This window comes from Pogona vitticeps, chromosome 7 (assembly GCF_051106095.1).
Source record: "Pogona vitticeps strain Pit_001003342236 chromosome 7, PviZW2.1, whole genome shotgun sequence".
NCBI lineage: Eukaryota > Metazoa > Chordata > Lepidosauria > Squamata > Agamidae > Pogona > Pogona vitticeps.
Window position 1 is genome coordinate 12074246 of NC_135789.1, and position 70608 is coordinate 12144853.

Here is a 70608-nt window from a genome sequence, read left to right on the forward strand (position 1 = left end):
GAAGGAGGAAGACAGCTATCAGTATTTTAACACTAGTAAGACTTACTATTCTTGAAGGCCATGTATCCAGGGCCAAGAAAGGAAAACACATAAACATATCAATAGATAAGGGGAATTGAAACTCTTCTCTCCAGACATTCAGACGCATCTTGACCACAGGTCAACATGGGGGGTGGGTGGGGGCTGGAGGGACTCCGAGGGGGAGGGACCATCATGAGAAGGCAGCATTCTCCAGAAAAGACATACATGAGAGCATACTAATCAAGCATTTGTTGATATTGGCTGTTGTGGGTTTTTCGGGCTCTTTGGCAGTGTTCTGGACCGATTGAGGTGGTGGGGTTGAGGTGGAGTGGCAACAGATTGAAAAGAGACCATACCTTCCAAGCCAGAAGGAAGCAGGGGGGAGAAGAACTCCTCAACAGGTGTGCAAAGGCAGCCTCCAGGTAACAACAAGCAGGGCTATCAGTCATTTCAGGAGCAGGAAAGGGGATGGAAGCAATTTTTACTGGTGAGCTATAGGGTGAAATAGGAGGTAAAGGGAAGGAGAGATGTGTCAGTTCTCTGTCAAACCTGGTCATAAGCACCCACTGTGAGGTGTGTGTTTGTGTGTGTGTGTTTGGCACATGCCCATGGTGAGGTTAACAGCAGCGGCATGCCCAAACAAATACACTTATCCAGATATCTTAATCATGTGAGAAGTAGTTGTGATGATAGGCAGCAGGGAGACCACTGTAGAAGAAACTCTCATCGGATCCCACTGTCCTGGGCATTTATTTATTTATTTATTTATTTATTTATTTATTTATTTATTTATTTATTTATTTATTTATTTATTTATTTATTTATTTATTTATTTATTTATTTATTTGCCATTCGGGCATAGAACCTGTTGTTAATTTATTTGAATCCCACCACTGAATAAAGATATTAAAAGAACTGAGCCTTGGGGTAGCCCCACTTGTGATCTCCTCTCAGTCAGAGAAGGACCCATTCATCCTCACCCTCCCAGTACGATTCTGTGTCCAAGGGTGTATGTATCCACCTGACCCTCGATGTATTCAGTCCACACCTTGTTAGCTTGCTCATCAGGAGATTATTTATTATTTTATTATTATTTTATTTATTTATTTGATTTATACCCCGCCTAACTGGCCCAACGAACCACTCTAGGCGGCTAGGCGGAGATCACAGGGGTTCTTGATCAATAGCTTTGTTGGAGTCCAGATATATTATATCTAGAGCAGGGGTTCTCAAACTGTGCGCCGTGGCTCCACGAAGGCCATAGAGGAGCTGTTCGTAGCTCTATAACAGCTCCTGCATCACCTCCATAGCTCTATGTTGACCAGGAACAGGAAGTGGAGGAGGCCAGGTGCCTGCCTCTCCATTAACCCAACTCTATGGTCCCTCCAATGGAGGTGCTTGCCAGGTAGCCTCGCAGGCCCTGGCAGGAGGTGGAACATTGGGGAGGGAAAGAAGAGGGCATGGCTTGTGGGGGGGGAGGCATCAAGAGCCTTGATGGCCCCCGTTGAGCAAGGGGAGCCCCCCCGCCAGTAGCCAGAAAATGAAGGCATCCCCAGTGTTTGTGGACCCCAGCATTCCCTCTTGTCTCCCAGGGAGGTGACCCGATCAAAAAAAGGAGATCAGGTTATCCTGGCATGATCTGCTCTTGACAAATCCGGGTTGGCCTCTAACTATGATTGCATGGTTTTTCTAGAGATGCTTGCAGAGTGATTGCTTTTGCATGCAGTTCGTTGGGTCCCGAAGATTTGAACCCATTCAAAGCAATAAGCTAAACCCCTTGACTCTTTCTTTATCCGTCTCTGGCCGCCATCCTCTCTTTTTTAGTTCCCCTTTGCCTGGAGGAGTAGGAACTGTCTTTTTGGGGAAAGATCGAGGTGAAGGAGGAATTCTGCGCTTCTGCCTTTCCTTTGTCCTTTCTTATCCTTTTTCCAAGCTCTTTGAGTTGCTGAGTAAAAGCGGAAAGGGACAGAACTAAATACTGTATAAAAGAAGCACTTTCGGCAGTTCAAGGAAAAGCTGGCTAGGAAGTTAAAAGCAAGACATTGGGAGGAGCATTGGTGTAAACTGGAGACACCCATTTTGATCCTTTGTATAAAAATTACAGAATGCCCACCCAGGTGCTATGGATTCTAAGGTTTTCCCTCCCACACAGAGACACACCGTGCACAAGGAATGCAAGCACATCATCCTTGAAAAGCTGCCAAAGGGTTCCCTTTACAGCAAATTAGGAAAAAAAAACACATTTCCTATATTTTTGAAGGAATAATGAGCCTCAGGTGGAACGACAATAAAACCATGCATCTTCACAGCATTCTTTTGCAAAGCGACACTCCCAAGGGGCATGCAGTATAAATTTGGGGGAGTGAAAAAACAGGTTTGTTGGGAATTCTTGAATGGGGTCTTATAGAAAGGATGTTTGAGTGCCTCACTTTTTAACACTGGCTCTTTATTTATTGGAAGTCTCTGGTGATTATTCTCCTGCCTAGGAATTTACAATGAGTTTATATTTAAGACATGATATTTAAAACATGAAGAGCAGAAGTCATTTTGAAAAACCAAGGTCCGGATAGCAACGTATGGCTTTGTCCAGCTGACAGAAACTTGGTGGGGATGAACCGAGCCCTGACTTCCTTTGGGATGGACATCCATGGTCTGAATGCCACTGCAAGGAAAAACTGAGGAGTCTTATCAACTTGGCCTTGTGGAGCAGTGGAACACATAACCAGGTGTTGCTGGAGATCTTAAATCCCTGGCTAGTGTATGGGGAGGTGGCTGTTTCCCCCTTATTCTATGCTACATAATCAGGAAACAGCTGTTTTTGAGTCCATCTGTTGACTAAACCTGCATAGCCAGGAGGAACGGTTGAGGGGCCTAACGCCGAGAGAGGTCCGGAAAGAAAGAACAAGAAACCGGGCTTTCTCGGCGGTGGCCCCTCGACTATGGAACAGCCTTCCAACAGAGATTCATCCACCTGGCACCCTCGCTGGGTGTTTTTAAGAGCCATTTAAAGTCTTGGCTCTTTAAGCAGGCCTTCCCTCCTGCCAATTCTTGAAATTTATCTTCTTGTTTTCTATCATTCCCCATCTTGAATACACCATATTATTGATTTAACTGTTTAATGTTATGATGTTTTTATGTTTTTTATGATATTTGCAAGCCGCCCGGAGTAGACACTGTTGGGGGGGGGCAGGGAAGAAATCTAATAAATAAATAAATACTGTAAATCATCAGGGACACCATCTCAGCGGTAAAGATGAGCTGGTTTAGCCCTCCAAAATGATCTGCCTTTAAGAAAATGAGAAGCCCCCCCCCTCAGAGGAGACCCCACCTTCAAAGCATGGTCTTCCTGAGCTTTGGCCGACTTGTCTCACGGAAAGGGACGCCCCCCCCCGCTGAGGGAGTGCATGGCCACTGCTTTTCCTTGGCTGACATGGGAACTTGACCTCCGCTTTGCCCTGGATTCCTTGATTTGGCTTTTTGAAGGCCAGTTACTATTTTCAGAACTGACCTCTGGACCGTCTTGCCTTCTGCCACCTGCCTCTGTCCAATCTCAGCTGCTTCCTCGCAGACATCCTCCCTTCCTTGCCTTAAAAGAGGCTGCCCACTCTTTTTGCGGGGAGGGCTGGCCCCCCCTGAACCTAGAAAGGTAACATGGTCAATGTCTGCGGTAACTCACTGTGTATAAGAGGAAGGAGGCAGAAACACTGTGTTGCTTCCGTGTTTCACCCCCTGTGGCTGAGGACCATGGATTAAGCGCAAAGCTTCACGGGAAGATTTGGCATGGGATTCAAAGAAAGAGAGTGGAAGAGTGCTTCTGACATTCTCCCTAGATTTGGGGATTTCGAAATGCCAGTAATTGCATCTGACATAAAAGCGATATATGAGGAGCTTTCTGCTTTTATTGCTGAATGTTGTTTGTGTGTACTACATTTGCTGCAGCATTCACTTTATGTGCTGAAATCGCAAAGCTCTAGAATAATTCAATGGGAAGGGGTCTGTGAAGTCATTGAACCCAACTCCCTTTTCAAGGCAGGAATCCGAATCAAAGCACATTGGACAAAGAGGGTGGTACAGTTTTCTCTTGAAGGCCTCCAGCGTTGGAGCACTCACCACCTCCCGAAGTCATGGGTTCCGTCATTTTACTGTTCTAACAGTGAAGCGTTTTTCCCCCCTGATATTCAGCCTAAATCTGGCTTCCTGTCGCTTGAGTCTAATATGGTGTGTCCTGCACTCTGGGGTGATGGAGAACAGATCCTGCCTCTCCTCTGTATCACAACCTTTGAAGAGTGCTATTCTATCTCCCCTCTTTTCTCAAGGCTAAACATGCCCAGTTCTTTCAGTGGCTCCTCCTAGGGCATGGCTTCCAGCCCCCTCCCCAGTCCTCCTGGTTGCCCTCCTCTGAATTTGTCAGCATCCTTCTTCAAGAGAGGTGTCCCGAATTGGACACAGATTTCAAAATGAGACCTAAACAGTGCTGAATAGAGGGGAACGAGTACCTCCTGGGATTTGGAAACTACACTTTTGTTAAAGGTAAAAGGTAAATGCTCCCCTTCACAATTTTTCCAGTCATGTCCTACTCTAGGGGGCGGTGCTCATCTCCGTTTCCAACCCATAGAGCTAGCATTTTGTCCGCAGACAATCCTCCGTGGTCACGTGGCCAGCGTGACTAGACACAGAACTCCGTTACCTTCCTACCGAGGTGGTACCTATTTATCTACTCACATTTTTGCATTTTGCATGCTTTTGAACAGCTAGGTTGGCGGGAGCTGGGACAAGCGATGGGGGCTCACTCCGTCACGTGGATTCAATTTTACGACTGCAGGTCTTCTGACCTTGCAGCACAGAGGCTTCTGTGGTTTAACCCGCAGCACCACCACGTCCCTTTTGTTAATGCAGCCTAAAATAGCATGTGCCTTTTTTGCAGCCACATCACACTGTTGGCTCATAATCAGCTTGTGATCTCTCACAATTCCAAGGTCCTTCTTGCTTGTAGTGTTGCTGAGCCAGGTGTCCCCATATTGTAACTCTGTGTTTCTTTTTCCAAGGTGCAAGACTTTGCAGTTATCCCTGTTGAATGTTATTCTGTTTCATTCCAGTCCCTGATCATTCTTGCTGCCCTCCTCTGAAGAATTATACATAACGGAATAATTAAAAAAATAGCAGCTCATCTGTATCTTGCAAGCAAACAGAAGAGCAACCAGAATTTTGCCATCTGAGGGAGTTACCTGAATCAGCAGCTGTAGGTTGGAATAGATGACGCTTGTAGAACTACGATTCTGTGACTCCAGGCAGGGATGGTTAAAAACAAAAAGCATATTTTAACATGCTCTCAGACAAAATTGATGCAATAGGGGAAAAAACATGACTACATTTGTTGAAATATGACACATATGGGAGAAAATCCATATGTCAGCTGAAAGAAATACATACATTAGGAAAATGCCTTAAAAGTACATACAGTACCTGAATAAAAAGCAAAGTTTCACAACACAGTATAAAACAGGACAGGGGTTTGGAGAAAGACAACGGAAGTGATACCGAGATATACTCACATCTCTTAACTCCAGGCATATGTGTAGGTGTTGATTGGACCTTTTCCATCTGTCTTTTGCTCCCTGCGCTATTTGGAGAACACTCAGAACATTCTTGAATTTTCATGTAAAATTGATGGATCTCATATATGGTCCACTTGCTGTTGTCCATCTGCAGGATGGCAGAGGTCAACCTGTTGAATACACGGGCAGAGCTTAGAACCAGTTATTTGTGCCAACGACAGCAGTGACCCACTGAATCAATGGTGTTTTCTGACTTACGTCCATCTTGTGAATTAATGACTGCCCGGTGGTCATGTCGTTCATAGTCCCGCTCAAGTCTTATGAATAAAAAACTGTAGTGTTCTTTATTGAGTCGATCCATCTCATGTTCAGCTCTTTTCAAGATGCCTTCAGCTTTTCCCCACCTTATTGTCTCTTCTGGTGACTCTTGTCTTCCCATGTTATGTGCAAAGTACAATAGCCTCAGTTTAGCTATACTGTATTAGCTTCTAGTAAGAGTCCAGGTTTCAGCTGATGTAGGACCCACTTCTTTGTCTTTCTGGCAGTCCGTGGTATCCATCAAGATGTCTTCCAACACCTTATTTAATGTGAATTGATATTCTTCCTCTCTGCTTTCTTCATGGTCCAGCTTTTAGATCTATATATAGTAACTGGGAATACTATACAGTATGAAATCGTAGGACTTAATATTCTTCTCTACTTGGAATAATCCATCATGCTTCAAAACTCTCTCTCTCTCTTTCTCCTTGGGTGTCATTTCACTTGCTGAAGTTGTCTACAATCATGCAATTTCTTCACCTGTGTGAATTACTTATTCTCTGTTAAGGTCCAGCCAACTTTTGATGTCACTCGTCTGATAAATCCATCTTCTACTCTTCAATATTTCCCCACAATCTTTCGTTCAAGAAAGTTTTGCAGTATATTACATTTATCATGACAAACGATGTGTCCAAGATAGGACAGCATGTGTTTCTTAATAATTAACACCATTTCTTTTTAAATTCCTAAACAAAGTACCTCTTAATTATTTCTTCTGTCGGTCCATGGGATGTGAAGGATTCCTGTGTATGTCCACATTTCAAAAGAATTTATTCTATTGAATACAGTATAACCTTCTTAACAGTCCAGACCTCATATCTGTATATGAGAGATTACCATATGTAACACTTTTAATATCCTTGATCTCAAAAATGTATTGAACTCTTAATTGCACATTTTATTCACATTTTATTTGTGATTGCTTGGAAATTACAATATCTATGGAACTGCGTAGTCCACATTACAGGTCTGCCTGTGATTACACAGGAAAGCTGACTGTATGGCAATTTGATTTGCAGCTGGCATTATATTTAAAATCACAGCCAGTGTCCATGCAGGGGCTACGAAGTTCACTATTTACGCTGGATGCAAGGTGATTCGCTTTCTAACCCACAGTCCACTTTCCTTCCTTCCTTCCTTCCTTCCTTCCTTCCTTCCTTCCTTCCTTCCTTCCTTCCTTCCTTCCTTCCTTCCTTCCTTCCTTCCTTCCTTCCTTCCTTCCTTCCTTCCTTCCTTCCTTCCTTCCTTCCTCTGGTCCTGCCTCTGCTGATCGGATGGGAAACTGATTGGGGACTAAATATGGAGAATGATAATAGCAATGACCCAGTGATAAGGTGAGAGGATGATTTAATGCTTATCTCATATAGATAAGAATTTTAAAAAACATTTAAAAATGTGTAGGCAGGGGGTGGAGAGGAAGAAATGTGGTGTGTGTATGTGTGTTCTTCCGGTCCTGGCCATCACACTTCAAGTCCCTAAATCACCAAAACACCACCTACAGACGTGCTCCGATCTTTACAACAATGTATCACAACCAAGCCCGGTCACATTTTTCGGCTTGAAAAAAGTAGACATTCTCCATGTTGTCAGTTAAAAAATTCCTACAATTCACTCATTTTATAATCGGAGCAAATCCCATGATATTTGACCATCTAGTTGCAGCCTAAGCCATGCCATGCGGTGTGAAAATAATTACTTTGGTTTTCCATTTCAGGGATTATTTTAGGACAGAAGGGGACTCTTGGGCATCATTTTTCAGTGAAGGTTCAAGCGCATGAATGTAGCAGAATAGATCTGTGTAGGATCTGCATTGTTTTTCCTGACACACAGCCAACGCCTCCGGAACATGTCACCTCATTTTTGTTTTGTAACTCAAGATTTGCTTCTAGCCCTCTGACAGGCTGAGAGATGGGCTGAATTGACTGGTTACGGAGAACATCTCTGTTCTTGACTTCGGTTGCGTGGCTGTTGATTCAGTCATGTTCCAAGGTGCTTGTACTTGACCAAGAAAACTGATTGAATTCACAATTGTTTCTAAAATAAATGTATCTTCAAAATTAACATTCATGCTAAAGCTTTAGCTTTAAGGCTAATATTTCCAGGAGTGGAAGAAGAAGTAAGTTGCAATGATGTGGGTCTTCTTGGCTGTAGTCACTATGCCCTCTGGTGAGACCATCTGTTGACCCATGCCCAAGGATACATCATCTTGATGTTGACCTGAATCCAGTAGTAAGTTGCAGCTGGAGTTGGCCCACTGAATCAATGGGAATTTGGTGAGTCAACACCTATGTTGATCTAGTTGGGACTAACTATTGGATTTCAGCCATGGGCTCTGATATAATATTGGAGGAAGGAGCCTTCAAAAAGACCTTTTATCTATGGTACAGGCTCAGAAAGAAATATCTGAAAAAAGGAGTGCACCAATGATACTGGTATCCTTTTTTGGAATGCTGTGATAATGCTTTTTTACAGTGGTCTTTCATGGCCATTCATCCTAGATTTGTTATATGTAACTTTTCTACCCTCTCCTCTTGCATTGACAACCTGGCCTCAGAAAGGGCCTTGCAATTGTTTGAATTTTTTTAAAAAACACACACACACACACACACACACACACACACACACACACACACACACACACACACACACACACACACACACACACACACACACACACACACACACACACACACACACACACACACACACACACACACACACACACACACACACACACACACACAAAAAAATCTCAAAATCAGGGTATTCCAAGCATGCTTTGGACATTCTTTATTCTGACAATGGAATTTTAGTTTCTAAATTCAACATTTCCAGTTAATCATATAATACACCCTGTTTTAGTCCCCTTTCTCCAATAAGCACATATCTTTATGACTTAAGAACATACCCAACCTTTTAATACAGTAGTGCAGTTAGTTATTCAATGTCGGCTGTCTCCTTTCCCCCAACGGTTCATCTCACGCGATGATGTGACGAGATCTTTCTGACGCTTTTAGGAGAACTCGAGTTCGTTCTTCTAAGCGTGGCCCAAGACATCTTAGCCAGAGTCCATGCTTAACTGCACCGTTGCTTTAGAAAAAAAAAAAAAACAACGCCGAAGGAATCCCGTGGGCAGGTTGTGAAGCTGAGAAGGCTTCAACAGGTGTCCCATAAATTTTAATGAACAACTTTTTAAAAGAAAATGACCCGGGAACAACACCGTAGAACTCTGCGTTGCACTCCTTTTAGAAATATTTCCTACTCTGCAAACATCTAAAAATATTTATCGTAGGTGAGCAAAATTCCACTCGTAGGCATATCGAGAAAGCCTCGTTTCAGGAAGGCTTGTCCATGGGCCGGGGAGGCCTCCGTCCGTCCGATCGGTGGCAAATCCTACTTCCGTGGCTTTCTTCCACAATTAGTACCTGGGGATTGTTGCTCAAACAGGAGGTGGCAAAGTATGTTTATGTGGATTTTGCCTGATGTGAGTTTCCCCCTTAGGGCCTGTCAAGAAAAGGGGTTGGGGCGTGAGTCATGTAATATTTTTCAGCTCAGTTGGCTCAATCAGGTTACTTTACACATCGTTTGCCTGGGACGGAAATAAATGTTATATATAGCCCAAGATTAGCAGAGGAAGGTCCTTAAGGGCTGACGGTGTATGGGTTGTCGTAGCAGGACTTCGCTCGCCCGCCCCCGCCCCCCCGCTGGAAATGGCAAATTAGCTTGCTTTGAGCACAGGAGTCCCTTGAGGTTTTGTTTTGTTTTTGTTTTGTTTTTAATTTATTAGCAAACATAAAACATAAACATACAAATCCAAGGGGGGGGAGAGATTATAAAAAAACCTCAAAAGCACCTCTATAAAAATGGTCCAGAACCATTTGGAGGTATAGCCACTTGTCTTAGGTCTGATGAAGTGGACTTGTCCACAGAAGATTGCATTGAAAAATATATAAATTAGTTAAGTTGCCATCCCATTTTGTGTGTATGTGTGTGTGTTTTACTTTTGTAAACTTTTTTTAGCTTTGTTTTCACCTATAACACTTTGCCCTCCCATTAGGGAGCCCCAGTCCCTCCCCTGTTCTCTTTGGAAGGGCCACATCCTTTCCCCTTTATTAATACAAAATCAATCATTTACCCCTAATATTTATGAAACGGTTTTTATTTAACAGTCCCCTCTTTACTTCGATATCGCATGTAAATACATCATCAATAACTATACTCCAAACCACTTTATACCATTCATTTAATTGAAAAATATAGTTTATTTTCCATTTCCTAGCTCTGATTTATCTTGCTTCTCTTATTAAATCAATTCTTTAATTGACCGACTACATTGCTCCGTATCAAATATTGATAAAAGGTTCAGGTTGCAAAGAAGATAGGGAACTGAGATCCTATTCATGTCGTCATACGGCAACTCCCCAAACCTACCTAATGAAGTACTTACGAGTACCTGCCCGACACCTTCTTCACAATTGCAAGGATGATCCCGGTAGCCACGCCAATCGCCACGATGATGCCAATGATAATCCCCGCCAGCGTAGCTGTTTCCAAACCATCTGGAGGGGAAAACAGGTGGCCAATTGACTGTTTTCTCATGGAGTAAAAATTAGAACACCTTATGCAGAAGCAAATGTTGTACATCTTATTCCCAGGTGCCTTAAGGAAGCATGGCTTGGGTCACCAGTGCGAAGGACCCGTTTTATTATTAATTCAAGGCAGCACACCATTTTGCAAGACAAGGAATAGGCATTCTTCATAAATGTGGGATAAGAAACCCCACTCTCCCCAGATTACAAATACAAAAAACTCGTATGTGCTAAAAGCAGCAAAGAAAGAGGAGTATGTGTTTATTCTGGAAGTCTTGTGCAAACAGGTAACGTTGAGAGTTCAATTCTGGATGGTGCTCACCAGCCTGCATGGTGCTGGGCCACCTATCATGTGTGAGAGCACCCCCAGGAGAAGGAAATGGTAACACGTTTCTGAGGACTCTCTGCCTGGAAGTCACCGGAGAGGGTGGCCAGCACTGAGCCAATGGCATGTAATCATCATCATCACTGTTGTTAGGAAAAAATGAAGAAGCCAATGGATCTTGGACAGGTAGGAATCCCATAAGTAGGGAGCCACCTCTGGGAAAACATGCTGCTCTTGAGTGACACAAGCAGAGCTTTCTCAGCTGATCTTGACATCGGATAAGCTAGGATGGGTTCAAGGGAACCTCTAACTGTCTGTGTCCTAAGCCATTTAGAGCTGTATAGCCTAATAAGAACACCTGGAATTGCTCCTATTGTTCATTGGCAGCTACAGTACTGCAAGGGGATTTAAAAAAAAATGAGTAGAATTGTGTTTTTTAAAGAAATCCCTTTTGTTCTGCTGTGTGTGACTATATGTCTGGGGTATTTTGTTGTTAATGTGTAAGGGCCCCCAGGGACTGAATCCCTGTTCATAAGAAAGGGCAATGAGATGACTCACTATAGCCACACTAGCATTTTCTATGAATGAATGAATGAATGAATGAATGAATGAATGAATGAATGAATGAATGAATGAATGAATGAATGAATGAATGAATGAATGACGTATGTTTTTGAAGATGTGAGTGGCTGTGACTGTGTCTCTTTGTCCCTGACCTCAGAGAGGAGCCTGGAAAAGAACCAAGGCAGTGGCACCAGGATGCGGCCAAAACTCCAATGGGAAAAAGTTGGAAGTGGGTGTTGACACAACGCGGTTGTCTCTTCTGCCTGGGAAATTCAAGAGGAGGAGGAAAGAAGGTGGGTCTGTGCTTTCTCTTTTAGAAAGGAAGGGTCACAAGTGGGGGACCCCAAGGCTCAGTCCTGGCCCCGGTGATCTTCAGCATTTTTACTAATGATCTGGATGAGGGAGGGCAGGCAATGCTAATCAGATTTGTGGACGGCACAGCATTGTATGGAATAGGTAATACTCTGGTAGACAGAAACAAAACTTAAAAAGGTCTTGATGGGCTCGAACACCAGGCTGAAAACAACAGAATTAAATTTAACAGGGACGAGTACAAAGGCATGTATGCACAGGAGAAAGAAACCTAATGCAGTTATCGGATGGGTGATACTTAACTCGGTAATACTACGAGCAAGAAGGAGCTTGGAATCATCCTAGATCACAAGCTGAATATGAGCCAGCAGTGTGATATGGCTGCAAAAAAGCCAAATGCTATTTTAGGCTGTATTAGATCAGTCTACAAATCCTTTGAAATAGTTCCCCTCTATTCAGCCCTAGTTAAGCTTTATCTTGAGTATTGTGTCCAGTTCTGGACACTGAATTTTAGGACAGATGTTGACAAATTGGAACAAGTTCCGAGGAGGGCAACAAGGATGATCGGGGGGGGGGCTGGAAACCGAGCCCTTGGAGGATGAAAGACTGAAAGAACTGGCCCCATTTAGCCTTGAGGAAAGAAGACTGAGAGGAGAGAGGATAATCCTTTTCAAATACTTGAAAGGCTGTCCTACAGAGGAGGGACAAGATCTCTTCTCGATCATCCCAGAGTGCAGGATGCGCAATAATGGACTCAAGTTACAGGAAGCCATATTTTGGTTGAATATCAGGAAAAACTTCCCAGCTGTTAGAGCAGTACGACGGTGGAACCAGTAACCTCGGGAGCTGGTGAGCCCTCCAACACTGGAGGCATTCAAGAAAAACTTAGATAATTACCTGTCGGATGTGCTTTGATTGTATTCCTACCTTGAGCAGAGGGGTTGGAATTGATGGCCTTATAAGCCCCTTTAAATCCACCATTCTAAGTTTCCATGATTCTGTGAGCTAGGATTGCCACATCTTTTTTTTTCTGACCGGCTTCTTGATATGTGTAAGGCAGGCAAAAAGTGGGCCTTTCCATGCTTGAAAAGCGGTGTCAGAACTGAACCAGTATCAATGGGAGATTTTGTTTCTTTGTTTCAGATCACATTCAAAGCATTCAGTAAAAACAGCATAATACTTTAGCCATAGCATTCTGAGATTTCTGGCCTGCCTGTTGCACCACTTGGGATACGTATCATCCTGCTGAAATGGGTGTGGCAGATACTACTGGATTCCCTCCTTATGCAAGTTTTTGAAAAAACGGAATCACGTATGAAGTGGACTTTTGTGTAAAAGGGAGCAGGGCAGTGCGATTCTGGCTCACATTTCGAAAACAGAAAGGCCTGAGTTCTAAAGGAAGACCAAAGGCAAGAGAAAGCCAACATGAGAAACAACCTCCTTACAGAAATGAAGTAGTCGGTACTGTTCAGGAATGAAAGCAGACTTACGCCCCCCATGTAATTTCAGCGAGTTACCCATGTAAACTGGGTTTGTCAAAAGCAAAAAAGAAAACTGTTTTCAAGTTGTCATGCCGCCGGCTGTTAAACTATTAAATTTATTTCGGTGTGATGTTTCAAACGGGAAGTCCAAGGAGAGTCCAAGAAAATAATTTTTGCGAATTTTGTAACCGATGCAATGCAGTACTTTATCAAGGTAGAGTCACTCTTGAAGAATGCAGGAGGAATGTGTTTACAAGGAATGTGCAAAACTGCCTCCCTGTAGCACTTACGTAAGTAGTTAGGCACATTCTGTTCTAGATCACGTTTATTACCAGACCTAGAGATTGAAGGGAAAAACATGAATAGTCTGTCGGTTTCCTGTCTTATGCAATCAAAAAGTCTTGTTTCAGGAAGATTTTGATTTTGAGTATAAAGTGCTCAGTGGCCATATCATGAGCTATGGGATGCATGAATGTGGGGTGGGGTGTCTGATTTAGAAATGGGGTATGAATGTTCAAACATGTAATAATGGGCTCCAGCTACAGGAAGACAGATTTTGGCAGAAAAAACTTCTTAACTGTTAGAGCAGTACGACACTGGAATCCTCATGACCTCAGGGGGAGGTGGTGAAGCGGTCCAACGCTGGAGGCCTTCAAGAGGACATGGGGGGTTGGACTCAGTGGCCTTATAGGCTCCTTCCAACTCCAATATCCTATGATTCCATGATTGTGGCTGCTCCCAGGTTATGAGATGCACCCCTTTAGGTTAGCTTGGCCCCCTCCGTTTTATCAACTGAAGACCCACTTCTTCAAGGCAGGCTAAAAACAATCATAACTGAGTCCCTAAATGCCAGTTTTTAGTTGAGTTTGTTTTTTAAAAAAAGTTTTAAATGATTTTAATCATTCAGTGTATTTTAAGTACTGCTATAGGGTGTTTTTTTTTTTTAAATGTATAATTTATTGTGCTTTTAAATTCTATTTTTAACACTGTAAGCCACGTTGAGTCCCCTTTTGGCGAGAAAGACACAAACGGGACAAACAAAACAAAACAAAATAAATTATTCAACTCTGACTTTAAAAATGCAGATTTTTGAGCCAAATTTTAAGGATCTGCATGCTATGAAATAATTCAATTCGTTTTGAAAGATAATAGGGACCAGCAGACCTTTGTCAACGTGGGTGATTTCAGGCCAGAAAAGGGGTTTTAAAAAATTATTTTATTGTTTCAAAAGGAGAAAAATGAATTTTTGAAGAAGGGCCGGTGTCTAGAAAGCCAAGAAAAAGTGGCAGATGTCATCTAAGTCCAGTTCTCAGAGGGAGACCTATTGAATCAATCAATGAGCCACTGGTGCACATTAATCAGTGTCCTCTAATTGGGACTATTCGGTGAGGCCACAGGTTTCAAGTCTGGATTCAGTCGGTGGTGGTTTCAGTTTCTTTTCAGCTCCATCACTGGAGGAAAAGGCCACCACAGTCTTTTTCGTGGCACAACTGCCCACGGAAGAGCGTGTTCCTCACACCTATTGCTGAGGGAGGCTTGAGGTCGCTTGTCGTGTTGTGTCACGGTGCTAAATAGTCCGCCGTGACTCCTCCAGAGGAGCTGCTCTGTGGCTGCCGTCCAGCGAACACGAAAATGACTTCAGTCTCCGGAGGAAATAGGGTGTGATGCCACCCGGTTCATGTTTCATGAGTGGCTTGAGGCTCATTAGCATGCCCGAATGTTCAAAGATGGATTACCGCTAGCTAAGAAAGCAACTTAATCACCTGCCGCCGCTCGCTAGTTTAAATTGAGACATGCCTCCTGTCTGATGACCTCAGCTGCCTTTGGCTTCAGTTGCCACGGGCTGGTTTGGAACCAGGAAAATGCCAAGGAGGTGACAGAGCAATCCGGGAGAGGTTAAATAGTTCATTTGGGTTCCTAATATGATACTGCAGGCGTCCAGTGTGGAACGGTGGATAAAGTGACAGATCAGGACTCTGGAGGCCCCGGTTCAAATCCCAGCTCAGCCACAGAAACTCACTAGGGGCTGGTGGAACAAGTAATGCCACCCCTTAAAGATCTCATCTTGAAAGCCCGTATTAGGGTCACATTAGGGGTAGAAGTCAGTTACAACTTGACGGCATGTAACTAACTAAAATATGATGTATCAGCATATGAATTATGCAACTGCCAGTTTGCGGCTGGCTGGTAAATAAAAAAACACGTTTGTCCAGTGACCAATCTCTTCCTCTCACTATCAGTCTATGCCCCTGGTGACGGCCTCTTAATTAGAAGTTACTGGTGTGATCTTGAAAGCCCTTAAAAAGCTCCGGATCTGTTTACGTGAAAGACTGCCTGCCTTCTCCATGGTACCTGTGGGAGGGCATGGCGTGCCCTGACATAGGTGTAAATCTACCTGTGCGCTTGCAAAGAACCTGTGCCATATTCTTAGGTTCCCATTTTGCTCTTCCACTTCCAGAGTGTAGCCTCTTAAATGACGTCCAAATAACCCAGTTCTCAGTGGGGGGGGGGAGGCTAAACGTCCGTTGGGTTCCCTCCATTTTAAGAGGTGCTTCCCACATTACAGTCCTGCCATTCTTTGTGTTCCTTTGAGTTTTACAGATGTTCTGGTTAAAAAAAACCCCACCTTTCCTTGATTTTAATCTGGGAAGGATGGGAGGGTAGCCAAAATGTGGATTTGATGTCGATGCTTTGAGTATTTCCCTCAGAGCTACGACTGAGGGAAGACCCTACCATTCACTTCGGCTATTGGAGTCCGGCCCTGGCCCCTCAGGTCTGAAGGATATGTGATGCCAGCCTCCTGAATTCAAGCAGTACTTCCTGAACTTTTTATTTTCCTGTCACAACATTTCCACAGCTCTGCCCATTATGAATTACGACAGTTTTCGTTTGGAAATTGGAAGAGAAGCCTGGGGTTTATTTAGAACAGCCGTTGCCACATGATTTGGTATCTGTAGTCAGATCAAGGGGCAATTCACATATACATATGATGCTACAACTACAGACCATCTTGACTGCTGACATTGGTGTCATCAACGTTCAGGTTGGCTTTGGCCCTTTAAAGCTTAGTCTCGTGTTCTCTGCTGGCAACTTGGGCAAATTATTTGCAATTGTTGGGCCATTTCCTGGCATTTGAAATCATGGACCCGGAAATAATACCCCACATGCATAAATCGGGGTGTTTTTTTTTTAAAAGGACTGTAGATATTTAAGCAAGCATGCAAAACAGAGTAAGATGCACATCATACCATCAGAAATCCCTGGAATACTTGAGTCCGTGGAGTTCTCAGCATCGCCCCGGGTTGACAAGACGCTATTTGTAGTCGTTAGTTCCTGAAAGGGGGAATATCACATTCTGTTGCATATTTTTATTCGGCAAAAATAGCAAATGTTGCCAGATTATCTCACATTGTCAGGACTCATGCCAGATGGGGCACTCTGGGAAATGTAGTCTAAACATAGGAGGATTTCTCATTTTTGTTTTTGGGGTTATATGTTAAAAAAAAAGGGGGGGGGTAAGTCAAATTCAGTTTTAAATACTGTATCTGCCGTAAAAAGAATGTCACTCCTCTACAGCCAGTTTCCTTACCCTCCCCCTCACAATCGAAGTAACTGCTAAAAAAGAATGTACAAGAATTGATAATTAAAAATATATAATATCGTTGTTCTGTCTCAGACAGTAAAATGATGTGGGTCAGCCATGGTTAAAGGGACGTGGTGGCGCTGTGGGCTAAACCGCAGAAGCCTGTGCTGCAGGGTCAGAAGATCCGGCAGTCGTAAGATCGAATCCACGCAACGGAATGAGCACCCGTCGCTTGTCCCAGCTCCCGCCAACCTAGCGGTTCGAAAGCATGAAAATGCAAGTAGATAAATAGGGACCACCTCGGTGGGAAGGTAAACAGCGTTCCGTGTCTAAATCACACTGGCCATGTGACCACGGAAAGATTGTCTTCGGACAAACGCTGGCTCTATGGCTTGAAGAGCGGGATGAGCGCCGCCCCCTAGAGTTGGACATGACTGGACAAAAATTGTCAAGGGGAACCTTTACCTTTACCTTACCAGCCATGGTTAAGAAGGAGACTCACCTGGGTTGAGTCTTCTGGAAATTCGGACGCTGTGCCATCTCCGATATCGGCAGTTGCTGTTTCTTCTTCAGTTAGGGGTGTACCTGCCGAAGGTAAACGGGAAAGAATCCACGTTAGGGATGTGCGGACATGAGCCGATAAAGTTGACATACCGAGGATTTCTTTACTCATCATGATTGGAGGTGATTTCAGTCCATCTCTCCCCATAACTCTGCACCAATTTTCTTGAAAGTGGCATTGCTTACATGTCACTCTTCTGGCTGGCATCCACGTCGCATTACGCAAGTGGAAGGGTGATCACCCAACACTGCCAGATTCTCCTTTCTATGCTCAGCCTTACGCTGCTGGTAAGGGTGTACAATTAGATGACTACGGAGTTGTGTGATGGGGGTCTGCTGGAGCAGGGAACTGCTTAATGGATTCCCCTTGCTAGTCTGATTAGCAAGCTAACTCGTTAGATAGCTGGGTAGAACAGGTGGATACACCATAGGTTACAGAATCCTACTTACCAGAGGGCCTATCAGGGGTTCCTCCTGAAATTGGGAGGAGTTAACAAGTGGGGTAGCCCAAGGCTCACTCCTGGGCCCAGTGCTCTTCAACATTTTTACTAATGACCTGGATCAGGGGTTGCAGAAAATGCTAATCAAATCTTCAGGTTACACAAAATTGGGAGGAACTGCTAATACCTTGGAAGACAGAAACAACATTCGAAATGATCTGGATAGGCTGGAGCACTGGGCTGAAAACAACAGAATGAAATTCAACAGGGATACATGCAAAGTTCTACACCTGGGGGGGGGAACCAAATGCACAGTTACAAGAGGGGGGACCTTTCAGTGACTCCAGTCTTGCATTCATGGCTGACACAACATTCAAAATCCACAGGCAGATAAGAATTTTTTTTATTAAGACCAGTGTATCCCAACCGGGGGTCCCCAGATGGACTAAAATTCCCAGAAATCCTGGCCAGCCCAGCTAGCAGTGAAGGCTTCTGGGAGTTTTAGTCCAAGAACATCTGGGGACGCCAGGTTGAGATGTATCCTTCCAGGGACTACGCTTTGCGTTCGGGAGAACGTAGCATCAGATGAAAGAATAAACATTGAGGAACGGGGGAAAGAAGCATGGAAATCTCCGATTTGGGCAGAATCTTCTGAGCCACTGAAAACCCAGGAGGAAAACCGTGGGCTTTGTGAGTCGTTGACAAACAGGCCAGGATCACATGAGAGCTATCCTAGCCGCCTAGGGTGGTCCTAACCTGATCAGATAGGTGGGATATAAATAAATAAATAAATAAATAAATAAATAAATAAATAAATAAATAAATAAATAAATAAATAAATAAATATCCAAGCCAACTGGGCAGGGGGCAAGCGGTGCCTCCTCTTGGCAAGGCAGCCGTCCTCGGTGGGGGTGACTTCTGAGTAAGCTGGCACATGACTGAACTGTCAAGCTCTAATTAACTCCAGCTAACAACATTACAAGGCACAGCGTTTAAAAAGCAATTAGCAAAGCCAGACCACGCCATGCAGTTAAAAAAAAAGGAAAAAAGAGGCCGAGATGTTTTTCTCCGTTTCTCCTTTCTCTTCTCTCATGGGGGAAAGGAGTCTGTCTTCGAGGAGGAGGAGAAACGGGAGGAAGATTTTAAACCTCCTTCCCTGTAGCCATGCAAGGCTGCCAATTTAAGATCCTGTCCGCTTACTCCCGTGCAAAGCAGAAAGCGCAGAAGACTTCGACCGGGGCCAAGCCTGTTAGCTTGTGGCTCCTGCTAGAGCGTGGGCTTGCTTGCATTAAATAATGAAAGTAGTGGGCAAAGCGTAAATAAAATAAAGGCTTCATTATCAAACTACCCTTCTCTTCATCCATTGCTTTCCTTCAAAATATTTTTTTTTTCCTCCTGGTCTGCAGTTTCTCTAACATTTGCTAAAGAGCAAATGAGGAGCATTTTCCTGACATCGAAAGTTCACCAAGCTAGACCCCGCACACGTCCCTTGTTACTCAGCACATCACATCAGAACGAGAAGGTGGCTAAGAAAACACATCTGTATGGTAACCTTTGGTACAGAAATATTCCCCTCACTGAGGGGAAATCATAAACACAGGAATTATCATACAGGAAGAAACAAATGGCCGCAAATGCTCAGTCAAATTCTGTAGTCATGTTGCCAGGGAAGCAGTCAGGTTAGTTTGTAATTTAATAATCTTTAATTTACAAATGTTCAGCAAATTTCTGAATAACAGGATCATTAGGAAATCAATAATGCATAGGGATGCCACAGTCTGGAGATGATTTGATGGCACACATTCATACCTGTATTAAGTGAGGGGAGAATGTGAAATGTAATTGAATCATAGAATATTTGAGTTGGAAAGGGCCTCTACAGCCATCGAGTCCAACCCCCTGCTTAGTGTAGGAATCCAAAACAAAGCAGAACTGACAGAGGGTGGTCCAATTTTCTCTTGAAGGCCTCCAGTGTTGGAGCGCTCACTACTTCCCAAGGGTTCTGTTGCACTTCTGTCACAGTTAAGAAGTTTTTCCTGATCTTCAGCCTAAATCTGACTTCCTGTAGCTTGAGCCCATTATTACGTTTCCTGATCGAGAACAGTTCCTGCCCCTCCTCTGTAGGACAGTTTTTCAAGTCTTTGAAAGGGGCTCTCCTATCTCCCTCCAAGTCTTCTTTTCTCAAGGTTAAACATGCCCAGTTCTTTCAGTCTTTCTTCCTCATAGGGCTCGGTTTCCAGTCCCTTAAACCTGCTCCAGGTTTTCAGCATCCTTCTTGAAGTGTGGTGTCCAGAATTGGACACAGGACTTTACACGAGGCCTACCCAATTCTGAATACAGGGGGACTAGTACCTCATGAGGTTTGGAGAATAATATACTTCTACGAATGCAACCTAAAATATCTTTTGCCATTTCTGCAGCTGCGTCACACTGTTGGCTCATATTCAGATCCAACCATTCCAAGATCCTTCTCACTTCCTTCCTTCCTTCCTTCTTTGTTTTCTTTTCCTTCCTTCCTTCCTTCCTTCCTTCCTTCCTTCCTTCCTTCCTTCCTTCCTTCCTTCCTTCCTTCCTTCCTTCCTTCCTTCCTTCCTTCCTTCCTTGTTTTCTTTTCCTTCCTTCCTTCCTTCCTTCCTTCCTTCCTTCCTTCCTTCCTTCCTTCCTTCCTTCCTTCCTTCCTTCCTTCCTTCCTTCCTTCCTTCCTTCCTTCCTTCCTTCCTCTCTCTTTATTTCTTTCCTTTATTCTGTCATTGTCTTTCCTTCTTTCTTTTTTCTGACCTTCCTTCCTTTTCCATAATTATTTCCATAATTATCTTATTTCTATTTTATCCTTTTGGAATTGAAGGTTGTGAAGATGGTATAACCATTATTTCTCTTTTATCTTTGATTAGATGTGATGCGTGTATTATATGTACTATTTTCATATATTAAACACATTCTATAGAGATATTAAAACACAAAAATGTGAAATGTTTTCTTCCTGTACACCTATTCTCTAGCAAACTGATAAATCCTCTCTGTGTGTGTGTTCGGTTTACGCTGGGTGATAGCCCATTCTGTTCTTCCATAGTAGTTTTGGACATAGGCAGTCAAACTTGCACATTAGCCCATTTAAAGAAAGCTGACTTGAACACAGGATACAATTGTGAGTGGAAACAGACACTCTGACAAAAGGGGATGTTTTTCAGAATGTAAGGAGGTCCCACTTCTAAAAATGTGTACATTTCTGAGTTTGATCCTGCTACAGTCACACAGAAATATTCTTCATAAACAGTACAGCAACAGCAAAGCAGTGGCTGTTGCCGTAACTTTTAGGTCCTTGCCATTTCCAGATACTCTTACACTCTTAATTTATTCTGGTCGTCAACCCTTTATGTATTACCAGGTTCACATGAGCTTTGATAAAATACTTTAAAATTGAAATCAGATGCTTGAATTGTGCTCACGTTGCATTGAGATTCCTCTCGCATGATGTAAAAGTCAGTAAAACGTTACAAAGCACATTCCAAGAAGCCTTGCTAGAACCACACTGAAAATATTTAAAAAATTGGCAGTGTTGAATATGCATCCACATCTTTAGTTGAGAAAAGATGGATGAAGAGAAGGCAGGAAAAGTGTTGGTCAACTGCCCAGGTCTTAAAGAATGTTGATTTCTTAGGTGGTCATTGGCAGGAACAAGTAAAATACAGTACTTCCTCTACCTAGGAGTGACCTTTTCTTTAAATGTCTCTTGCTGACATCAGCAAGATTGTATTTTGTGCGAAGCAAAAGTGCTGACTCAAAGAGGATTTAAATTCTATAATATGAGAGGAGGTATTATGTTCCAGAGCATGATTAGCATTCAATGTTGAAGCAGTTCCAGTGATTTTGTATGGTATTGCAGCATGGATAACTGGAGCACGAGAAAAAGGAGATTATTCCCTCTCTTCCCTTTGAAAGAGGTGCTCGCAAATGTGATTATCTGGGTGTAATTTGCCGAGTCTTCTATCGAGGCGAGAGTGTGGAAGGAAGCCTTTGATTTAAGGCTGAAAACCATCTTTTCTGAGGGCTCCTTTCTCGTCCTGTCACGGGAAGATTCTCTCAGATCCTCCCGGTGGAAATGAATGGATGGCAAGCTCGTAGAAGTCTTGTGGGTTGACCACAAGAGTTAGTTAGGAATATGGGCAAAGGAGAATCATGATTATATACAGTATAAGGAAGCAGATTCATCAAATGGATCCAGCTAGTGCCTAAATGAGTTGCGCAATGAGTATTTTCATATTGCTGTTCATACGACAGTCACGCCATTTCCCCCCCAACCTAACTGTTCTGCAGAGATTTTCTATGTGAATATTGTCCCTTCGAGGGAGATGTGAGAAGATTCTTAGGGCAACCTTTTTCTGACAGAGCTTGTTCACAGGGTGACACTAGCCGACTGCTTTTCATATTTTATGGTGTTCCTGCTCTTTATATACAAATGCGAGATAATGTTGTATTAAACCTTGATTTGATTTCTTGGAAACGCGATTTTCTGAAGACCTTGTCCCTGCATTATTAGAAGAAAATAATCCTTATTTCACTGTAGCCGTTGCTAAATTTGTCACTGCTAAGATTCCTGAACTTCATGTCATTTAAATATTTTTGGGGGGGTTTTGCTGAGTTTTTCATGAGCTTTCATGTTAATGAGGTCATACATATACTATTTTTATGGTGATTTCCAAAGAATCAGCCATGTTCATCTGTCTCAGCATATGGCAAAGAACCAAGGGTAGGTGTGGGGAGGGAAGTGGAACCAGTTACTTCAGGGGTTGGTAAGTGCTCCAACACTGGAGGCATTCAAGACAAACTTAGATCATCCCCTGGCAGATCTGCTTTGATTGGATTCCTGCCTTGAGCAGGGGGTTGGACTGGATGGCCTTGTAGGCCCCCTTCCAATGTCACTTTTCTATGATTCTGTGAAGATGCCCAAACCAAATACAGCACTGTAGCAGTTTGAAGACTTTCAATTTTATTTTACTGTGAACTTCCGTGGATCAAAGTGCACTTCCTTAAGCAATGGAATGTAAATACTGTACAGTAGTACCGTCCCATCCATGGGATTATTATCTGCTGATTCACTTATCCACTGTCTGCCTATACTATATTTTTTAAAAAAAAACATCCAGAATGTATTTACCAGAACCCGCAGTGTATATCGCTCTGCATTGCTTGGCATCCACGGGGGTGTGGTGGGGGTGGGGGTGGTTTGGAACGGATCCCACAGTCCTGTTACACATGATAGTGAGTGAGACTAGATGGTCAAAATCCCGTGTGATTTGCTCTGCTTGTAAAATGGGCAAATGAGGAAGATTTTCTTACTGACCCCATGACACAAAGGCTGATCAGAATTGCTGTCACAGCGGCTCTCTTCCCCCGCTGCCACTGGGGGACTCCTATTCATTCAAGATGAAATGATTTTGACAGACTTTTTCCTGTGCAGAATTAGTCGTGATACGTTCTTGTAAAGACAGGTGTGTTCCTGGTGAGATAGGCAGTGGGGGGCATGATGGTCAGGCCTCGGGGGGGGGGGGGACATGCAAAAGCAAAGCACCATGATTCTAATGTGGGGGACCGGGTGCTAGTCCTGAATCCTGTCAAGTACGGTAAGCGTCAGATTGATTGGTTTGCTGTGAAGCTGTTTTCTCATGTAAAGCTTCAGACCACTACATCATAATTTACATGTCAGAATGATTCCACAACATGGAACATAATTTACATGTCAGAATTATTCCACAACATACCCCTTCCCAATCCTTACCCTTTCACCTTACCTTACCTCATCTCTGGTCAGGTATGATTTTTAAACTATTGGGATGTGATCCTGTGATAGAATAATTCTGATGTATGAATGATTTTGCAAAACTACCGTTCAAACATTTGACGTTCTGTAGTCTTGTATCTTTCCAAGTTATTTTTCTATAGAAAAGTTCTTCAGAAATGTGTGAACCTTTAAATGAGAAAGTGGCTTCATAGTGAACCATAAAAGAACCAGCAGAGGGGTGACCAGAGGAAGGAAGGATTGGCAGAGGTGGGACCAGAGGAAGGAAGGGGGGAAATGGGGGCTGTGGGCTATCATGTGACTCAAATCGCATCCAGTATGAATTCATGAATTAATTTGCAGCCCCTGTGTGAGCACTGTGTGAGCACTTACACAGTTTGCAGCCCCTGTGTGAGCACTTACAATTTCAAATGTAATACTGATTATGAATCAAATTATTCCTATTTGGTTTTCCAGTGTTTTACCAGTGCACCTATGCATAAGTGTTAGTTATGTGTTGTCAAGTTGGAACCGAATTATAGCAACCCTCATTTCAAGACAAATGAGACATTAAAAATGCAAATGAAGTGAAAGATGCCTCTCAACCTTATCCTCGGTACCAAGACATGTATTCCCCAGTGGCAAGTTCTTGTAGCCCTTTGCACTGTTTCCCCCTTGGGAGATAAAATTTGGTTTAATGCTGCTTTCACATATGAAAATAGGTAGCTTATCGCTCCGTTCCATGAAGTGATGAGAGGTTTTGAAGCCTTTACGGTTTTTGAAAACTCATTTGTCCTCTCCCCCCCCCCCCGGCCCTATGCGAGAGAAAGCAAGCTTTAAAAGGGCAGCAAAATAAAACGTTGCAGTGGGTGGCTCAGAACAGGTTTTTGGCTCAGCCTCTCAGGAAACATGCTGAAAACGAATTCAGCATCCTCATTCTTGATTTGCACACTCCCGTCCCTTCTCGCTGGCTTTCTGCCCTCCTCCCATTCCTCCTGGCCTTTCATCTTGTTGAGAGGTTCAAGCGATGAAAGCTGACAGAGGGCCACGTGAAACTAGGGTTGCTTTGGGGTCACCTCAAACGCATCTGTGGGTGGAGGTGCCCTGCTTGACTGCGGATGAGCGCTTGCCCCCTTAGGGAACATGGGGCTTGTGACAAAATGGACGGTCCTCCCTAGGAACGATTCTGTTTCTAGCAAACAGCTGGCACAAAGAGAGGAGAAGCTGGAAAAAAATTCCCATGGCGTGCTTTTCCAAGTGTATGGATGGGCAACAAGTACGGCCGTGGCACCTTGCATGCCACCCCAAGGCTGTTTTCGTGGTCTTCAGGCTTCCTCACCCCCCTCTTCAGGGATAGAAGCCTGTCATTGAAATAGGCCACAGATAACATTAAACCCCCTCCCCATAGCCAGAGATGAAAAAAGTGCCCACCTATAGGGGATCAATAAAGGAGGGATGAACAGGGGGCAAAATGACGGGGGGGGGGAAGAGCTTCCATGATGAGGGAGTAGGAGTACTCCCTGTGCTGGGTGGGGTGACGCTCCCCCTGAAAACTCAGGTCTGTACTTGGGTGTCCTATCGGATTCATCCCTAAGTTTGGATGCCCAGGTCTCGCCAGTGGCCAGGAGTGAATTTGCACAGATAAAGCGGGTGCGCCAGCTGCGCCCATTCCTGGAGGCATCGGATCTGGCTACAGTGGCACATGCCTTAGTTGCATCCCCTTTGGATGACCGTAACGCGCTCTATGAGGGGCTGCCTTTGAAGACGGTTTGGAAACTTCGTCTGGTGCAAAAATCTGCAGCCAGACGATGGACTGGGGCCAGCGACAGGGAGCCTATAATGCACCTGTTACAAGAACTGCACTGGTTACCAGTCCATTTCTGGGCCCAATTCAAAGTGCTGTTCATTTACCTATAAAGCCCTCTACAGCTTGGACTCCAGGTGACCTGAAGAATCTTATCTATAGGCGCCTTCTGGGCAATGAAGATCAGCAGAGGGGGGGTCCTCCTCTCAGTCCCATTGCCAGCACAAGTACAGCTGATGGGGACACGAGACAGAGCCTTCTTGGTGGCAGCTCCCAGGCGATGGAGCGCTCTCCCTCTGGAGACCTGGGTGGCCCCTTCCCTGTTATCCTTGGCAGGGAAGCTGGGCCTGCTGCCTCTGTGCCTGGTGGCCAGCTGATAGCGTGGAGGCAACGGGCCCGGCTTCCCTGCCCAGAGCCTGCCGCTACCTGCAAAAGTAGCACTGGTTGGCCACTGAGCCCGCAGGGGAGGCAGAGGCAGCAGGACCAGGTAGCCCCCCCCCCAGCACAAACCCAAAAGACGAACCGCAAACGGGTTTGTTTTGGCAGAGTTTCTGATGGTTCGTGGTTTGTGGTTAGCCACGAACCATCACGAACCCCCGGTTTTCCCATTTATGCCCATCTCTAATCCTCACAGATTTTGCAAGCAGATCTGCCTCTCCATGTTGCCCACTGCCTACTAGTTAGAATGCCTGGCTACTAACTACCTCCAGGAAACGCTGGTTAGCGATTCGGGGAGTTGCAGTCCGAAAAGAAGAGGGACGTTTGCAAGCTCTGCTTCAGTCTCGGGGCAGTGTATCTTTGTAAACCAGTTGGGTGAACCGTCAGCCGGCCAGCCTTATTAGACTTGTGCCCTGCTTATGGGTTTCCCAGAGGCATCCAGTGGGCCACTATGGGAACAGGATGCTGGGCCAGTTTAGACTTTTGGTCTGATGCCACGTGTCTGTCCTTCCCATCTCACCAAGCAGGCCAGTCCTGGCTACACCGGCTGGAGGCCGTTCTACACAGCTATCTGGATGCAGGCTGGGCTGTCTCTCACATCTCCTGTTACTTGAGACTCAATTAATTGGAGATGCCCAAGTTCAAGTCCAGAAAATCTGGCCTGGAGTACATACGGTCTGCCACTAATTGGTGTTGGGACCTCCCCATAAGGTGGGCCTGCTTTCTACTGCCTCCAGTGCCAGTGCCAGCATCAGGCTCCGATCCTTGGCATCTCTGCTCCCCAAGGTCCCTTAAACTGGACATTCTGGCAACGGAGTCTCGGCCAAGAAGCAGGAGACCCGGCTGGCCTGCCCCTTGCAAGCAGCCCCCGAGGCCATGTTTGCAGCCATGTCTGTGAAAGAGAGAAGGTTTCCGGGTCCTGGGGAATAAGGCCTTTTCAGTGGCAGCCCCATACTTGTGGAATTGGTCTGTCCCACAAAACAGGAATGGACATTGTAGAGGAAAGGGAAGTAAGAAGTCTGCTTCTTCTTTGTTGTGGTTTAGTCGTTCAGTTGTGTCTGACTCTTCGTGACCCCATGGACCAGAGAACGCCAGGCCCTCCTGTCTGCCTCCCGGAGTTGGGTCAAATTAATTTTGGTCACTTTAGTGACACTGTCCAACCATCTCGTCCTCTGTCGTCCCCTTCTCCTCTTGCCTTCTCCCCTTCTTCTTAATTGCTCCTTATTACTCACAGTAGATATCTTAAGCGCTATTGCTCAGTTTTACCAAGAAGAGCAGTCTTAACTGAACAATTTTTTTTGAAAAATGTTTTATTATGTATTTTGTGTGTGTGTGTGTGTCAAATCTTGTACAACACCAGTGTCCCGAATATCTGATCCTGTGATAAACAGAGGTGGGGTATTCGTATTTGTATCCCCAGTGATATGAATATCGGCAGCATAGGCGCCGTGGGAAACTGGACCCTCCCCTAGAACCGATCAATCCGCTTACTGCACGGTGTGCATAGCTGTTGTCGTTCATGGCATGCCAATTGCAGAAGTAGCCCAGCTGGCACTTCTCTGCCTCCCCGCACAGCCAACCACTCAACAGCTGAGTGGGGAGACAGGACATCCCACCTCCTTGCTGAAGTGGCTGGCTGTGTGGGGAGGCGGGGAAGCGCCAGCTGGGCTACTTCTGCAGTTGGCATGCCATGAATGACAACAGCCATGCGCACTGCGCAGTGAGTGGCAAGCAGACTGGCCAGTGATGGGGGGGAGGGTCCTGTTTCCCCAGGTACAGTACCTGTGATGCCGAGATTTATATATGGTTCCCTGGGGATACGAATACAAGCATCTTATCTCTTGTGAGGAATAAAACAAAGGAAGGAAATGTATGTAAAACACACCTAGAGCTGAGGTGAGCAGGGCAACCTGCATATGAGTAGACTTCGATCTAAATGGGTGTGTGTGTGTGTGTGTGTGTGTGTGGGTGTGGGTGTGTGTGTGTGTGGGTGTGTGTGTGTGTGTGTGTGTGTGTGGTGTGTGTGTGTGTGTGTACATATGGCCTTCAGGGACCCAACTATGGACCTAAGCCTCCTCAGGTCCCTTTAGCGCCACACGGCCAAAATTTTTTTTTAAAAGATTAAAAAACGATCTTGGGTCTATTCCAGTTCTTCTAAAAAAAACTGTTATTGTAATAAATGTTTTTAAGTGGGTATTGTGGAAGGAGGCAAAGCACACCGAGATTCAAGAATGGGCCTTTTTATGGCTACTGGAATCTTTGGAGTGGCCCAAGCTCCCTGAGGTGAAAAAATAATGACAATGGCTGTGATTTCTTTCAGGCTGCCTCTGTCACGCTGAGAAGTCTTGCGTTATGCCCCAGTTTACGCATGGCTTTTATGAAATCCAGATGAAACCTGTGGCAAATGTTGTTGTATGATGCGCCTCTGGGTTCTGTCCTATTGCTTCAGTCCATTCCCTCTCGCCAACCCGTTTCCGGCCCTCCCCCGCGGTTGCCATGATTCCGTGGCATACAAAGCACACACCCCCGGGCCGTGTTGGGGTCTCTCTCCCCCTGTCTTAACCAGCAAGGTGGAGAGCACAAAGGCACCAACAAGGAGACCTGCTTTCAAGTCATTGCTCAGGCGTGGAAATTCGGGGTGTGTGTGTGTGTGTGTGTGTGTGTGTGTGTGTGTGTGTGTGTGTGTGTGTGTGTGTGTGTGTGTGTGTGTGTGTGTAAATTCGTGGTGTGTGTGTGTGTGTGTGTGTGTGTGTGTGTGTGTGTGTGTGTGTGTGTGTGTAACTGATGTGACCGCTCCTTAAACGACTCCTTTACCTTGAAAGCACCATGAGGCTCTCTCTACAAGTTAGTTCCACCCTGACGGCATAACAAACTCCCCGCTTTCAGAATTCCCCCTCAAAGCTATATTTTTCTCTCTCTTCCTTTCCCCAAAGCTACTCTTTCCATGCTGCCTGCACTTTGGGCTGCATTATTCACCCTCTCAATGCGAGATACTGAAGCAACACATTCAGCTTGTCAAATGTTATTATTCAGTGAAGAAGACCTAATTTTTTTTAATCTGCTGATTCCCAGAAAAAGAATACACATTTTGTATCAGGCCTTTTTTAAAAAAATGCCCAATCATTTCCTTTTGCTCTTATGGAGTTATGTTCTCGACCTCTACTCAAAGTCAACAAGTGTAATTCGCCAGCTCAAACGAATATGAACCTTTTCGCCCGCCCATAACTATGCTGAAATCAAACAAACGTTGTCAACAGGATGACTGGGTAAAACTAAACATTTTTTTTACTGAATTTATAGCCGTGCCGCTCCCTTGATCACAAAAGATTGTCAACTGTTATTGCAAAATATGCCTTTTATCTGTTTCACATTCAACCTTTTTCTTTCGTTTTTTGTTGTTGTTGTTGTTTTGTTTTTAAGTGGTTACCCCAAACAGTTGCCCACAAGCATTCTTTCGGAGCAACAGTGACCAGAAAAATGTTAACTCAATAAATCCCTTATTGCAACTTTGCAAAAAGTCAGGCATCTCCTCTCCCTGTTACATCTGTTTCTGGACATCTGGCAAAAAATTGAAGAAGCATTCTTACCTTCCTCAGCCAATACGCAGAGAGACAAGCTCCCTATTAGGAAGACGAGAAGCTGAATTTTCATAGACATCTTTGATTGTTGTCGCCTGCTTTTTGCAGGGAGAGGAGCCCCCGGTCTTGAGCAATCCAGCTGTGCCAGATGCTTTCTTGACTCCCAAAAGTTTGCTTCGGCTTTCCAGCCCTCCTTTTCCTGCCGATGTTGAAAGCCCGGCAGCCTCCCTTTCTCAGGAGCATTGGCACAGTGATAGAAAAGTAACTGAGAAGAGACTCAGCATTTTTTCTCTCTCTTTTAATTGAAGGCTGGGTGGGCATGCGAAGTGGCCCTGCAAGGAAGACCCGCCCTCTCCACGCTGTTTGGCCATCCATAAAAATATGATCTCAGGTTTAAAGTTACAGGATGTTTTAGAAGATGCCAGAGACAGTTATATATAGTGAAGTGTGGAGGAGGGATTAAGCAAAAGGAGGTGAAAATAAAACACTCTTCTTATGTTGGAAAAAACACAGCAGGATTTATTGTAATTCTGGTATTTTTAGCAGACAGAACTGGCGGTTGATTTATTTCGTTATTTATTTTCTGTTCCTCAATAGATTCTGGATGGAGAAAAATGAGGGTGGTGGAGTGGACAGCTGAGTCAATGAGGCTGGTCACAAGAGATTAATTTCTGTGCCTAAACCACAGAAGAATGGGCCCCAGCAGTGCACTGGACTTGCAAAAATTTTGGGTTATTATTTTTTTTAAAAAAAAGTCATTTTCTTATGATGCAGAATTTCAGTTTCAGATGCAGCTTGGGGCTTTATAATGAAATAAGATAAAGGGGATAATGAAAAATCCCAAAATTTTTTTTGGGGGGGCAATATTGGATCACCAACTTGTCAATGTATATATTATATGTGAAGCTTCTTCTCCATCCAGCCCCTATGAGATGCTGATGGGGAGCTTACTTGTGTATCTCCATCAATTAGCAGTTGCCAGCATGTCCCCCCCCCCAGGCTGGGGGTCTTCAGCTGGGGGTCTGGCCTCTTGCTTCCTGTAGAAAGTGAAACTCACACCCCTCCAACCCAAAAGGCCTCCGTTCCTAAAGGTTTATGTTTCCTCCTTTACTTTTCATGCGGAAACTCTCTGAAGCAAGCAGGCAGGCAGTTAACAGGCTGGATTACATCTAAGAAAGAACGAAACCTCATGACATCTGAAAAGAAAAGTATGACAACAGATTCAAAGCAAAAATAATGCAAGGTAGACAAATCACAGAGACGTGTTTCTGGACCCTGCGGACATGACCAACCCAGCCAAAGAGAATTAAAATCACCGACACGGAACTAGCGCATTCTGGCTCTCGTCATACCAGCGATCTGCCTGTTTCTCATCTTGGTTATTTTGTCCTGGGATCAACTTTTTTCTGACAGCCAGGCGGAGGGAGAAGAACCGAGAAAGCAAAGAGAAGCTTTCTGTGGTACTCTAAACAATCTCTCAGCGACCGTCTAAGGAAATGAAAGACAGCAAAGCAGCTGTGACTTGAAACGACTCGTGATGAAGCTGGAGTTGCAAAAGAAGGAAACCGCGGTTGATCGTTAAGCAGGCGAAAACCATCATCACAGAAAGATTACTCAACATTAATGTTGGCCATTGCACAGGTAGTTTTTGTATCTCAGTTTGACATCAGTCCAATTTGAGAGGACAGCCAAGAAATCAGAAGAAGACTAGGAGTCAGAAGGGCAGCAAGGAAGGAACTGAAAAAAAGCTAATTGGCGGTAAGGATGTGTAACTGGAGACGAAGGCCGAGACCATCCATGCTGTTGCATTCCCGGTTACTCAGTATTGATGTGAAAACTGGACAGTGAAGAAAGGAGGCAGGGGAGGAAAACCTGATTTATTTGAAATATGGAGCTCAAGAAGGGCTTTGCGGAAACCTGGGACCACCAGAAAGACGAATAAGTGGAGTTGAATACCAACATCGGATGAGACAGTCACTAATAATTTTCAGACTAGTGGCCATGTTAGCGCTGGACAAGACATTAGCGGAAATGTGTTTGTCCACCAACTATAACATTTCCTCAGAAGCTTCAGAATTGCAAATGAAACCCATGTTGACCTTCTCATGGCCAATCTCAAAAAAACCACCCTTACAACAACAGGCAAGCTTTTCCGTAATGACTTGTGAGATGAGAGAGTTGTTTTTTTAAACTGGATTGTTGTTCTCTGTTGTTTTAAATGTTCTTTTAGTATTGGGTCTTTTCTGACTATGTTTAATGTAATCCTTGTTTAATTCTTTTTTTAATATTTGTGTGTTTACTGTTTTTAGCTTTTAAATATTGTCTTTTCAATGATGTAAGCCGCCTTGGGTCTTTTTTAAGGAGAAAGGCAGGGTGAAATATTTTAAATAAATAAACCAATAACGGACAACGTTATTGCAGCCACTGTGAGCACAAGTTCAGGTGTCAAGGCAGGTAACTTTCATCATTTCGAGGAGCACATCTGTAGAATGTAGAATATGAAGCATCTTGTTGCCTCATAAAGGCTGAGGTGCAAATCCAGCTGTTAATCCCAGCGACAGGCAACAGGGAAGACCTTCCTTTTCAGACCGTATTTGACAATTAACGAGGCAGTGAAACATTTTCATTTTGACCACTGGATGCTATTGTCATTTTATGTGCATTTTAATTTTATGTGCATTTTGTCAAGATGTTTTCAACTGTTGTTAACTCTCTTTTTTTGATGCTATTCTATGTTTCTTACGATAGCCTGTTCCTTGTGGACTGTGTCGGACACGATCAATGGCTGGACTCAGCACCACCCAGACAATGGTGTGCACTCTCAGCACCAGCCATGGGAATTCATCACGTCAACCAGAGGTGACCAGAAGATGAAGCAAAACATTTCCTTTTGCTCACCAGATAAAAACATTAATGTCACTTCTAATTCGGTACAGTGGGCTCCTCCCATGTCCAAAGGCATTACGATTGGGCACTAGATAAAAGGCAGAATGGAACAAAATAGGCCAGAATGGGGATGTCTTCATAAAAATTGATGCCAGGAATGGTGGGATGTGATGGAGACACATCGGAGCAACACTTTAGACCTCAAATCCAGTGGATGTTACTTTTTCATTAACCTTTCATTTTCTCCCTCAGGCTTGCCAGAACGGAACACAGTGGCCCAGAACGGCTGTCTACAAGTACGATACTCTAACGAAAGTTTGATGCCCGCTCGTGGAAGCGGGGCCGAGAAGTGCGGACGAAAGTTCACATGAAAAATGAACCAGCACAGACGGCCAAACCAGCAGTCTAGCGTACAGCCCCAATCTGTTGTTCTGTGCGTGGATTGTGGTTCTTGTGGAAGGCCGGTGGTTTGATGCATTACTCCCATCCAGTCCTAAGTGACTGGTGAACACACTGTCACCAGCTCAGAAGCTGATGCCGCGATTGTTGTATTTTTCGGAAATACGAAACTTAAGACTGGAACGTGGTTCCTGGAGCTCTCTTGTGGCTGGTTGTATCCTTCTCCTTCACTGCAAAGGGACGGATGGATTTAAACAAGCTCTCCTACCTGGAAATGACTGATATGGGTGTGTTTCAATAGTTTTGGTTTCCTCCGTATAATGGGTACTGGAATGAGATTCTTGGTGCATCGTGACATCATTCCCTTTTATCCGTTGCAACACATGAACATCACTGTTCCAAACTATTTTGTGCAATACATCTTTTCCTGCCTGGAACAGGCACCAGAATGTGGTCGCTGGACCTGTTTTGTGGCTTGTGGCATCTGCCCTGCCATATCGATTTTCTGCTGAGAATGGGGACCGCAGACGGTTTGTGGCTTGCTGCTTCTGTTTCCTCTAGTCACATACATGTCGTGATTTTGGTGGGCTTATCCTACTTGGAAGCTGCCATTCAGGGCCAATGTGTTCAGTTTCAGTAGGTTTCAGGGCCCCAATAAAGGGTTAGTGGAAGAGTAATATTCATTGAGTTTGATATCTACAATATCTGAAATTTGCCCACCACATCCCAGAAGTTTGAAGCCCAAACTATGTCTTCCAGGCAAGAAGGGGGAAGTAATGGGACACATTTCTGCTCTATTAACAGTGTTTGACCATTTTTAACTGGCTTTCAACTGACGGATAGAAAACGAGATTTCTCGCAGGATCGCTGGGCGAATGTTTTGACGCCTTTGTATGTGTCTTGTATAGCAAACGGCTGCGTTTCCATGAGTGTCTGCATTGTCTGAGGGAAGAGGGCATAGACCAAAAAGGCTCCCAGGAGCCCTCAACTGAATGTGGCTCAAATTGGGAAAGGCACAAAAGCCACACACTGCACAATCACAAAGTTGCTGGGGCTGTGGGAAGACGGATCACGTGGCCAAGGATTGCCCATTTTCAAAAGATTCCTCAACCCATAGAAGCTGTGCTGGCTTTAAATCAAAAGAATTGCAGAAAATATGTAAAGTCTGATTATGTAAAGAGAGACAAAATGAAAAGTTGGAAAAAAAAGGTTTAAGCCAATGTTTAAATAGAAGGGCCATGCCTGGACCTTTCAGCAGCTTTTCGTCACCCTCTGAGGTGCCTTTCTGGGATGAGTCTTGGAGGTGCTGTTTTAGGGTGGTTCTGATTCTCCTTGGAGGGCTGAACTCAGAAGGTGGTGTTGTGGGAATCCTGTTCGACACCTTGGTCTGGGGTGTCCCTCGGGGATCAAGTCCTCCCCCCCCCCGTGTTATTCAACATCTACATGACACCGATGGAAAGGTTGTCCAGAGTTTGGATTTTGGTGCCGTTTTTATACATACTTTGCTCCGATGAAGTAATAATTTTTTTTAAATTCATGGGGAATTTTTAATAAACCTATGTACGGTAGGTATTTTCCAAACCACATTTCCCTCTTAGTCCTTTTTTTTTTTACTTAAACACATCATCTCCTTTCCCCCTCATCCTTGATCTATGACAGCCAGTCAGCTCTAGCCGTTTGCAGTTTTATTAGGAAAAGATCTCTTACCAAACGTAACGGTTTTTGGCAGCCCTTTCAAACATAAGTGAACACCGAGATGTTTTGCGCTTCTCACAACATACTTTGGATCCAGAAGTTCATGTGTGCAGATGCATTCAGTGGGGGCAGGGAAATTCGGAAAGCTTCACGGCGCGGTGGTTAAACTGCTGGACTGCAGCCAAGACTCTGCTCACGACCGGAGGTTCAATCCCAGGTAGCTGGCTCAAGGTTCACTCAGCCTTCTATCCTTCCGAGGTCAGTAAAATCAGTACCCAGCTTGCTGGGGGTTGTGGTGGCAACGTGCAGCCTGCATCATTCACTTGTAAACCACCCAGAAAGTGCTTTAAGCACTATGGGGTGGTATATAAGCAGCATGCTTTGATTTGCTTTGGGAAAGGGGGTGAGGCATGGCTTCCCTCCCCCATCCCAGCTCTATTAAATTTCTTCCCCTTTGCAATTGAAGCACTGGCTAATTTCTGCCTGTCTGCCACTTGTGATCCTCCCCTGCTGCAGCCAAAGAGCAATACACGCTTCACTGGAAAATGGATTCGTCTGAGTCCAGTCTTGTTATTGTTGGGCAAGCAAAAAGGAGACTCCTGACCTGTTTCTAAATGTTGTGGGTTGTGGGGGGAAGGAAGAGGGGCTGCTTAACCTAAGGAGAACATCTGCTCGCCCCGAACCTGGCCTTCAGTACCTCTGGGAGAAGCAAAAGGCAGCTCTCCGGATGGGGCGTGACTCGGGCCATTCCCAGCATTCTTAACTGGCTCAGACGGATGGGAAGAGCAGCCCAACAACATCCGGATGGCTGCTGTTCTGGAACACATCCAAGCCTCCAGCCCACTTAAGAAGCTCTGTGGCTTACGTGTGCCGGCTACAGCTTCCAGATACAGATCCTGGCAACTTAAGCTGAACCCTCATCCTCATGAGGATGTTGCTAGCAGAAAGTATTTTTTCTCTCTCTGCCATCATCCACTTTTGAAAGGGAATAATGAAATCATTGATCAAACTATTCTCCTTTTTTTAAAAAGAAAGAAATATATAGGGAGTTGCCTTATAGCAGATTAGACTTTTTGTCCTTCTCTGTGTGACTGCTTCGATCGTTGGATTTGACCATTGATTCTTGGCACACAGTAGTGGGATCCTTGCTACTCATGCTTCTCCCTCATCTTATTCCTATCAAGTCATATTTGCCCTTCGGAACAAAAAAAAACCCCAGTTCTTCTTGTTATATGGCAGTCTTCTATATATATTGTCACTTGATCTTTAAAATGGCAACAAAAAATCCGACAGATGCCTGCAGCTGAACCCGGACTCTCTTCTTTGAAGGCATAGATCCCCTCCTTAAGCCGGGAAAATAATTTCGTTGGAACGGAGATTTTTTTTTTTTCAACAGAAGCAACAATTCTGCAACTCTCAGACAAACTGCGCCCTGTCTCAGAAAGTATCATGTTGCAGGCCTCCATGGATTTTGAAGAAATAAACGATGCCCGCAAAACTGTGTGTCATTTTCTCAAAAACACAGGTGGCCCATTGTCCACAATTGAAAATGTGCAGAAATGCGCCTTAGGCAGAAAATGTGTGTGTTGGGGAAAATGCATTCAAAAATGGCATACATTAGGAGAAACGTATAAATTTTCACGGCTTGGAAATGTCATGGTCACTGGTTCTTAACCTTGGGTTACTCAGGAGTTTTGGACTGCAACTCCCAGAAGCCTTCACCACCAGCTGTCCTGACTGGGGTTTCTGGGAGTTGCAGTTCAAAAACATCCGAGTAACAAAGGTTAAGAACCACTGGTTTAGACCACAGATCTCAGAGTCTCCCAGCTAGCAAGGCCGTGCTCAAATTAATAGGAAGCCTCACAACCTGATAAGACAAACATAGGAAGAGGATCTGGATAGAAGGATAATGCAAGCCGTTTTCAGGATATTGAATTACTACTCATCCTCTACCAGAACTGAAATAGCTTCAAAGCAAGCAAGCAAACAAATAAAACAGTGATTAAATTACAATACCCTAAATTAAAATATGACTCAGGCTTTAAAGGACTAATCAAGTTGTCCTATTAGAGCCATAAAGGCCAATCAAAATTTGCACCTGGTTGTTTAAAATGTTCTGGTAAAGATGTTGGGCAGATGATGATCTCCCTTGCTCAGATCCAGCTGAATGCTGGGTATCTGGAGACAATCACTCCTCATCACTCTACGTGGTGGCCAGCATGCATGCCTTCCATTGAGCTCCTGGAAATTTAGCCTGTTCCAAAGCCATGCAGCTGCCGTCCACTGAAAGAAGCCCTTTATTTCTGTGGCTTGCCTTTGGCCAGTACTATCCTCTCTTTCTGATTTACCACGTGAAGTGCTCAGCGAGACTCCAAACATTTTTTAAAAAGAACAGAAGTGCTATTATGTGACGTTAATGGCCAATTTCTGCTCTACTAACAGAACTCCATCGCCAAAGCAAAACAACTCGTCAAAATCCACAATTCTTCAGCCTGATGGTCCGCATGTATTTATTCCGAAGTGAGTATTTACATTCCTCTTATTTTCCAAAAGGTTCCCCAGTTAAATGTATTTCATAAACAGATAGATCATATTTAGCAATTTGCCATCTGGAGAACTCCCCTATAAACAAAACACAGAGTTCTTAAAGTACGAAAAAAGGACAAGAGGCAGGAACACAAAAGAGACAGCAGGATAAAAGGGATGAGAAGAAGCAAGTAAAAGTATCTGCTGATGGCCCTCCTGAAAAAGAAAGGTTTAATGACTTCTGAAAAGTTGCTAAGAAAGTAATGAGATGAATTTGCCTTGGAAAATCAGCACAGAGTTTTGTGGCAATTTGGGCAAGCCCGCTTTATTTAAGGCCTACTTCCGTAAACAAAGCAAAGCGGATTATGGCATCCCTCAAAGACAATATGTTGAGCCCCTCGTGGGTGAAACAGCCCTAAGACTTTCACAGCCTCTTTCAGACAGAGAGGAAAAGGACGATGACACAACGCAGGACACCAAGGGGACTAAGATGAAGATGTCAAGGTGGAGTGGAAGAAGCACTGAAGCCACACCCGTTTTCACAATGATCATCTCAATGCAACACAGGGGTATCGGCTCTACCTCTGTCCCACCTCACAACATGGGCGCTATCTAGTGAAACACCTGGATGGGGAGATGGAGCAGATGGCAGCAGCTGAAGTTGCCACATGGAGCACACCTGTAAAGGGTGGAGAGGACCGCCTAAGATTGAGAGGTTGGCATCGAGCTATCCAGCAGGTAACAGTGTCATCAGATGCCGAAGGAAATTGGAATGCTACAAGGTGAGATGCATGACCAATGAGAAGTATGGAGAATACATCAATGCAACCTTCACCCTTGTTATCAAGCCCAGCACCACAAGAATGCTCTGAAATATAGCTGCTTCCAAGCACAATGCAGGTTAGGAAGCTAGACATTGAAACTGCATCCATATAGGGAGAGATTACAGAGGAGCTACACATGGAGTAACAGGCAGGTCCCATCAGCCCTATACAAATACCGTGTTTTTCAGTGTATAAGACTATTAACTAAAAACTTTAGACTAAAAATTGAGGATCGTCTTATACACGGAAGTAAGATGAGGAGAGAACAAAAACAAGTGGAGGGGAATGCAGGGATCAAAGTGATCCTGCAGGGCTTTGATCCTTGCTTTCCCCTCCGCTTGCTAAGCCCCACTTAGATTTCTTAATTTTGGGTTAGAAAAGGGGGGGTGTCTTATACATGGGGGTGTCTTATACACAGAAAAAATTCGATATAATAGATGCACTATGGAAATTAAGGAGAGGCTTATGACAGTACCCTGTGTGGTGTTGTGGATACAGTGATGGACTAGGACTCAGGAGACCTGGGTTTGACTTCACACTCAGTCATGAAAACCCATGGGGTGATAGTGGATTTGATTTTAAAAAATTCTTAGACATCTCACTTATCTTGATAGATGTATTAGGGTAGCTATAAGTTGGTTCTGACTTTGAAAGCGGACAACACACATATGGACTGAAGCAGGCTGCAAGAATCTGGAGTGAACATTTCAACAAGATTGGGGTTTTTATTTTATTTATTTATGTATTTGTTTATTTGTTGCATTTTTATATGGCCCATCTGGCTAAAGACCAATCTGGGTGATATGCAATAAAGAACTTACAGTAACAGAATTAAAATACATAATGCAGCAGAACGGGGAAAATAATAATCAGTTATTAAAACAGCTTAAAATACATACACGTATCAACAAATATTTTTGAAGTTGATTTAAAGTCACATTTTTTTTTACTTTAAGGTAGTCGTCTTTTTGGGTTGGATTGTATATCCTCTTGGGAAAACTTTCAATCTGTTTTTAAACTGTGTTGTATATTGATCAAGGGGACTACATGGGCTTTTAGAATTGTTGCATTTGAGGCTTTTTTCTATGCCTACCCAGCCTCATGCTGGCTGCCTCTCACAGTAACTAGCCACTGCTGTTGTAGTGTTATTTTTAATATTTTTAAAATTTCTTGCAATCTGGCATAGCGCTAGTTCAGTATGACAGATAGGAAAAAAATTCCCTGTAGCCTGAAACATGTACACAGATAGAAACATATGCAGAAGGGGTGGAGAAGGAGAGGGAGCAATGGAGCCAGAGCTGAAACTGACCAGATACATTGGGCACCTACAAACATCTTCCCCATCCTTACAAGAACGTATCACAACTAACCACACAGGGAAAAGCCCATTTCAATTGCTCCAGCTTGAAAAAGTAAAAGCCCCCCCCCCCGCAGTGGCAGAGAAAAGAAAACCTTTGGGAGCAAAAAGGCTTGGACCAATTCAAATCTGCCATTGCATCATGTGGTCAATAAAACAAAATGCCTTGAATTCGCCTGTTTTATAAGCAGAGCAAATCCTGTGGTATTTCAGCATGCAGTCTGAACCATAAATAGAAAATTGAAATGGAATGTAGATTTGATCTGGCACCCACCTTTGTTTTTCTTGCGATCTGTGGTATCTGTAAAATTCTTCCATGACAACTTATTCAAATGAATCAAATTTCTACCTTTCAGCTTTCACAGAATCATAGAAACTGTGGGCCTAACCCATTTAGCTCCTGTAAACCCAACAATGTGGCTTCCTTTATTGAGTAAATCCATATCATGCTTGGTCTTCCACTTTTCCCACTGCCTGCAGCTTTTCCTAGAATTATTGACCTTTCTAGCAAGTCTGGTCTCTTCATTAAAGCATGAGAGCCTCATTCCCCCCCCTCCCCATTTTTGCCTGCTGAGAAAATTTAGGTCTGATTTGATGTAGGATCCACTTGTTCATCTTTCTTGCAGTCCAGGGCATTAGCAAAGCTCTCCTCCAGCACCATGTTTCAAATGAATCAGGTCTAGCAATATTCCATCTACCCCTGGTGATTTATTTCTTCCAAGTGCTTTGAGAGCTGTTTTCCATTCCTTTCTAAAACTGCAGGTTCTTCTTCAGAAATTGCAGGATTTCTCTTTAAAGGGATCTGTCTTTTTCAAATCCCTTCTGTACAGTCCTTCAATATACAGGTGTACCTCAGTTTACGAAATTTATGTGTTATGTAATGCAAAAAATTTGTAAACTGGAATGCGGATTGCCATAGGAACAGGGGCGGCGCTAAAAAACCTCCAGGCACGAATCATCCTGGGGAAACTTCCTTCACAAACCAAAAAAACCCCGGAAAAAAATGTAAACTGAGGCATTATTTTCAACAGATTTCCTTTTGTAAACCGAAAATTACGTTAACCAAGGCGTTCGTAAACTGAGGAATGCTTGTATTGTTTCACCTTCTCTTTTTAAAAGAAATCCTGTTCAGATAGTATGTTTCCCTGTTAGTTTTTCAACATCCTTAATCTAGGTTTAATGTTCCCTTGGACACCCAGTGTCTTATGGAAGAGCTCTCTTGTTGTTCTTCCTTATTGTTCTCTTCTATTTAATCTTGGTCTCTGAAAAACTGTGTTCAAAATTCTGACCCTATCTCTGCCCTCTTTCACCTTTGCTTGCTACCTGTCCTTAATGGTTTGTTCTTCATTAAGGCCATTAGTATGTTCCTGGGGAAAGTCACAAGCAAGACATGAAAGCAACATGCCTTGCTTGCCGTTGGCCTCCTACCTTCCACCGCTAGTGGTTGCTGTCTTGGAATTCATGCTAAATTAGTCTATAAATGAGAACGTTTCATTTGTCTCTCATTGAAACAAACACATGTTAACACTGATGGCTCTGTGTTAACAAATTTGCTGAAGTATAATAGAGATTCCAAGGAAAGATGTTTCAAAGAGCAAATCGTTCGCAGTACTTTCACTTTCAGGAGAGAATCCTGCTTTTTTTTTCATACAAACTCTTACATGTCTCCTGTAAACATGCAGATAAGCTTTGCAAATTAACACTAGAGGGAGCCACGGTTTTACAGAACGTTTTTTTTTTAAAGGCTGAGTGATCTGTACATGATACAAAAGCGAGAGCAGGTGATGCTTCTACTGACCTGCTAAAAAAAACTGAACAAACAGCTAGTATTCAGAACTCTCCTATATACATTTCACTGCACTATCCACAAAATCTTGGCACCTGACTTTGGGCCAAATTCTCTTTCTTTTGCTTCCAACTTTTGCATTGTAGTCACCCATGTTTATTAGGACACCTGGTTATGAGTGTGATCAATTTGCACCTGGATACTTGCATAAAAGCTAGAGATGTGCACGACCACCAATATTCAGATTCAGAATTCAGATTTGAAATTTGGAGTCTTAAAAAATATGACTTGGGTATGGAATGTATTCAGATTCCAAAATGAACCAGGGGGATTTGCTCATTTCTGAAGCCATCAAAAGCAAAGCAAATGAAACCAAAACAAGACTTGGACTGATACGTCTCCAAAGCCCCTAATATTGCTTCAGTGCTTGAGAGGTTGAACAAGCTGAAACAAACAAGCTGGGGAAACAAAAGTAGTGCCATAACAGAACCAGGAAGCTCAGTGCTCATGAAAAGCCCAAGCTCTCCTGGAAACTGCAATCACTGTTCCCTCTGGGAGGGAATTCCTTTGCCCATGTGACTGGTAGGCCTTTTTATTGAATGGGGCAGGTCACAGGAGTATTAAGAATTCCAAACTTCACACAGGAGGGACGAGAGAGAATGAATTTTAAAAAGTGATGGGAGTTTTGCCTGCGTACTGGAGGCCCAGCAGTAGTTGATGTTACTGAATTACACCCGCCCATCCCAGGTCAGAGCCCTTCCCCTGCCCCATTTTTATGTCCCTCCCACTTCTGACATATGTATGGAATATTTGGACACTAATTAAAGTTGCTGGCAAGATAGATCAATGGTTTAGGTCTCTGGCTGTGGAGCCAGAGTTTGAGAGTTCAATTTTCTACTTTGAGTGAGCTAGCCTCTGTAACCTTGGACCAGTGGCACAGTCCTAGGGCAACCCCAGAAGAAGGGAAGGCGAAACCACTTCTGTGTCTTCTTTATCTAGAAAGCCCTGGGAAGGGTCACCATAAGTCAGAATCGACAGCATATAACTATTATTATTAATCAAGATAGGCTTGAAGCGAACTGGTTTATAAGAGCAATAATCCACACCAAATCAAAGCAGATGGAATTTGCATACCCCTCACCCAGGGCAATTTATTTGCAATCCAAGTCAATTTGTGCTTGGCATCTAAATCAATTCGTAAACTTCCTGTTGGCCTGCACTAGAAAATAAATATGGCTGAAAGGATTTTTCTTTTTTTTTGTACAGCCGTACCTAAAATTTGGAGACATGATACGTACTAAAAAGTGGAGGAAACCTGCTGAATATTCAGCCATTTGAATACTTGACATCTTTGAAGTTTGCCTTTCTTCAAAACAAATGGGAAGGAATAGGGAAAAAAAAGGCTTAAGTTCTTTGTGCCCATCTACATTTGATTTTGTTCTGGGTACCAATCAACTTGTAAATTTGCTTTGCTTAACTCTAATAACCAAATCTGGCCATTCTGATCTCACGCCAATCAGTTTGACTCATGTGATTCAGTTAGCAATTTCGGATTTGTCGAAATCTGGTACACAGCTCCAGTGATTTCTATAATCCCTTGGGGACAGCGGAACAGTCCGCTGTTGCAGTCGGATAGTACGATCTGCGGCCGGTTGGCTTTCTGCATGCGTGCATGTGTGCGTGCATTTAAATAAGTGTGTACATTTCTCCCAGTATTGGCCTTTGCGGGGGGGGGGGGCGACTGCAGTATCTGTTGATTTAACCCATCCTGACATTTCACACATTTTATTAACAAGACAAGTGAAATGTTAAAAAGTGTTAAGTCAGAAACAAGGGTGTTTTTCTTCTCCTGGGCTGGAGGTGGGTTGTTGTTGTTGTTGTTGTTGTTGTTGTTGTTCTTCTTCTTCTTCTTCTTCTTCTTCTTCTTCTTCTTCTTCTTCTTCTTCTTCTTCTTTCTCCTCCTCCTCTTCCTCCTCCTTCTCCTTCAGTAGCTCTTGGAATATCACTTCTTTCTTACACCCCAGTTCCACTTCTAAACACCCCCTTTTTCCAAATTGAGTTTAGCATATTTTGGATCGATTGAAATTTGGGCATTTTAGATGAGGCGCGTGCACACACGGATTCATTCGAAAGGGGACTGTGCAACCACTGAGCTATCCAGCCAGCTAAATTACTGCCCCATAATTTGGATGTTTCACGTCATCGTCATTTTAGAATTGCAGAACTGGAAGGGACTCTATGGATCATGGAGTCCAGACCCTGTCAAAGAGGCCCTGGGAGGGAATCCAACTCCCAAACTCTGGCTCCGCAGCCAGAGGCCCTAAACCCCAGAGCAACCCAGCAGAGTTTTAAATGTGAAATGCAAGGTTTTAGAGACAAAATAAAGACCCAGGGCATTTCAATGTGTGAAGTCGCCCTTTTTCTGAAAGACATGAACACGAGTATTCATTACATTTTCAGTTACTAGCTGTCAGGAGCAGTCCTGTTGAATCAGTGGGGGTTCTAGAAGTCCCATGGATTCAATGGGTCTACTCTAGTTGTAACTCACTACTGTACCTGTATTGGATTTCTGACACCCTTTAGGCCTTACCAGCAGGACAAAAAAATTTCCTCAGAAATGCTCTCTGGTTCCCTCTTGTGGGTAACTCACACATTTTCATCCTGTAAACGTACTGTATACAAAAATGCAGAAGACAAAATAGAGGATTGTTTCCCAGACCACCTAGAAGAGAAAATATTACTCATTGCACTTGGGCTGTCAAGTCAGAACCAACTTATAGTGACCCTAAAAGGTAAGGCTTTCAAAATAAGTGAGATATTTTAAGGAGTGGTTTTTCCTGTTCCACCCCCCCATCCAGTGAGTTTCCTTGGTTGAGTAGTGATTCGAACTCAGGTCTCCCAAGTCCTAGCCCACCACTCTTATCCACTACACTGCAAGAAGTGCTAATTATATTACTTGACTGTATCTTTCTAACCACTAGTTATGTTTATGGGAGTAGTTTTAAGTAACTACAGTATATTAACCTGTTTTGTGTCGGTATAAGTTTATGAGTACAGCCAAATGGTTTCATAATCCATTGTAGCTGAGGAGATCCTCTCTTGTGTATGGATTATTTATTTATTTATTTATTTATTTATTTATTTATTTATTTATTTATTTATTTATTTATTTATTTATTTATTTAATATGCCGCCCACTCTATCCAAAGGTCTCTGGGCGGCTTACAATTAAAATTCAATACAATATATTATAACAATAAATAAGATGGCCACCACTAACAAATTTGATTTTGTGGGTGTCTCCTGGTTCAGTTAAATTCCTTTATGAAGTATCTCCTGATAAGATGAATCTTTATTGGCGGGCATTTGTAATGCTGTTTTTTTTTTTTTTAACCAATGATTTTCAAACATTTCTTTTTATTTCTAACTAGTGCTTTATGGAAACTCCACTGCACCTAATATATACAACATGTGCAACAGATTTTTCCCTTACTCGTCCAACACTAAAAGTTTAAAGAAACTGTGTTTAATGGAAACTGAGGCGAGATAAAAATTATTTTCTGCCTTGGACTAAAATCTGACCCAGAGGTGGAAAAAAAAGGGGTTACATTTTTATGCATGGTGAGAAAACTCAGCAATACGCCAATGTTTTGCTCTGAATGCAATGCCATTTTAAAAAAAAGTGTCTTCTTATCCTGCTAACTGGTAAGATACTGAAGGAAGAGAATATTGCTATAACTGTACATATAATCATCCTACCAGCACCCAGGCTATTGGTTCCATTGTCATAATGCTCTAACTGTTGAAGTTTTTCCTGATATTCAGTCTTCTTGAAGTGTGGTGGTCCAGAACTGGACACAATCCTCAAGGTGAGGCTTAACTAGTCCCAAATGAAAGGGGATTAGTTACTCTCAGGATTTGGAGACTCCTGTTAATCCATCCTAAAATAGCATTGGCCTTTCTTGTAGCCACGTCACGTTGTCGGCTCCTATTCAGCTTGTGGTCTGCCATAATTCCAAGATCTGTCTCACTTGTGATATTACCAAGTCAAGTATCCTCCATTTTGTAATTGTGCATTTCGGTCCCCCCTCCAGGTGCAGAACTTTGCACTTAATCCTGTCAAAATTTCATCCTGTTTTCAGCCCAGCGCTCCAGCCTATCCAGATCTTTTTGAATTTTGTTCCGGTCTTACGCAGCATTAGCTGCTCCACTCAATTTTGTGTCATCCTCACATTCAGGATAAGCTTACAGGACAGGCATTACACCCTCTTTGAATTCTAATAACATAACAAAAATCATCTGGTCCTTAGCAGGTCTAAAGATTAGGTCAATACTATCTCAGATGAACAACAACACAGGGCGTATTACACCATGTCGTGATTTATTTGACAAAAATAGAAACAAAATGGAGATGCCATGTGTGAAAAACTAAGTACAGTACACTCTGTTTCCATAGGAATGAAGAGGCAAAGTAGCAGCCACGTGCTGCTAACCAAATGCCCTTGAGTAACAGATCCTCAGCAAGTGTGACCACCTGTATAAAAGCCGAAGTTTTAGCAGTTTGCTGGTTTGGAGCATTCAGGTGTGTGTTAACACAATGCCAAGGAGGAAACGCATCAGCTATGATTGTAGAGAAGCAATTGTTGCTTCCCATCAATCTGGGATGCGTTAAAAGGCCATTTCCAAACACACTTGGGGGCTTTCAAGAGGAAAACTGGACCACAGTTGGCCAGATCGGCTTTGACTGAAATTCCTGCCCTGAGCAGAGGGTTGGGCTGGATGGCCTCAGGAGTCCCCTTCCAAGTCCGTGATTCTTTGATTCTAGACAGTCACACACGAGGCAGGTTGGCAGCCCATACCAACAACAGTTCACGCTTGATTTCTGCCGCCTGATTTCTGTGGGCGTGATGAAGGGCTTTGTAATCGGCCTCGGTTACATGATCTGCCCCCAACATGGTGAGGGTGGGAGCCCCCTCGCTGGCGCTGTGGCCCTTCTTAGCCAACATGCCCTGTTTCCTTTAGAGCCCAACCGTGGAGAGGCTCTTATCTCGCCGGCTGTCCTTACCCTCTCTCCGTTCACTTGTCCTCTGTCTGCACAAATCCTCTCTTTGATCTCCCTCCCTCCCCCTTACTCTCACTCCCGACTCTTTCTCTCTCTCTCTCTCTCTCCCCATCACTCTCTCTCTCTTCCTCGCCTCCTCTTTAGCCTGCCTGCTATTTGATCTATGATATCCGATCTCTTGGATAAAACAACTCATTTCCAAACGCAGGCACACACACACACACACAACCCCCTCTCTCCCTCACACACACACACAAACACACACACACAAGTGCCAGGCATCGCTGCCAAAGAAAATGCCTCCCTCCAAGCGGCCACAGCTCTTCTCTTGACTTGCCGGCATCGTCTGAGGATGTGGCCATGCCTCCGTCTCGGCCGCCTACCGCTGTGGCCGCTCCTCTCGCTGACCTTCTTGCCCTTGGGCCACGGCTGCCCGGCCGCCTGCCGCTGCCTGGACTACCACACCATTGACTGCCGCGACCAAGGGCTTCCCCGCGTCCCCAGCCCGTTCCCCTTGGACGTGCGGAAGCTGCTTATCGCCGACAACAGCATCCAGGAGATCCCGGCCGACTTCTTCATCTTCTACCACGACCTGGTCTACCTGGACTTCAGGAACAACTCCATCGCCGGCCTGGAGGAAGGCACCTTCAGCAGCTCCAGCCACCTGGTCTATTTAGACTTGAGCCACAACAACCTGACCGGGTTGGCCACTGGGGCCTTCAAGTCGGCCGAGAAGCTGATCAAGCTGAGCCTGGGGCACAACCGCTTGGCCCAGGTGGCCGAGGGGGCCTTCGAGAGCCTGGAGCAGCTCCAGGTGCTGGAGCTGAACGACAACCGCCTGCAGACGTTGAGCGTGGCCGCCTTGGCCGCCCTGCCCAACCTCCGGACCCTCCGCTTGGAGGGCAATCCGTGGCTATGCGATTGTGACTTTGCGGGCCTTTTCAGCTGGCTGGAGGAGAACGCCTCGAAGCTTCAGAAAGGTAAGGTGGAAAAATCCCCAGCCACCTGGGCTCGCCTGTTGGCTGTCCGGTCTGTGTGTATGTACGTACGCCCTGTTCTCCGTGGGGCAGATGGTCCCTCCGCTTGGCTCTGTGATACTGCTCAGAAAGGCGACTTGGTCCCTCCTGAATGGCCTCTCTGAACCAAAGTCACCTTCACGGGGAGTCTCTTCCACCTGGAAATTAGCTTTTTGGCCCTCGGCCGTGCAGGGAGAGCCCCGAGGAAGGGAGCGCTCTCAGGCAGCTTGGCCAGATCCACTCAGGTGCCATCAGAAAGGATAGATAACCCAGGAGGGTGCCTCTGGCATGCAGCGCACATCATCCACAGGAACCCTATTCTGTAATGGTTCTGTGAAGTGAAGGGGTTGCAACAAGGGCTGGTCGGTCGTCTGCCCTCCCGTTTCAACACAGAGAGGGTTAGGAAAACCTCTTTTTTTCCCCTTATAAAATATTTGAAGTGGGCCTAAAGTCCTGCTTCACCTGCCATTGTAGATTTTGCAAGGGGTGTGGGATTGTGCGGATGTAGTCTAGTAGAGGATAGAGGGTTGGACTAGCATACGGAAGACCTGGCTTCAAATCTCTGCTTGGCCATGAAAACTCAGTGGGCCAGTGGCACCACGTGTAATTATTTCATATGTTTTGGAAACCGGTATCTCATCCTGCAAACCCATTGTTGTTCGTGTGGTCTCTCTCTCTCTTTCTCTCTCCACGTAAACACACATATTCTTTCTCTATTCCCTTGCTAGTGTTGCCATAAGTCAGGATCAACTTGATAGCAAATAACATACATGTTTTAGTAGACCCAGCAAATAACTGAAAGGTTGCCATACAGAGGAGGGGCAGGATCTGTCCTCCATCATCCCAGAGTGGAGGACACACAACAATGGGCTCAAGTGACAGGAAAGCAGATTTCGGTTGAATATCAGGGAAAACTTCTTAACTGTTAGAGCAGTACGATAATGGAACCCATGCATTCAAGAGGAAATTGGCCAACCATCCATCAGATCTGCTTTGATTTGGATTCCTTGAGCAGGGGGTTGGCCTTACGGGGCCCCTATCCAACTTCATTATTCTATGATTCTATGACACCATAATGGATTGTGTTTATTCAGGTTCTTTCTTTCTTTTTTGTATTTAAATATGTGGAATTCAGAACTCTATGTCCAGAACTCTAACAGGGTAAAGCACTTTAATTCTCACAGACAAGAGGAAGCAGGCTGGCTGGAGAGGTAGAAACTGGGGTGAACAAGGTGTGGAAGAGTTGATTGGTATATGGGGTGAGAGAACTCCAGCCCTAGACAATGAGAAACCTGGTGTGGGTTGCCCACTGGGTCCCATGGGAAGGGAAGGGAAGTAAGACATCAATGCGAGCTGCCAGTTACATTTCCCAAGATTAAAGAAACATTTTCGAAGTTACTGCTCGGTTGAAATATCCCTTGGAATTCTGAATTCAGTGCCTGTTTGTGTGGCTCTGTGCGTGCAAAAGTAACTCAGAAGTCTGAACACCTCTCGAACCACCCCCAGATCTTTCTGCCTTTTTTTGTATCAAGTGATGGAGCGGACATAGCCTTTCTGCAAGGACATGCCTTTTGGCTCGGCTCTGTAGCTTCTGTTAAGACACCTGCACTGCTTTTAGACAAAAGTGTAAAACCGCAGCGAGCTGGGTAGTGCACGATTCTGGGGCAACTAGAGGGCGGACGAAAAAGCCACACGGGGTGCAGCAGCAGCCCCACCGATCCTTTGTGTCTGTGGGGTTAAAATGTTCTTAACCGAGGACACTGGGCCATCTGGACCCAGAAAAAACGCTCATGGAAAAGTCTCGGCTCCTGGTGGTCAAGGAAAAGGCGAGTGGGATCTGACACTCTCCGCCCTCCAACAAACCCCAATATTTTCCCCAAACAGTCACGGGGTGGGGGTGGGGGATGGCTCAGACTGAGGTCCTTGTGTCACGTTTGCACCCACCCTGTCAGTCGGTTATTCCTCGGAATCAGTTCACTAAAAATCAGTTTACTGCTAGGCTTGAGGAAGAGCTGTAAGGAGAGAGAGAGAGAAAGAAAGAGAGAGAGAGAGAGAGTGATGGTGGATGATTGCTTCTCTGTGGTACATAACATCCGTCCCACTTCTGGTTGGCCTTTGCCCGCCGGAGGTGTCCAGGAGACATGTGGACCCCTCACACTTTGTCCGACCTGCTTCAACTTGAGATTCCTGCCTTGAGCCGGGGGGTGGGGGGTGGACTGGATGACCTGAGGGGCCCCTTCCAGCTCTAGGAATCCTCTGATTTTTTAGAAGAGGGCCTGTTAGGCAAAATCCTCCACTCTACCCGCCATGCCCTGTATTGACTGCGCTCTGTGACCTTCCACTCCTTCACCAGGATTGTGCCAGAAAATCATCCCAAAGATGGCAGCTGGGTGAGGCACCTATATCTCTCTCTTTACTTTGGCTGGACTTGGTCAGGGTGGGCGATGGTTCACAGATCAGGAATAGATGTGTGCCCGGTGCATGTATTTGTGATGTCTGTCTGTCTGTCTGCCCTAGTCAAATGTCACTTATTTCCTTCTCTCAACTGAGGACAAAAAAAAACCATTCAGAATTTTTCAACAGGATTTTTGGCATCTCAGGAGAATTACAGAAGAGTCCGTTTGTTGCTGCTGTTTTGCACAGAGAACCCTGTGTTTGAATTGAAACCCCTTGGCCTGAATCCTGTTGAAAAAAGCCACAGACTCGGTGGGCATCCTGTAAGGGGTCCCCCAATGTGCCGGGGTGTCCATGGCATGCTCTGGTTGTGTGTGTGTGTGTGTGTGTGTGTGTGTGTGCGTGCGTGCGTGCGTGCGTGCGTGCGTGCGTGCGTGCGTGCGTGTAAGAACACGTTGGTAAAGGGTTCCCATGTTTCTTTTCCAGAACCGCAACCCTCCCTCCTGTTCAATTAACGAGAAATGGTCCCAAGTTCTGGTTCTCCTGCTTTCCACGTCTGTTTGCTCAGAAGCAGGCCTTGTGAAATGGAGTTTACTTACTTACTTACTATGCAGGTGATACCAAATTGGGGGGCATAGCTAATAACCTAGAAGACAGAAACTAAATTCAAAATGACCTTGATAGGATGGAGCCCTGGGCTGAAAGCAACAGAATAAAATTCAACAGGGATAAGTCCAAAGTCCTGCACCTCCGAAAAAGAAACCAATTGCACAGTTGCAAGATGGGGGATTCCTGGCTCAGCAAAACTACGAGCGAGAAGGACCTTGGAATCATCCTAGATCACAAGCTGAATATGAGCCAACAGTGTGATGTGGCTGCAAAAAGGGCCAATGCTATTTTAGGCTGCATTAATAGAAGTGTAGTATCCAGATCCCGTGAGGTGCTAGTTCTCCTCTATTTGGCAGTGCTTAGGCCTCACCTTGAGTTTTGTGTCCAGTTCTGGAAACCCCACTTCAAGAAGGATGCTTACATACTGGAGCAAGTGCAGAGAAAGGCAACAAGGAGGATCAGGGGGCTGAAAACCAAGCCCTTTCAGGAAAGGCTGAAAGAACTGGGCATGTTTAGCCTTGAGAAAAGAAGGCTGGGGGTGGGGGATATGATAGCACTTTTCAAATATTTGGAAGGCTGTCCTACAGAGGAGGGGCAGAATCTGTTCTCGATCATCCCAGAGAACAGGATGCATAATAATGGGTCAAGTAAAAAAGGAAGCCAGATTTGGGTTGAATATCAGGAAAAACTTCCCAACTGTTAGAGCAGTACGACAGTGGAACAAGCTGAGGCATTCAAGAAAAAATTAGATAATCCCCTGGCAGATCTGCTTTGATTGTATCCGTGCCTTGAGCAGGGGGTTGGACTGGATGGCCTTATAGACCCCTTCCAGCTTCACTTTTCTGTGATTCTATGAAAGTGGGTCTCAATTTGGAGCTGCTCTGTCCCTGGAGGTAGTGCCGTGCACTGGGCAGACGCCTGGACTGGAGAGGCCTGTGTTCTCCCTGAGGCCGTCACCCTACTTGACCTTGAACTGCCGGCAAGGATAAAAGAGGGAGGGGAAGTGCTGTGCCTGCTCACATGATATCGCTGGAGGAAATAAATGTAATAAACAAACAAGTGAATAAATAAATAAACTTGATGCAGGACAAACGATACTTTCAGTTACGTAGGCTAGAAATGAGGCCCCACCGTGCAGTTAAGTATCCATCCTGCAAACTCATTACTGCTCACGTGGTCTCTCTCTCTCTCTCTCACACACACACACACACAAACATATGCATGCGCACACATACACACACACACACTTTCTACATAGCCAGCCCCATGGCCAGCCTCCTCAGTCTCTGGTGAAACTGAGAAGGTCATGGAAAACCCATTTGTTCAGTTCTCCACAGCAGCTCACCAACTGCGCTCACACCAACTGTACTGACCTTGCGTGGTCTTTGAAATGGACGGAGGGGGGAAAGATACCTAACAACACTGGGCAGGATTCCCTGCACCACACTTACTGTTTCAGGGTGGAATTGAAATGGACAAGGTTGGTGAAATTCAGATTCATAAGGAATGTGAGAAATAGAGAGAGAGAGAGAGAGAGAGAGAGAGAGAGAGAGAGAGAGAGAGAGAGAGATGGAATGTTTCTGTAGAAAGCCCTTCTTGAGGAGTCTTCATCCCCTTCCAACTCAGCTTTTGGTGGTCACCAGATGTCCTCAGAACTCACAGGGCTTTTCTGAGGCATCCCCCCTGCCCTTGAAAAGTAAAATATAAAGATTTCCCCGCCCCCTCTGCAAATCTTAGGATCCCAGGTACATTAGACGTGGATGCTAAATATGGTTTTAAAAAAGTCGCATCTGACCCAGAATCGTTTTGAAGAGATGCTTCCTTAATGCTTAATATCTCTTGGATTTGGCAATACTTTTTTTCCTGAGGCGCAGAATTCATTCTAGCATCGTGTCCACGATGGTCTTTTTCCAAAAAAATCGGACCCGCCTAACTTTCTCTTTTATTCGGCTTCACTATTGTTGAGATGTTTCCCCTTTTTGAAGGTCACACGGGACCGTTGCTGTCTCCAACCTTCATTTCCTTTAAATTGCATTACTGTTTCCAGCAAGTTCAAGAAATCTTCCCACATTCGCTCCGAGTATTGCTTGGGGCTATTAAGTCCAGTTTTGCCTCTTCTCTAGTTGGTCTTATGATGATGACCAGGTGTTCCAGGTCAAAGTCATTTGACATATCTAGAAACAGTATCATGTTGGCATGACCAGAGCATCAGTTTTCCTAGGCTTTGTGGGGATATTTTAAGTCTCTCTCTCTCTCTCTGCTTACATTTAGTCTTCTTTGGATTCCTTTCACAGTTCGTTCTTCACCAGAAATCAAACTTAGAGGAGATGTAATAAAACAATAGTTTTTTTTTGGGGGGGGGAAGCTTTTTCAAGCGGCAATGAAAAGCCAGAGAAAGGGATGAGAGGAGAGTGGTAGGAGAACAGAGAGAAAAGTTTCCATCTTCAAATTAAAAATAATAATTGTTGGCAGGGGGTGGAATCCTGCAACACCCTTGGCTAGGTTTGGTGGCAGCCTAGGGGGGCTGCACAGCACACAGTTGGGAAACTCCTCGTTTAGACAGATTTTTATATTAAATCTGAACATAATGGTCACTAGAGACAGTGCTATATTGAAACAAGCCGGGATCAAAACCTATGGTTGGAGCCTGTCATCGTTCATCAAAGGGCAGTTTAACTAAGCATGATTAGTTATGAGATGTAACAGCAAGCTACGTAGAAGAGGGATATGCATTGAGCCCCAAATTAGGTTCAGAGGTTGATTCCTAACTTCAGAAAGTGACCCACCTCTGCCCAGATGGATTTACAGCCAGTCCTTTTAAACTTTGGATTGGAAGTTCAGCGAGACCCAGAAATCTGAAAGCTCACGTCTCCCACTGATTATCATGGCTGTAATGGTTGTGCTTTTTATCAGAACTGGATGAAAGGAGGGAAGAAGGAATAACGGTCAAAGCCACAGTACCTTCCCCGAACGACTTATAAAACGTGCCCTAGGTTTAGAAGACGGAGTTGTTAGTTCATACAATCCCACTTCTTTCTTCCCCTCTCGCCACCTGTGCATCCTTGGAAGACATGATTGTCGGTGTATGCTTTTGTAGGGTCTTAGATCTGAATCAGTCTTTGAGTGGAAAGCCTTTAAGTCTGCCAGCTTTGGAGTGGAGATGCTGAAACATTTTGTCTTGTCCTTTTTGTTCAGTTTAGAACTGGAGTATACAGCCTCTGGAGGCCCAGGGACTGTGCATGTCCATTGCTGGACCTCAGAGGCCAGCACACTCCACTCCTTTCTCACAAAAATGGTGCTTTTGAAATGGGCCAACTTAAAAAAATTGGGCTGGGTGGACTCAGTGCCTTTGCTGCCTTTATTGCACGAGGAGGGGCTTTTGGTTTGTCTGCATGGGTGTCTTATGTGTGTGCTTCTGCCTGAGGTCAAAGGGAGCATAGCAGGTTTAAGTGCAAGAGTGGAGTGGTAGGAAGGAGGGGAGAGAGGGGGTGTAGGGGAAAGAGTTTTTCCTGGGACTTCTCTCTTTGATCAAAACTAAGGTGCCACCTTTGAGAAAGAGATCCAAGCCGATTAAAGGGGGCAGCAGAGGAATAGTGGATGTTAGAGAAAATATTAGCAATTTTTGCTTTTGAGGCTTGTGCTGAAAGATGGGTCTGGTAGTTGTGAAGGAAAATAACAGCAGTCAACAGCAGAGGTATTATATTTGGCAATGAGTTCAGAAACCCTGACTTATATTCAATCTACTTATATGGGTGTCCATCATGTTTATAAATTTTATCTCACCTGTTCCCCTCTGTGTTCTTCTGCTGTAGTGTTTTTTTCAAAGATAGCAACTTTCACATCCTGTGAAGAGTGTCCGGGTAAATTGACATGGCTGGAGACAGATTTCTGTCTATTGTGGTTTGTGTATCCAATTCATCTCCATTGGTTCTTTTACACAGAGGTTGTCCTCTGTGTCCTGTGTGGAGTCCAGAGGATTACTGTTGGCTCTCGGTATCTCAGTGAAACAAATTGGTGTCAATTTGAAAAGAAAAAAACGTGTTTACTCCCTCCCTCCCTCTCTTACAGAGTGAGCATAAAATGACTAGCTAATTGTTGAAAGAAGAGGTGTACAAAGAGCCCGAATCGTTATTGTTTCACGCTCTTTTCATTACTTGAATTAAATCCCCAAACGACATGAATGCATTGTGGGTTTTGTTTTTTGTTTTTTTGAACAATGTTGCTTAATTTGTGCAAACGTTGTTCTCCGTGACATTTCTTGACGAGGCCACCATAAAATGCCTCAAAGACGGGGAGGTGAAGAATGGAATTTAAGGACTTGGGCCAACCCTGATAGGCCACAAAGGAAGCTGAGAAGCTGTGTCTGATCATGGATCAGACTGAACATTGGGTCTGATCATGGATCCGCCAGCCCAATATCTGATTGGTGGCCATGACACCCCTGTTAGGATTCTTTCCTCACCCTTCCTGTAAACACTCAAGGACCAAACCGATGAACTTTTCCATGGAAAGATGGTCTTTTATTCTCTTTTAATTATCCTAGTGACACTTAAACCTTACGATGTTTATCTGCCCTCGTTTAAATTCTTCCGTCAATGCGGCCTTCTTCGGTAATGGGACCTCTTGCCAATTCGTGCCACTGTTGGCAAGCGTTAGCACCTCCCTGCCCTGGGAGTGCAATGTGAACACAGCGAAAGGTCTACCACGCTTAGGCTTATTTTCATTTTCGGGACAATGTTGTTGTTATTGTTATTGTTATTGTTATTGTTATTGTTATTGTTGTTGTTGTTGTTGTTGTTGTTGTTGTTGTTATTATTATTATTATTATTATTATTATCCAAATCTATTACTGGTAACTACTACTGTCACTGTTACTGTCATAGAATCACTGAATAACTAGGCCTCTGACTACAGAGCCAGAGGCTGGGAGTTGGATTCCTCCCCCCCCCGGCCTCCTTGACAGGGGCTGGACTAGATGATCCCACAGGGTGCCCCATCCAGCTTTGCCATTCTAAGTTGACGGTTATTATTATTATTTTGGAGGGGAATGCAGATCCCTTCTGGTTTGGGACCGTTTACTCCTGTGTGCACACAGTTCCTCAAAGAAGAGCCGCAGCTGAGGGCTCAACATCTGGAGGGGCTAAAAATGCCAGCAATCAGGCTGAGGCTGGTCCTTTCTGCACAGGACATCCTCTCTCCGCCACCCCCCCACAGCAAAGAGTCCTTTCCCAGTAGCCTTGGGAGAGAACCAGGCCACCCGTGAACGTCTTTCTGCTCACAACCAAAGCTCTGAGGGAAGACACACCTTTACCTTTGCCAGGGAAATATAGAAGATGTATAGGAAATGTATTCACAATATGTTGTTGTTGTTTAGTCGTTAAGTCGTGTTCGACTCTTCGTGGACCAGAGCACTCCAGGCCCTTCTGTATTCCACTGCCTCCCGGAGTTGGGTCGAATCCATGTTGGCCATTTCGATGACCCTGCCCAACCTCATAACTTATAGCAAACAAGCGAAAACAGTGAAAGGGTGAGACTGGTCTCCTGGCCTCCAAAGAACGGAATGATTTTTCTGCTTTCCTTTCCAAGCAGAGTCATGATACTATCTCAGTCCAGCCCTCACCCCTGTGGAGGCTGTGAGCCTAAACCCCATCAGGGGCTGCATGGCGGTGGGACTACCCAGAGCTGCTGCGCACACAGATTGCCACCATCCCAGCTCAGGAAAGGAAACCAGGCCCAGCATGTGTGCCCTGCAGCAGACTATGTGTGGCTCAGGACTACTTCAGAGAGACCCCAGGTTGCCACAAAGGACACCAAGGTCCTGAACAACTCCTAAGAAGGTGACCTCACCGTGAGTGTTGAAGTCCCCCAGCACCGACTTGGCTAACTCAGGACAGGAGACGGATAAACCCTATCCAACCCAGAAGCACATGGGTCCGGCCACTTAAAGCGGGTAACGGAATCACAGCAGACCATGGCAGCTCTGCCTTCCTTAACCGCTACCCCCCGTCCTGTCCCAGCCTTGCCTCCTGCTGAATATAGAACATCCAGGAGGAAATTGATCACACACCAAAACAATACATGTTTACAATCGTAGGTCACTGGAATGCAAACGTAGGAAACAAAGCAGAACCAACTGTTGTTGAAAAAATTGGTCTAAATAATAGCAAACAGGGTTCTGTTCTGATGGGGAGAGCTATAGTTGCAAAACTGTTCCTTTTATCATCTGTAGAACATTGACTTCCACGGTCAACTTCTGGACCAGTTTCCTTTTTAAAAAAATGTGTGTGACATATCAAAGTGACCCTAAATTTAATTGAAGTCATTCCAGATATACAGAATTTAGTCTTCCTCCACCCTTGTTCGTTGTTTTGGCTTATAGACACACATCCCGCCCCAGGGCCAAAGCGCTCTCTGGGCCGTTTACTACCTAATTATGCAAGCGATGCAGATTGCTTGAGTTTTGCTTTGGAATAAGGATTAGTATTGCTATGCAAGTGAACCCTTACTTCAATCTGGGTGGAGAATTTCTGTTCCACGGTGATGGCTACTGTGTAGCGAGATAAATTTGCTTTCCTTAACTGGGAGGGAGAAGGAGCTTCCAAGACACAGAAGGGTAAGTGAAATGAGGTCAAGGATGAGAGAAAGGAGACACCACAGTCACACTTCAAGGACTACTTAAAACTCTAATTAAAAGTAATGTTAAAAATGCATTAGCCATTAGTAAACAAGGTCACACCGACAGCTACTTAAGCCATGCTCTTAGAAAATCTAAAATGGCAACTTCTACCAAATACTTCAATAAACATGGCCCTAAACAGAAATAAACATAGTCAAGGTGCCTAGCCTTCCATGGCTCTGCATCCCATTCTCATCAAGACTGTTCCTTGAGCACGAGAAAAGGGGGAACCCACAAAACACACAACCCAGAGAGTCTTGTGACGCTTTAAAAGCATATTTCTGAATAAGATTTCATGGAATGGGGCCCTCTTCTTAAGACATTCATTTTCAAGACACTGTAAGACTCCTAAGATTCTCCAGGTGCCTGAGTCAAGGCAAAAGAGGTTGTACACTGTGGATTTCTTCACTTTAGTATCAAATATTTAAAACTGAGATCTTCCAGCATCTCCTTTGAAAACAAGCATCTGGAACTCTGAAACCAGGGAGGTGCTCCATGGAGGGGAATTTCAGACACGTCCCTACACAAGAAGAACTAATTAGATGAGGCACCCGCCCTCTTATTCTTCCAATTATCCAATTAATCTCATCGTTTGAGTGTCCTGACCCCTGGTTTTTGGAATGATGCTCAGTCCTGTCCTGCAATTTAAGCGGCTGTACAGTTGTACTGCGGCTCCGGCAGGCTTTAGAAGACCTAATTGAAAAGAATTCTGGTTCTACAGCCGGCATCTGAACTATGAAGGCTAAGTCGGGGCAGAGACACTGGGGCTTCAGAGGTTCTTTATAGTGAAGCCAAATTCCCCTGGAGCCGATCGCTCTACTTCCTGGCCAAAGGAAGATCATGTGGGTACAAAACACCACCTGCTTCCTGAAGATAGTAGGGGAGCGCCGAGTCCTGTAACACAAGAAGAAGAACAATAAAAAGAAAAATGCCCTCTTCTTCGGTTTGGATCAAGTGATTTGTCTTACAAGTAGGAACTAATTCCCTCTGAGTCAGTTCGCAGCCCATCCACTTTGAATTATATCCAAGTGCTCAGAAGTGATTTTACATATTCATATGTTCCTGTATAATGTGGGTATTCATATGTTCCTGTATAATGTGGGGGAAACCCACGACAATGGAGACGATAAAGGATTCTGATTTGGGAAGTGGGGGATGGGCGTAAAACTCAGTGCCATCAACTGCTGCTCAACATCTAATGCACAGGCATCCCTTCATTCTTTTGTTCCTCCTCCGCCCCCCTCAGTAATTATGCAGTTTTGTCAAATTTCCTAAAGAAAGTTTAATGGAACAGGAATACACTCAGTTACCCCAGTGAGTAAAGTACCTGCTTATGTCATGTTGGTCACCACATCTGCACCATAGGCAAGCACAACAAGCAGGCAAGCAAGCAAGCAAGCAGAACCTGCTGCAAAACCAAGCCCAGAAGCAGGCATAAAACCCTACAGAACAAAGTTGGATGCAGTGGGAAAAATAACTTAGATCCTATTCCTAAATGCTCATGTGACCTGCCACACTCTCAGATACTACACAAGACAATCAACACATCCATAACAACATTTTCCTCCTGACAATGGTGGCGGAACTATTCACAACACATGATAACACAGCTTTCCTAATGGAGACATTTATACAGTATGCACATTTTACATAAGTTATTCACTGTCCCCTATTCAGTAGAAGGCGTTTGTGCCTTATTATTATTTACATTCTAAAATCGTGGGCGTTGTTTTGTCCGCACTTCCTTTCTCTAAAATATCCCGTTCGTCTTGCAAATGTGTGAGTTCTTCGATGCAAAGCGCGTATCTTCTTCCAAATTGTCTCTGGAGGAGTTAACATACTTTGGTCAAGGCTCATCGCTCCACATACTCCTCTCCACAAAGCCGGCTGATGACATATAATTCAGCGGAGCCAACCTTGTGGCACAGTGGTTAAAAACTGCAGTTCTGCGCTCAAGCCTCTGCTTATGGCCTGAATGTGATTACGATGGACTTGGGTAGCCTGCTCAAGGTTCACTCAGCCTTCTGTCCTTCCAAAGTCAGTAAGATGAGCACCCAGCTCGCTTGGGGGCAAAGTGTTGTTTGCGTAATTATGTTGCAAATGGCTCAGAGAGTGCTTTAGCACTACAGAGCGGTGTATAAGTTGCAACAACAACAACAACAACTCAACAATGCAATGCCCGATGCTCTTCCAGTTCATCAGGTTGCTCATTTTAAGACAGTGATTGAAGAGATGATACCAACATGTGACTCTGTCTGCCAGAAAGATAGATAACGTGTGGGCAAAATACTAGAAGTGACACACGTGCAACGTGCAACATGCTCTCACACTTGCCATTTCATTCAGGAATTTGATCTCAGGCCCCAAAATCCCAGCTTCCCCTGAAACCTGGAGGGCAGTCACATTAGTTTTCACTTGAATTAGTTTTGAAGCACAGCTCCCCTTCCCCTCAAAGAATGGGGAAGTAAAAATAAACTAACAAGTCAGACCTGTAAAGTACATTTCATTTAATATTGGGTACCCTGCTTAAGTGGTAAATAGATATGATTTCCTTTTATTTAAAGGACTTCCAAAGATCCTGGCCAAAATTCTCCTATGCAGGTGATGACGTCACTGGGTGGGGGACTCGCGAGCCATTGCCCCAGAGTGGCCTTCGCTAGACATCTTACGAATTGGCCAAGCAGACCCAATTAAGTGGGGAAGATGCATCGTGGGGGGAGGGGGCTCCTGCACAAGTGCCTCCAGGAAGAGAGAAGTTGGCAATTTTACAGCCAAGCTGTGGAGCCCTCAGGAAGGTCTCAAAACAGGCCATGGGCTGGGGGGGGGCGGGCGGGGGTAGCTGGACCTGGAGATTTGTGTTTTTGCTTGCAAAATTCCAAACTCCTATTTTCAACACAGCTTGCAGTTATGTGTTGAGTGCACATCATGTGGAATCTGCTAAGCCCGGTGGTTGTGGCCGGGAGTCTGTTTCGCAGCAGCTGGCAGTTCTGTCTAGAGGGAAATTACATAATGGCTGGTGGTGGTGGTGGGGTTTGGGGGGGAGGAGAGAAAGAAAAGAACCCAGACCAAAAAAAACACAACCCCACCCTATTTGGAAAAAGAAAAGCAGTTCTCTGAAACACGTTAAGATACCTTTATCTGTGACTTCTCCTGTCACTCGATTAGGTTACTTCACCTGCTGCTCTTTGTTGGAAGAAGGTTTCCCCATTTGCCCCAAGCATTTATTACAGGTTCGTTAAGCCTTCCACGGCAAAGTGCCAGTCTGATTATCGCTCTGGATGGGAAGAGTTCCGCTGAATCCCCCCTAAATTCCAGCAACATCTGTCAGCAAGCAGGCAACGAAGCCCGGGAAACATCTGCCTTATGGTTTTTAAACCTCTCCCTGGTTGTCCTTGGGAAAAGCAGACAACCGAACAGCTGGCGAGAGGACAGATACTGGTCTGGGCAGCTTTGGACTGGTTTTGGTGGTTCTCCATGGAAAGCAGGCCTCTGCAAAGCTGCAGAACGGGAAATGGACCCCAGAGGGCTTCAGGCATCAGATTTCAAATGACAAAGATAAAAATTGCATTTTTTCAGGTTTCATAGCTGCAGAAGCACCTCAGAACACAAAACCTTGCTTGATGTATTCGCGAAGGCTTTCACGGCCGGGATCTGATGGTTGTTGTGGGTTTTTCGGGCTCTTTGGCCGTGTTCTGAAGGTGGTTCTTCCTGACGTTTCGCCAGTCTCTGTGGCCAGCCTCTTCAGAGGACTGGAGTAGGAACTCAAGTAGGAACTTGAGAGCATGGACAGAGCAGATCCAACAGAGGGGGAGGTGTTCAGTTTTTCTCTTGAAGGCCTCTGGTGCTGGAGGGCTCACTACCTCCCCCTAAGGTCAGGGGTTCCAGTTGCCAGGAGGAGCAAGGAGCAAAAACAAACAAACAAACAAACAAACAAAAACAAAACAAAAAACAAAAAACATTTTGCTTCTTGCTCCTCCTGTACAGGGAAGCCAAAGAAATACATCATGAGATTCAGGATGTAAAGGGAAAAATTGAGACGCACCCAAACCTGCCTTTTCTTTCTCTAAATTCTCCTAACCCTAACCCAGATTCTCCAAATGTAGGTTGGGTCAAAGCAGAATTAAAAGAGCAGTTCATTGGGAGGAGTTTAACTCCACAGGGGATGGGGGTATTCCTGTAGAGAATTAACATGTTTCAAAATTTCAAAATTTCAAAATAAATAAATAAATAAATAAATAAATAAATAAATAAATAAATAAATAAATAAATAAATAAATATATATATTTATTCATTCATTCATTCATTCATTCATTCATTTATTTATTTATTTATTTATTTATTTATTTATTTATTTATTTATTTGATGGTTGTTGTGGATTTTTTCGGGCTCTTTGGCGGTATACATGGCCAAAGAGCCCGGAAAACCCACAAGGACCATCAGATCCAGGCCGCGAAAGCCTTCATTCATTCATTCATTCATTCATTCATTCATTCATTCATTCATTCATTCATTCATTCATTCATTCATTTAATTTGGTTACTGCCTCATTAGTGCAGATGTGCTACTTGGGTGGTTTCTAATCAGCTGAAACAATAATATAAAAACGGAACCCAAAATGATGAGACATGCCTTGCGGGACCTCAGGGATGCGAGAGAGATCAAAGACCGGTTGAGAAATGTCGCCAGCTCCCTGGAGAAAGGTGAAATTAACTGCAGAACCGAACTTTCTGACATTTCTTTATGTTACTGAGGGTAAAGCCTGGGGGGGGGGAGGGATTCTATGCAGCACCCGCTGGTGGCTAAGGGAGAGTCTTATATCGTGTGGTGTAATAGTAATGGACTAGGACTCGGGAGAACAGGGTTCGAATCCCTGCTCAGCCATGGAAACTCGCTGGACGAGTGGAACGGGTGAAGCTACTCCTTCGGTATCTTGCTTATCTTGAAAGACCTCTCGGGGTCACCATGAATCAGTTTTGAACTGATAGCACAGAGCGACCAGGTATAGCTTGGCTTCTTACTCTGCTTTCCAGAACGTGTCACTGGTTTTTAATCAGCCTGCCCTGGGAGCTTTGAGCCAAGCTAGGGCAAGACTCGGAAGCAGAGATAAGAGAAGTCATGTTATTTTTGGTCTGTGTTTAGTGAGCATCATGCATTAATCTCTAATCCATTCTGTCCTGTTCCTAGATTAATCTGCAAATTGTTACTTTTCGAGAAAAAAAAACCCTCATCCAATCTGGCAGAATATATATGGTTTTTTTCTTTCAAAATACATGCCGCTAAAAGTATTTTCTCCCAAACTTCTCTGTATGGTGGGGGCAAAATATATGTTTTGATAGGTTTGCTACATTTTATGTATTTTTAAAAAAAGTTAAGGATGGGATCTTCACGGATTGCAAAAACCCAGGGACGACAAACTTTCTATCTGTCTGTGAGCCTGGGAGGTGAAGATCAGGTCAGACAGTATTTTGGTCCTCAAGCATCCTCATCAGCTGACAGACAGTCCAGAAGCTGGTGTAATCATTTCAGAAAAACGATCAAGACTGAACTAAATGTCTTGTCCCAGTTGGCAATCTGGCTGGGGTATTTTGGACCATATGCTTCCTTTCCTAGTTACATCTCATGATCCAGTCCATTGCCTAAAATTAGTTTTCAGTTAGAAGGGGAAGCTGAAAAGACTAAAGGCAACTGATAAAAAAAAAGAAAGAAAGCAAAGCATTGAGCCGTTTTGTTTGTGTGTGCATATTGGGACGCCAATACCATAGAGAGCAATGTTGTAGAGAGCACTTTTCAAATACTTGAAAGGCCAGAGCCCCCCCCCCCTACAGAGGAGGCGGCAGGATCAGTTCTCAATCACCTCAGAGGGCAGGAGAAGTAATAATGGACTCAAACTACAGGCAGCCAGATTTCAGCTGAATATAAGGGAAAAAACGTCTTAACTGTTAGAGTAGTATGACAATGAAACCCATGACCTCAGGAGGGTGAATGCTCCAATGCTGGAGGCCTTCAAAGAAAAGGCCCCTTCCAACTCAACTACCATATTTTTCCGTGTATAAGACTATACTTTTGTCTTAAAATCTTTAGAATAAAAATTGAGGGTAGTCTTATACACGGAAGTAAGCCGAGGAGAGAACAAAAACAAGTGGAAGGGAAAGCAGAGATCAAAGTGATCCTGCAGGGCTTTGATCCCTTTCCCCCTACACTTGCTAAGTCCCACTTAGATTTCTTACTTTTGGGTGAGAAAAGTGGGGGGGCATCTTATACATGGGGGCGTCTTATACACTGAAAAATATGGTATTCTATGGCGGTGATAACTGCAGCTGGATTGTGCCATGTGTAATATAATGTAAAATATAATGTGATATTATATATAATATAAAATATAATGTGATACTCGGCTGAGTATCAGGACAAAACCTCTTAACTGTTAGAGCAGTACAACAATGGAGCTGATGACCTTGGCAGGGGGTGAGCACTCCAACGCTGGAGGCCTTCAAGAGAAAATTAGACAGTCTTCTGTCAGATCTCCTTTGGCTTGGATCCCTGCCTTAAGCAGGGGGCTGGGCTCCGTGGCCTTAGAAGCCCCTTCTGACTCCATTTTTCCGTGAGTCTTCTCAAGTTTTAATGTTTACAGAACCAGGGGTGTGCCAGAAACCTAGCAGCATCTCACATGTCTCCATCACCTGCCCGAAAAGGGATAAATAAAGGGAAGGAGAAAGAGAGGTGGAACAATCTTTTATTAGTGGCAACTACTGGGAAATAATAAAGAGTGGTCAGACTATGTGAAACAGTGGTCTATTTAATCTCCAGACCAGCTGATGATGTATGCAAAAATTACTGATGTGAACCACTCAAAAGTTCTATGGTCCCATGCACATGAGGGAAAAAGTGATTGCTCCAAAGATATGCATGAGATCATCTCTTTGAGATGGGGGAGGTGGATTTTGTGCCAGCTGGTTCAGTTCAAAGGCAGTACAAAATTCTGGTGGCAAGCAAACAAGGGTGTGTATCTGATTTTTTTTCATTCCATGATTAGGGTCTGTCCACACTGTGAAATTTGGTATGATCTGGCTCATGCTGAAAAGGTCCTTCATGCCAGTGCAATCTATTATAACTCAAGTACCCATTCCCCCAGAAGGCTGAACAAAGAGCTATTTTGCCTTTCAGTGAATCATTCCCAAAAGAATGCATGCCCTAGCCTCCTGCCAGAAAGGCACGGGCCAGCTCTTAAAGGGCAAAGGACGGATCATTTTAAGTAGAAACACAATCAGAGGAGGTATTTTTCCCCCCATGCCGTACAGTGCTGTTGGGGAACCACAGACCATAACTATATGCCAGTGTGGACCAGCTCTGTCTTATTTATAAGAAGCTACAATGCTGGAAACGACAACGTTTGCCCTTGCATAAAGGAGGTTGAATTACCTAATCTACAATCAGTAATATAACTTAAAAGTGATCTCAAACCACTTGAACATTGAAATCTTTAAAAATGTAACTTTTTTTTTACAAAAAGCAAGCAGACTGGTTGTTGGCTCATTAAACTCCAAATGCTAAGCGCTTCTAATGTTCTCTAGGAACATGAAGAAACCTCACTGATTTCCTGGTTCTGAACAAAACCGACTGTTCAGAGCTAAAGTCACAAGATGACTTCCCTGCGGTGGGAGAAAGACAAGTCCTACCTTCGTTGAGTTTTCTGCAATTCACAGAAAACACGCATGACGGTTGTCATTTCTGTTTGTGAATCACGCGTGTGTGTTTGCACCCAGAAAACACAGAAGTGTCACAGAGCCAGAGGTTGCTATGCTCTTCTGACTCAAGGATTCCTAGGGGTCCCTTCTAGCAATGCAGTTCCAAGATAAAGGAAAGAAAATCTTTCTTGACCCAGCGGGTTGTTAAGTCTGTGGAACCCCTTGCCACAGGATGGGGTGATTGCCATTTGGCCGAGATGCCTTGAAAAGGGGATCGGACAGATTTCTGGAGGAAATGTCCATCTCAGGTGAAAAGCCATGATGGGGATGTATAATCTCCAGGCTTCGAAGGAAGGGACCTCCAAATGCCAGAGGCATTGTCTCTTGTGTGCTCCCAGACACGTCTCGTGGGGGCCACGGTGAGATACACAAAGCTGGACTGGAGGGGCCCTTGGCCTGATCCAGCAGGGCTCTTCTTAGGTTCCTATGTTCTTATATACAGTATAGCAGTCTGTGTCAGCTAGCAGAAATAAAACTAAAGGGGAATTGTTCTTGATCCCGATTGTTAAGGGTTTAAGCTGTTGATCCCTCAAATCAATAGGACGTGTTGATTAATCAAAATGATGCAAAGATTATTCCAAATCCACGGAGTATAGCAGCAAGTGTGTTGTTTGCGGCATTCAGACAATTTGCACCGCTTATGCAATTTGTGCAAAAAATGTTCTCAGAAATGCAAACCAAAAAAAAAAAAATCATGGTAGGAAACATCTTGCACAGTCAAAGGTCAGGGGAGAGGAAAGAAAGTGTTCTCTCACTATCATGTTCCTGCCCGGCATACGGGTCCCAATGGTGTGAGACAGAGACATCTACGGGAGATCCAACGGCTAGTCCCAGTCACTTAGGTAAATCGGATTGATTTAGTAGGACGGCTTAGCGTGGACCAACTCATGGATTTAGGCCGGGTGGTGGTGGTGTGCCCCACAATTTTAATGTCTAGGGATGTATATGCAGCCATGCCAACAGCTTGATATTGCTTCTTTTTTGAGGTGATGTGTCCAGACTAGGGATCTTGATGCTAGAGAAGTGGCCGTTTTCTTCTCCTGGCCTCTTAAGCATTTGTAGGGATGATTTTTTAAAATAAATAAAACAAAACAAGATAAAGGTAAAGGTTCCCCTTGACAATTTTTGTCCAGTCGTGCTCAACTCTAGGGGGCGGTGCTCATCCCCGTTTCCAAGCCATAAAGCCAGCGTTTTTATCCAAAGACAGTCTTCCGTGGTCACATGGCCAGTGCGACTTAGACACGGAACGCTGTTACCTTCCCACCGACGTGGTCCCTATTTATCTACTTGCATTTGCATGCTTTCGAACCGCTAGGTTCGAGAACAAAACAAACAAAGGCACAAAATTAACACAACTGTTAGCTTGTTCGATGGACTTCTACAACTTATAAGCCTTGAAGGTCCCGTTTGTGTCTTTTTGAGCTGCCACCCCCCCCCTTGGGTTCTTGCTCTCTGCAAGAGACCTGTGCCATTTGCTCCACAAAGGGAAAAGACACGGATTGTGCCCAGATAAGTTTTGTGCAAGACATAGAAACATTTTGCACCAATTTCAGAAGGTCCAATGGTTTATTCTTCCACGCTTGGCCCAGAGTGAAGGAATCGTGCAGGGCTTGAACGTCCCCTGATGAGATTTCTTCTTGTGTCAAAGTCCACCTAATCTCCGAGAGCAGAGAAAGTTGTAAATATCAACACCTTCCTAGGCGACATCATTTCCCCCCCACCTCACCTGTGATGCTGCTGACCCCGGGACCCACCTAAAGCTAATGCTGTTTGAGCAAATTAGATTGTGGGCCGGTGTGTGTGTGTGTTTTCAATGCAAGGCAAGGATTTCTGGGTTTCTCCATCAGCTCTCTGGTCGCCTGACAGGCTAAGCTTGCTTGCCGGCTGAAGACTCTGCAGAAGAAACAGAGAGATTGGTGTGGGTGCGGAGGTGACCCATCCAATCTCATTGAATCTGTCTGGGTGGGTGACCTATTTTCCAGGACTGACGGCCACATGGAAAGCGTGGGTGGCCTCTCTCTCTCTCTCTCTCTCTCTCTCTCTCCATACATGGATGCGAAAGAAAAGATTTTTAACAATGCCTCCTTCAGCCAAGCCCTCCCTTCTCTCGGCTGCCACCCTGCATCTACGGGGAAAACAACAGGTGGCAAGCCATTTCCTCCTCCATTTTTTGGCAACCCATCTGTCTCTAGGCAGGGTGGGGGCCTTTCCGGCTGCTTTGTCATGGTTTCGGGGAGGGCATCCCCCCAGGCTCTGGGGGGGGGAGTCTGACCCCAAGAAGACCTTAGGGAAGGGACAGGATGAGGCTCAATTTGGAAGCACGATCCTCCGAGCATTACGAGCCGGCCGAATTAATTTACTCATGGGGTGGTTTCTCATATTCAGGGGCGACCCCCCACCCTTGACTATGTCGTGGAGAGCCGAGCGTCTCTTCCGAGCAAGGCAAGAAACCACGTGCCCTCTTCCGCTAAGGGGGAACATCTGCTCCCTTCCACCCCTTTCCCCCCCCCCCCGTTCCTCCCAACGGGTTCAGCCGGTTGGCCTTGGGCGTTTTCCAGGAGGACAGACTCCCTCTCACAGCTGACTGCTCGGCAATTAATCTCCCCCCCTCCCCCTTCCTGTAATTTCAGTCTTCCGGTTCATTTTAATCTGCAGTATATTGCAATGATTCATTTATGCTTCATCTCTAATTACATGCTGAGTTCTTTTCCCCTCCCTCCCTCATAGTCTTAGGAACATCTCTTCTTTTGAACAGATGTTAACAGATGTTTTGGATTACAGATATCTTCGTCCCGAACCACTGGCCTTGATGCTTCAACTCCTAGGGAATTTTAGTCCTGATCCTCTGGGGGTGGGGTGGGGGGAGATTAAGTGAATGTTGCGTCAAGCTATCCTCCTGTGGGCACTTCCTTAGGAGCAAGCACCCCTAAATTCATTGGGACGTAATTTTTGAGTATGCCGAGATCAATGCTCCAGAATGCTCCAACCGGTTTGTGGTTACAAGAGATTAAGAGAACAACGTCACTGAAATTCTCCCAGAGCAGCGTGTCTCATTGGTGGCAGCGGGGGGGGGGGGGCTGCTTAGCCGTGGCAAAAGCCACACTCTCGTATTGCCTAAGATTGTTTTTTATTTTAATGTTAGGGTTCACAACATGACCTTGCCATCATTTTGCACAATGCCCTAGAGACCCTTGATTCTGATAAAATGGAGGAAAACGAAGGATACTCCCTCTTGCACGCACACGTACACAGAGACAATGACATCCCGTGTCATCGGTGACCCGTCTCTTGCAGCAGATGGACCCAACATTCCAAATCTTTGCAAAATAACCGAGATGTTTTTGATTAGCTTTTGATTTGTTACATCTCAATTCCAGCTTTCCCCCAGTAAGTGTTCATTTCACCTCTCTTATCTTTTCCCCCCTAATTAGTGCACACAGTGTTTCTTCTCTGTTCCCCAAGAGGACTAAGATAAAGTAGACAGTTTGGAGTTTCCACAAAGCGGCATTCACTGTTTCCTTACACGAGGGGACACCGTTGTCGCTTTAAACAGAACGGCCCCTTCTTGTGCTTCAACAGGTCAGAGGTCACGCAGGCACTCCCGTAGGTGGAACGTTGCACTTGGCCTGATCCCACAAGTACACTGACCCTCATCTGTCAAAGGCAGGGGTTTCCCCACCTTGGGTCACTGGAATGTTCTCGAACTGCAACTCCCAGAAAAAACGGACTCGCACAGCTAGTGTTGAAAGTTTCTGGGAGTTGCAGTCCAAGAGCTTTAAGGTGGCCCAAGGGGGGGGGAACCACTGGTCTCAGGTCCCCCTGGTACGTTTCCTGGCCTAGTGAAGATAGGAATATGGCTCTCCTGAGTGAATTGCAGGCTAGCTGTCTAACCGGTACACCAGACTGCTTCTCCTGGTTTGATACATTCTGATGCTTCCGCTTTGGACATGTAAGGCTGCAGTCCTAATTGACGAGACGACCACCCTAATCAGCGGAACGTTTAACTATAGGGCTGCAGCCCTGATGGATGGAACTTCTCATGAGCTGGTCAAGGTGGATGTATTGCAGCTCCCGAAATACATTCACCTCATGTTTCTGTGACCTGGCTTTTGACCTGCTCCGAGCATAATTTTATAGTGGGAGGCCACAAACAGTCTTGCCAAGGAGATAATCCATAATCTTCCATATGAACCTACCCGGCAGTTAAGATCTAGCCAGGGGGACCTTTTGAAAGAGCCGTCCCTCCAGGAGGTAAGAGGGACAGCTTGTAGACAAAGGGCCTTTTCGGCAGCTGCCCCCAGACTATGGAATGCCCTCCCGACTGAGATTCGTCTGGCGCCGACGCTGATGACATTTCGGCTGATGACATTAAAAGCCTTCTGTTCCAGAAGGCTTTTAATTGAAATAATATTAGCTGTGGGTCCGATGGCAATTTTTATATATTTTAATTGTATTTTAATTGTTCTGAATTTTTATTGTATTTTAAATGTTGTAAGCCACCCAGAGACCTTTGGGTAGTGTGGGTGGCATATAAATCAAATCAATCAATCAATCAATCAATCAATCAATCAATCAATCAATCAATCTTTTCTGCCTTTCTCTGGTCTCTCTTCCTCTTCATAAAGGTTTGAATGAAATCCAGTGTACCGTTCCTGTGGAGGACATCACCGTCTTTCTCAGCGACTTGACGGAGGCCAGTTTTCGGGACTGCAAATTTACCTTGTCCCTCACGGACCTTATCATCATCATCTTCTCTGGAGTTGCCGTCTCCATTGCCGCCATTGTCTCAAGCTTCGTCTTGGCGCTGATTGTGAACTGCTTCCAAAGATGTGCCCCCAGCAAAGATGACGACGAGGATGATGACGATGAAGACTGAATCCCCAGCTCCCCAGCTAGTGTCCCAAAGACAGAGGCAAAAACAGAGCGACACTTTAAAAAGTCCGTCAATCCCAACCAATCAAGGGCTCAAATAGTCTTGATGGAATTTCCCAACTTATTCATGGAAATTTCAACAAGATTTATAGGGGAGGGGGAGGAAACAACTTTTCCTGGTTAGATCGCTTGATTTAGTCAAATATATTTATTCATTGCTTCAAATCATGGATAAAAATAACACAGAAGACAAGGTGGGAAAGCTGCCATAAGAAAACAAAAACAACGAGGGATCTGAGATCCACTCTGCACTCTCAATCCATAGCTTAATTTTATTATTTTAACATCCTTTTAGAAATATTTCATTATATTTTTAACTCAAGAACAGAGCCCTGCTTTATATGGGGTGCAGTCTAGAAAAACAGGGCATATATGAATCAAGGGGGGGGGAAATGGGGTCTGCGATCATGTAAAAGCAGTGCCAGTTTAGATAAGAGTGTCAAACAAGGACTCAAGACATTGGGTTCGAATCCCCATTTCGCCACAGAAACTCCGGGGGGGGGGGGGGAGAGGGGGGAAGGCAAGGCTAAATTACTCCAGCAGCTCGTGGTCCTTGAAAACTCTATTCGAGTCATGGCAACTCAGAAGCAACTTGACAGCCCTCAGTGCCGTGACACGAACATGACGACAACCATGTTTTATTTGCCCAATAAGAGTCCGGACTCTTCTCGCCGCGACAACAAGGTTCAATTCATCTCTCCCTGCTTTCGAGTCTCCAGATGCAGATAAAGGTGTCTTGATCTGGCGTCCGAAGGGAGAGACACAGGGCCACTGCACCTGAAGCATCAGACCGACACAAGGTGACAACATTTGGGGTTTTATAGGCAACCAACATTGGCTTGCAAAAAAATATTTTTTTCCAGTTTTGTCACCCGTTGGGGCAAACAAATTTCTCCAAACCTTGTAAACAGTTGCAATTTGGGGGGGGGGATTTCACATTTTTACTATATCATGTAAGATTTAGACCAATTTCAGTAAAATCAGTTACCTCAAAAGAATGAACAAGAAGCCCTTTAGAAATTATTTCCAATTTTTTCCAGGTTCACTTTTGATAAACTAATAAATATGCTGGGAATTGCTTCTGTGTTTCTCCACAGCGTTTACAAATGTTGCTTCAGCTCCCCTTCCTTCAGTTCCCTTCTCATGTATTCCACACTTTTAACACACATTTATTGCAAACATGTACATGCATGGCAATAACACTTAGTAGAAAAGCAATCTTGTTGTGATTCTATAGACAGATTCATCAAGAGTTCTATTTTGTGCAGTTTTAAAAAAAATGTTCAGGAACACACAGAAAGTCCCACGTTAGCAAAAAAAATGTGGGAAATACTACGGGTTTGGGGCAGGCTGA

General features: G+C 44.6%; 2 protein-coding genes across 5 annotated transcripts; one reads left to right on the forward strand and one right to left on the reverse strand.

Annotated features, from left to right (window-relative positions):
• Positions 1–8669: 8669 nt before the first annotated feature.
• On the reverse strand, positions 8670–29730 carry PDPN (podoplanin). 4 transcript variants are annotated; one of them, XM_072977810.2, is made up of 5 exons: positions 29355–29730; positions 17251–17333; positions 16414–16498; positions 10326–10453; positions 8670–8984 (listed from the first exon to the last, which is right to left on the reverse strand). In XM_072977810.2, exons 1-4 carry the CDS (start codon positions 29422–29424, stop codon positions 10338–10340), a joined length of 354 nt encoding a protein of 117 aa, XP_072833911.1. In that variant the 5' UTR covers positions 29425–29730; the 3' UTR covers positions 8670–8984; positions 10326–10337. The 4 variants fall into 4 exon arrangements, with proteins under 4 accessions (XP_072833911.1, XP_020636878.2, XP_072833910.2 ...); XM_020781219.3 differs by having other exon boundaries at positions 8670–9398; XM_072977809.2 differs by having other exon boundaries at positions 10342–10453; positions 29355–29657.
• Positions 29731–36979: 7249 nt separating this feature from the next.
• LRRC38 (leucine rich repeat containing 38) lies at positions 36980–70348 on the forward strand. The gene is made up of 2 exons (XM_020781261.3): positions 36980–46860; positions 68948–70348. The coding sequence occupies exons 1-2, from the start codon at positions 46044–46046 to the stop codon at positions 69196–69198; spliced, it is 1068 nt and encodes a 355-aa protein (XP_020636920.3). The 5' UTR covers positions 36980–46043; the 3' UTR covers positions 69199–70348.
• Positions 70349–70608: the final 260 nt, after the last annotated feature.

Excerpts from the sequence above, each read along its gene's own strand:
- PDPN (XM_072977809.2), bottom strand. The coding sequence starts at position 29,424 with ATGTCTATGAAAATTCAGCTTCTCGTCTTCCTAATAGGGAGCTTGTCT. Across the intron at positions 16,499-17,250 it reads TTCCAGAAGACTCAACCCAG|GAACTAACGACTACAAATAG; the intron begins GTGAGTCTCCTT and ends TCCCCCTTTCAG. Across the intron at positions 8,985-10,341 it reads AAGGTGTCGGGCAGGTACTC|CAACGGTGCAGTTAAGCATG; the intron begins GTAAGTACTTCA and ends TTTTTTCTAAAG.
- LRRC38 (XM_020781261.3), top strand. The coding sequence starts at position 46,044 with ATGATATCCGATCTCTTGGATAAAACAACTCATTTCCAAACGCAGGCA. Across the intron at positions 46,861-68,947 it reads CGCCTCGAAGCTTCAGAAAG|GTTTGAATGAAATCCAGTGT; the intron begins GTAAGGTGGAAA and ends CTCTTCATAAAG.